The sequence below is a fragment of the Rosa chinensis genome, chromosome 6 (genome assembly GCF_002994745.2).
Source record: "Rosa chinensis cultivar Old Blush chromosome 6, RchiOBHm-V2, whole genome shotgun sequence".
In the NCBI taxonomy this organism is placed as follows: domain Eukaryota; kingdom Viridiplantae; phylum Streptophyta; class Magnoliopsida; order Rosales; family Rosaceae; genus Rosa; species Rosa chinensis.
Window position 1 is genome coordinate 27,580,625 of NC_037093.1, and position 72,089 is coordinate 27,652,713.

General features: G+C 36.6%; 1 protein-coding gene, 1 long non-coding RNA gene and 1 pseudogene across 8 annotated transcripts; all 3 read right to left on the reverse strand.

Annotated features, from left to right (window-relative positions):
* Positions 1 to 3,235: 3,235 nt before the first annotated feature.
* Positions 3,236 to 7,763, reverse strand: LOC112171155 (annotated as a pseudogene).
* Positions 7,764 to 11,181: 3,418 nt separating this feature from the next.
* Positions 11,182 to 36,474, reverse strand: LOC112173559 (MADS-box transcription factor ANR1). Of its 5 annotated transcripts, none has more exons than XM_024311203.2 (9): positions 36,336 to 36,474; positions 35,862 to 36,070; positions 19,685 to 19,763; positions 13,344 to 13,405; positions 12,345 to 12,444; positions 12,192 to 12,233; positions 12,003 to 12,086; positions 11,686 to 11,855; positions 11,182 to 11,552 (listed from the first exon to the last, which is right to left on the reverse strand). In XM_024311203.2, exons 2-9 carry the CDS (start codon positions 36,041 to 36,043, stop codon positions 11,537 to 11,539), a joined length of 735 nt encoding a protein of 244 aa, XP_024166971.1. In that variant the 5' UTR covers positions 36,044 to 36,070; positions 36,336 to 36,474; the 3' UTR covers positions 11,182 to 11,536. The 5 variants fall into 5 exon arrangements, with proteins under 5 accessions (XP_024166971.1, XP_024166973.1, XP_024166969.1 ...); XM_024311205.2 differs by having other exon boundaries at positions 11,182 to 11,533; positions 35,862 to 36,093; positions 36,336 to 36,452; XM_024311201.2 differs by having other exon boundaries at positions 35,862 to 36,093; positions 36,336 to 36,452.
* A 20,096-nt stretch (positions 36,475 to 56,570) lies between these two features.
* LOC121049671 lies at positions 56,571 to 58,372 on the reverse strand. Of its 3 annotated transcripts, none has more exons than XR_005801019.1 (3): positions 58,154 to 58,372; positions 57,114 to 57,220; positions 56,571 to 57,032 (listed from the first exon to the last, which is right to left on the reverse strand). It is a non-coding gene; the product is annotated as an uncharacterized LOC121049671 (long non-coding RNA). The 3 variants fall into 3 exon arrangements; XR_005801020.1 differs by having other exon boundaries at positions 56,571 to 57,040; XR_005801021.1 differs by having other exon boundaries at positions 57,114 to 57,223.
* Positions 58,373 to 72,089: the final 13,717 nt, after the last annotated feature.

The following is a 72,089-nucleotide window of genomic DNA, read 5'->3' on the forward strand; positions in this document are numbered from 1 at the left end:
AAGAGAGAGAGAGACAACGCCTCTGGTCATGTTGGTGGCGCCACCAACACTAAGAGCTATCTAAATGACGCTTTCAAATCACCTCAATCAATGGAGTTTGAGCAAAGAGATGTATGTTCTCGATGTGGAGTATCCGGTCATTGGGCACACATTTGTAGAGCTCGTGAAGAAATCGTCACCACCTACAAAGCATATTGTGAAGCAAGAGAAGCTCACTATGTGGAACAAGAAGATCAAGAAGATGATCTAGAGTGAAGGGTTGAAGACTATAACTCAAGCTGGAATCAATTGATCGCCAATTCTGTTTAAGTCTTTATTTTTCCAAGAGATGTAATTGGTAATTGCCAAATACTATGTAGTAAATACCATTTTTCATTAGCTAGAATTTGGATTAGATTCTCCTAATGGTTAAGAGACAATGATGTATTCCGTCGGCTTATGAATAAAATTTCCAGTTCTTTTCATTATGACTTAATTTTGATTTTGAGCATATTACTTTGGGACTACAATGGCTGGGTCATCAGTATTAATTCAAGGACATGGAATAGCCCAAGTTCCCCTTGCCAAATGGCACCTTGATTACTGTCGCAAAAACTCTCTACTCTCCTAGGGCAAATCGCACCTATGAATAGCGAACGGATTCGGTGCGAAACTGCATGAAAGAACGAAAATGAGTTCCTTTGCAATACCTCTAATGATTGCGAACAAAGGCGCATCTTAGAGAAGTTTATGTGTCTCTCTAGTGGACTCTATGTCACTATTAGAGCTATTAAATCCAATAAAGTTATGAGAGAAGATCTCTTGGATTTAGACACATATTGGCTTTGTCATGACAAGATAGATCATCCTGGTCATGATATGATGATCCGTCTACTAAAGACTTCACACGGACATCCATTCTCTCGAGCGAAACGAAGCAAGAATCAAAAGTTGATTCCTAGACTAAGTATGGCCGCCGCTGCTGCCTAGGGCACCGCCACCGTTCGCCACCAGCCTAGGGCTAGCACAGTCCCTATCCATAACGCCATGGATGGCGTCCATCATGGTGATGGCGCCCCGGGTGATGTTGCAATCTCCAGCTTTGCTTCAAATAGCGTTTTAGACGCTTAGGCCCAACCGAAATCCTCATTGGTTGATTGTAAGGCCTCTCGCTCGTTTTACAAAGTTCGTTCCTTAGGGAAATTAGGACTGAGACCGTCCTATGTAAAGGATATGAAAATACTCATTCTATTCTTACATAGAATCCATGGGGATTCTGTGGACTGATTCAACCAACCTGCGGACGTTTAAATATCTCATGATGTTGGTTGACACGCAAACACGCTGGTCACCAGTTGTGTCATTGTCCACTTGTAATGCTGCTTATGCTACACTCCTAGCACATATCATATGACAATGGGCTCACTCCCCGGATCATCCTATTCAGTCAATTGGACTTGACTATGCTAGAGAGTTTACATCGAAGACTTTTGATGGTTATTACAATGGGACTGATGTTGGACATCACATTCCCATGTACACACCCAAATGGTCTCGTGGAAACAACTACGATGGTAGTCCGAACATTGGCAATGCGCATCAATCTCCTTATATCCGCTTGGGGTGATGCAATATCGCATGCAGCTATGCTAATTCGTCTACGACCTACCACCACTCAATGTATCTCTGCATTACAGCTAGTGACTGGGTACAAGTATTTTGTACTTACGCACATTTGAGTGAGCCATTTATGTGCCAATTGCGCTGCCACAATGCTCTATGATGGGTCCTTACAGACGAATGGGAAACTCAGTTGGATTTGAGATTCCAACAATCATCCTCCACTTAATGCCCTTGCATGGCGATCTCCTTACCACTAGATTTGCGGATGTCACTTTGATGAGATAGTCTTCCCGTCGTTAGGGGGAGATAAGAATAGAGATGTTTAGCGAATGATACTTTGGCACATTCCAATCCTTTTATCATTAAGACTCAAAATCCATCTCATGGGAATCTTCCGGGTTATGGTTATCGTTGGGGGACGCCTCAACGTCAGAACCTATTCCTGAGACTATAGAGCTCTTTGAAAATTACACTAGTGTACATGAGACATGGGATAGAAACTCCATCATCATTGATGATGTAGTAGCTCATTTCATTGCGCATGAGTTTGTTGAGTTCGATGATATCGAACCATGCTCCGTTGATAAATGAATACCAACGTATAGAAATTTGGCCTAAATGGAAATATGCGATCCAGGTTAAGTTGGATTCTCTAATGAAGAGGAAGGTTTTCGAGCCAATGATGCCAACACCTCCTAACATAAAACCTATTGACTAATGGGTCTTTGTTAGAAAGCGTGATGAGAAAAAGAGATGGCAATCTCGCCTTATGGCGCAAGGCTTCTCACAAAATGCCTTGGAATCGACTACAATGAGACATATTCTCTCGTAATGGATGTCATTGCACTCCAATACCCTGTCAGTTTGGTAGTTTCCAAATAACTGATCATGCAGCTTACGAATGTGGTCACTACGTATTTCTATGGGGATCTAGATACGGAATATACATGAAGGTTCATGGTGAACTTCATTTACCCAAGTCAAGTGGCTCTAGACCACGGAGCGCGTTTTACAAAGAGGTTAAAACGCTCACTAAAAGTGACTACTTGATTGGGAAGGGATATGCCCACGCGTTTCAATAACAAGTTTCGAATTCTATCGCGGTTCATGTTGGACATGATCTTCATTAGAAGCCCTTAAAAAGTTAAGGGAAACCGCTGAACACTTGAAATCCGAGTTTGAGATGAAGGATTTTGGGAGAACACGATGATGTCTCGGTTTGGAACTTGAGCATCGTGTTGATAGATGCTTAGGCATTTTGACAAGATCAAGCCTTCAAGTACCCCAATGATCCACTACAACAAAACTGAGCTATAAACACCATTGTGAATGGTGTGGATTGAAGTAAAAGACAGCCATGATTGGTGTGTAATGGCAATAGCCACCATCTTAGACACCAATTAAGGAAAGGTTGTCATTGCTGGCGTGACAAAGACTCAAAAAAGCACTATCACTTTTTTGGTGACTTTCAATCTGTGGGCCCCATCACCAGAAAACACACTTTTATTGCAATGGTGACTGCAATATTTCAAATTTAAAAAAAAAATTAAAATTAATATACAAACTCAAATCCCCTTATCAAAATATCAAATCACTTCTGTGAAAAGAAAATTGGCAGCCTTAATTCTAGGCATCATATCTGCAATTTCCTCTTCTCCTCCATGGATGACTACATAAGAAAGAAATATAAACATAGATCACATTCGCAATTCATAGATCATACAGTTATGACTGCAAGTGATATTCTCCAAGACTGAAAAAGATCAAGAGAAAGATGTTACCTTCAACCTGCCCAGAGGATCGCCATGTAGAATATCAGTTCTAGCATTGTAGACCATCAACTCAGGGGCAAAATTATGAGCGGCAACCCAACATTCATATCAGGTTCTTCAGTCCACATGGAAGTTCTTCTAATCAAATAAGTTACGCAATTACACAGTGTCTAGAAGAAAAACTATTACTAAAGATTGTCAGATAGAACACGGCAGCACATGACTTCTAAGTATATACGTCAAGAGCTTCATCTTTCTCAAGTACTCGGTTGTTGTAGTGCCACTCTGTTTAAATTTAAAAAAAAAAAAAACAAAACAAAACAGGGATTATGTTACATAAAGCCATGGACAAAACAACTACAATCTAATTTGATGATGGGATAATGAAGGCTCACCGGCTCACTGCTACTTCAACCCTCTGATTAATGAATCTCCTTGCTTCATAATCCTAAAGAAGAGACCATTAAGGAAGAAAAGGCGTGATGATGAGGCCAATAGCATAATTGAAAACCTCAATAAGAAAACACTATAGATTGAGGCTGATCAATCAAAAAGAGCAAGAAGTAAATATGTAGTGAAACGGCAATAGCGGGAGACAGTAGGGAAAGTTTGCCTTCTCCCTACCACAATGTCTAAAAAAGCCTGTCTTTACCAGCAGCAATCAAACTACTTAGCTATTAACAGCTTGCATCTCAACACACACCATTGCATTAAGGAATAAAGTCTGCAGTTTCTTAGGGAATACCCATTGCATGATGATGAGGTTTAAAACTTACAAATGGATATATTCCAGGGTTGTACATATCCAGGATATAGACTTGACATGTTATAAAAAAAATAGCATTTAAGTACTTGTAAGAGATTAAGAGATGGTGATCAAGTCAAACAACGTTCTCAGGACAAAAAGGTAAACATACTGTCATTGGCAAAATCTGTTTCATGGCCATTTCCTTGATGTGCATCAAGATTAATAATCATCACCCTGCTTATACAGATAATGAGTGAAAGTTAGCTTTTGTACTAAATTCAAAACTTAACTTATAATGTAGCTATTCATCTGATGTGCAATAGTTAGTACCTTGAGTATGTTTAACCACACCTGCACAAAATGTATGCAAAGAGAAATATCGGTATAAGCACAGAATCCACCTCCTTTTCCCCTACAATAATGATAAAACCCAGTCCTCCCACATTGATGGCCCATCCTCGCTCTTTTGCAAGCTTTGCAGCCAAGATAGTTCCCCCACCTGCAGTATAATACAATCACAGTAAATCCTTGTTCTCTTTTCTTCCCTTTTTAGTAGAAGAAAGCACTAAAAAAAACAAAAATCCAAGATGGATGACGAATTGCCTGGTTGTGAAATGGAGGACTGAGAACTTTCTGCTGCACAAAGTAATTTGGAAACAGGGTAACAGGAGGTACCTTAATCAAAGCAGAAGAAACAAATAGGTCATGATCTTCATAGCGTAATTCGAAACTAACAAATATCATCAGAAACCATTGATTCTTATCCTGAAGCTGTAAGTTAAGAGTACAAATAAGAATGTATTGCCATAGTCCATTTGAAGGCATTTACCTCAATTATCATAGCCACATTTGCACTTTCCTTTAGATATTCAAGTATGCTTCTGTACGCAGCTTCTCAAAGTTACCAATAGTAAGTAAATCTAGCTTAAAGTTACTAATAAGCTGTGATGCCCCGGAAATTCGTATTTATTTTCCGAGGATTTTCTGGAATTTAAATTGTGGGTATCGGACAGTTTCGTGGCTCGTGGATGGAGCGGGAGTGTTTCGGGCGAATAATTATTCAGGAAGCGTCATTTAAGGGGGGCCGCAAGGGTTGACTTTTTATTTGTTAGGATTCTCCAAAAACTTCCTTCACGAAAGTTGTAGAACGCTTCGATACGAGTTCGTGGACATGTGGAACGCGAGAATCGAAGTTCGTATGAGAAAGTTATGAGCGTTTGAAGTTTTGGGAAAGTTCTATAAATAGGAGTTTCCATTTTCGGAAACTTACTATTTCCATTTTCACTTTTACCATTTCCGGAAATCAGAAATCCTCCGTTCTCTCTCATCACCCGCGCTCGACCCGACCCGAACCAGGTGATCCGACCCGGTTGTTCCGGCGAGCTCCGGCCATCTCCAGCGACGAGACTTTCCAGATCAGTTCGCCTCCTCCGTGCGCTCCTCCCTGTGGTGTCCTCTAGTACCGATTCTCAGTGGTGGCGGTGGTAGAAGGCGGTGCAGGTTGGTGTTTTCGGACCCGGTCGGAAATCCTTGTTCCGACGTCGGCGAGGCTTCGAGTCTTCTTGGTTGAGTTCAGAGCAGCCTCCTTGATCGATCCTTGGTGGTTGTTTGGATCGATTCACGTGAAACTTTGTTCAACTCGGTTTGGATTACTGTTCACTGCTTGTGAGGTAGTTTTCGACCCTTTATGCTTGTTTTCTGACTTCGAGCTAGTTTTGAAAGTTCACAAGCATGCTTAGATGAAGAACTTTGATGTTGGGAGTTTTGTGAAATATTGAGTTTTGGCCGACGGCAGTGCGCCACCGTCTGTGGCGGCGTTCCGGCCGTGTTCCGGCCACTTAAGGAACTGTTTTTGGTATTATATATGTTCTACTCGTTGATACGAGCGTTTCGATATATGATATGCAAATTTTGGAGTTCGTATGGAATTGTTATGATTTTTGCCGTTTCATATCGGTGAAATTATTCGTTCCGTGAGGATTCGAGCTTCCGAACGACTTGTGGTTTGATATATCGATCGTGGAAGTATTCCGGAGACATTTGGTGGTCTCGGATGTGGTTTCGCCTCGATTGGCGTTACTTTGGGAATTTTGGTTCGATTTAGGGTTTTCGAATGTTATTCCTTGTGTTTCATTGACTGAATCAAGGCTATACTTCCTTAGGTGCTTGACAGAGGACGTTCTGTAAGCAGTCTAGTGGTGTGAAGACGCAGCGGGAGTTTCGAGGTGAGTAATCTCACGAAGTTCATTCACGAACGGGCTTACCTTTATCATTTTGAGAGTTATTTAGTTAACTGCAAACTATAGTTGGTATTAGTAGGCATTCCTGAGTGGATGACTATGTATATATATATTTACGTGAAATATATATGCTTTGGTGGTTTGTGGATTTTGAAACAATATGCATGAAATGATGCTTTTTATTGTTTGGGTTTTGGCTTTTGGAAAACAAATGATTGTGGAAATATTAATTTCGATTTGTTTTGAAAAACGTTGAGATTTGTGTATTTGAGGAACATTTTCGTTCGCAGGTGGTTTATTTAAATATGGGTTTTTACCGAGAGTAATTGATAGGGATCAATTACGGGGAATCTTTCATTTTAGATTCGTGTAACATTTTGGGTCCACTGTGACTCCTTTAATGTTTTGGTATTTATACCGCAGGTCCAGAGACTTACGAGTTGAGGATCGTGGGTGGGAAAATCGGGACTTCACGCCTTTGGCCGGGTTAGTGAATACGATCAGTTAGAGCTCTAGTCTGTCCGCCGCTCTTGTTTATTGATTTAAACGTGATTTGAGTGAGTTTATCTCGTGATTTGTTTATTGATTTAAACGTGATTTGAGTGAGTTTATCTCGTGATTTGTTTATTGATTTAAACGTGATTCGTGTGAGTTATTCTCGTGATTGGTGTGAGTTGTGTGTGGTTTGAGTTACTTATACGGGCTTGCAAAAGCTTACCGGGTTTGTTGTGTGGCAACCCGGTGCACCATTCCAACGGTGTAGGGGTTAATCCTGCAGGTTAGGATAATCGAGGTTGAGGCAGCGAGCTAGCAGCTTTACGGTAGGAAGCCATCTTTGTGACTTTACTTTTGATAAGGACTTCCGTTGTATAGTTACTCTGAGCAGCCTTTACCTTTTATTTTGTTGTTGACAATTTAATTCGTAAGTTTGTGTAATATATAACTCTATGGAGCGAGTGTATATTAACTTTGAGGGTTCAGGCATCAGTATGTACTTGGTTTAAAGGGAAAAAGATTCCAGGTATTTTGTATTGATGACTGAACGTTCACGCATGTATAATTATGGGATTATATATATCGATTTTCTTGTGTGTAAAATCAGGGGCGTGACATAAGCATCCACACACAAATCACAAATCAAAATTCACATGAATATATACCACAAGATCTTCCTTTGCAGCTTCCTTTGGCTCTACAATGCAATTCTTGTCCACAACATCATCCATGGACAAGAACCTACATACCCGACCCCATTTAGCTGAATCGAACGGATGCCTATATCGGTATCGAAGTCAATACCAATTCCATTCAAAAAATTCGATTCAAACAAAAAGAAGAAGATTAAATTACAATCACTTACAGCTTCTCAACACCGAGATGTAAACTTGGCGAAATTCTCATATTTCGAAATGTAAACTTGAAAGCACAGACGAATTTAGATACTGGTTTTACCTTGAAGCTCGGGACGTCAAAGTGGAGCTTGCTGGAGAGAATACGGCTGCGCCTGAGAGATTTGGCGTCGTTTTCAGGTAGAGCAGCAAACGACAAAAGGGTTCCAGAATGGCATGAATATGTTCATACCTCTATTGCCTTCCTCCACAGCCACCACGCCACCTGCATAAAAATTGACAAGAGCTTCATAAAAGACAAAGATAGAATAAATTAAAATAGTTTTAGAGTCAATAAAAGAGGAAAAACATGACAAACTAAAAGTGAACCAGCTCCCCTGATGGAAAACGAAAAAGTAAGAAACTAAAGACCCACACCAATTCTGGTAATTCATTAGAGTTATGAGAGTCTAAACCAAAAACCCAACAACCTATAAAGAATAGAAACATGCATGGAAATTGCCTATTCACGACCTAGTAGCAATTCTCATGTTCTTAGAAAACCCAATACGAACACCCACTTTTTAAGAGAGAGTGAAGAATACTGATGAACCTATTCTTCGATCCTGATAATAATCGGAGCATAAAGCGTAAGAGTTTAAGATTTAAAATGAAATTAGACAGCAATGAGTTTGAGAAAAAAATAACCCCAACCTAGAAAGATCCCAATTGGTTTCTAAGTAGATTGATAGATGAGAATGAAACAAGTTGACTCCAACAACAATAGAATAGAGAGCCACCACAAGAGACTGTACCCAAGGCAAGTTGAGAGAGAACGAACATGCAAAGGCAAAAATAACTAGATCCACTTGCAAATTGACTTACCAATCGACGACGACATCCAGAGCTATCAATCATAGCTGATTGAGTAGAGGGAGATCCAACGCGTGCTGATAGTTTGTAGATCATTGGTTCCCACGGCAGATGGGTTGAGCGGTGACAATAACTGATGGTCGGAGACCATAGTTTCCTGTGAAAGAGAAAGGAGAAGGGAGAAGGGGAGAGAGAGTTCATATCGGCTTTCTTTTTTGTTTCTGAGGACAGGGCTTTGCCCTTGTTTGCCACTTATCTAAATAAAATTGTGTTTGGTGACTTTGAAATCTTCCTTTTCTCTTTTTTCTTTTAAATTGCAATGATACCTATGAGACTATTGGTGAGTCTCAGATAGAAAAAACAAGATTGGTGAGTTTTTTTTTTGGTACTGTCACCATTAATCTAATCGTGGGGCTAAATGGTATCTTTAGCCCATATTTGTGGTAGTGATCGTCTGTAGTCTTGATCCTGAAAAGGATCTTCTTCGCCCAAAGGATGATGACGAAGATATGCTAGAGGCAAGAGTGTCTTACTTAAGTACAATAGGCGCATTATTGTACTTAGCTCAATGCACAAGACCGGACATCTTATTTGCAATGAACTTGTTAGCTAGATATAGCCTTGCGCCAACGCGACACCATTGGATTTGTGTAAAAGACATCTTTTGGTACTTGAGATGTACAATTGATATGGGCTTGTTCTATCCCTACAGGGAGATGATGGGTTCAGACCCATCACACAATAGGAACGCCACCAACACTGGCATGCCTCCCCTCTCCCCATCCCAAAATGACGTTAGCGTTTTGAAAGGTTTTGCTGATTCTGGGTACCTCTCTGACCCCTCACAAATGTCGTTCCCAAATGGGTTATGTGTTCACTATGGGTAAAGACCGTGATATCTTGGAGGTCTACAGAATATACCATAGTCGCTATATCTTCGAACAATGCAGAGATTATTGATCTTCACGAAGTGGTTAGTGAATGTATATGGATTGGATCCATAATTACGCATGTGCGAACAATTGTGGTTTGAAGTCCACCACGGATGAGCCTACGAGCATTTAGGATAATGCTGCTTGTTTTAAACAAATGAAGCAAGGCTACATCAAAAGCGACAACACTAAGAATAATCAGCAACAACAAACTCTCCTCAAGATCAAGGTGAACTAGGTTCGATCTGAGGACAGTATGGCAGACTTGCTCACTAAGTCATTGCCTAAATTCCACTTTCGAGAAACATGTTGGTAGCATCGTTTGCGGAAGTTATCCGAACTCCCATGACCGTAGTCATCAGGGGGAGATGTCTACATGCATGGTCTCGAAACGTGAAGGGTGTGTTGTGCTTTTTTTCCCCTTCGACCGAGGTTATTTTTATCCCACTGTGTTTTTGTTACTCGGCAAGGTTTTTAGCGAGGCAATGAGAGAAGCACCGTGTTTGGGCGACACAAGGGGGAGTGTTTAAGTAAATCTTTATTCTGTGTCTGGCCCAAACTCTAGGTTACTTGACCTAGTGGTAATAGGGTTACAATAGAATGATCTAGATTCCTATTCAATGTATGATTACTTTCCTTGTATGATTTGGATTCTATGTATTGTAATCCTCTATATAAAGAGACTCATATTATCAATGAGAATACACAGCAAATTCCTCTCAATTTCAATTTCTCTACAACAAGGATAAATTTTTAGATGTTGGGTACACTTAGAACTTTGCTGGGTTTAAATAGAAAGACACATAGATAACCCAAAATCTGAAGTGGGTCTATTTAACATGGGCCGGACTGTCAATTTATCAAACAAGAAGTTGTTGGTTGAGCACAAAAGTAAGCTCCGCTATGGCATCAGAGCAAAAATTGCCTCACGTAAAAGATGGTGAAAGGAGATTGAAAACGATGACTCAACCAGGAAGAGAATATTCCAGAGTAGTAAAGAGTTAAAGAGTCGCCTTCTCTTTTCCATTCCCTCCTCCTCCTCCTCCCACTACATGCATTTAACAACCGCACAAAATCTCTTTTGTTTGATCGCCACCTTCGATCTTTTCCAAAATGCCGCGGAGATGCACATGAAACAGAACAAACTAGAGCAGTTATATATATGTGATTTCATATGCTTTATGGTGCAGATCGTACAGCCAATTTATGGGTTTGAATGACCTTTTTTTTTTTTTTTGGAATTTATTTTCAGAATCACCAAAGCATGCAGCCAATTTCACTGTCGATAAGCAGCAACTGTCCAGAGACTTGAATCGCTAGTCCACACCATTCAACTAGAATTGGGTAAATGTGTATTTTTATCTTTATCAAAAATAGGAAATGGTTTTGTTTGCTCATTAGCCTCATTTGAATATGCTTTTGATTATATATATATATATATATATATATATATATATATATATATATATATATATATAGAACAATGAATTTCTCTCTAATCCAATCTTCTAACGGAGCAGTTTCTAAATGCATCCCGAGATCATGGTTTCAAAAGGTCTGCGCCTAATTAGATCCTTGAATAAGGTTGGATCGGCTTCTCTGTTTGCTCTAGCTTTGTTCACTAAGGAGTTAATAAACCAACAAAAAAAATTTCGTTCCTACAAAAAAATAAAAAGTAGTGGATACTTTCAGAGTTACCACATCCACATGTTTATTATTCTCATTCATGAAAAGAAATATAGGTACAACATTTGACTACTGTCCTTCTGTCTGACCACAACAAATCCTTAATACAGAGAAAAACAACGCACATTATTTTCCCCAATTATTGCACAAATTTACGCTCTACCTGGTTTGTCTAATTCTTGTACAGAAATTCAAAGGTTTGATTGATGAACAGTTAATATGAAAGCGCTTAGGCCTTCTGCTGGATACATTTTACTGTAAGTATGCCATCTCAGTCCTAGAAGATTGATTTTGACCTTAGTGCAAGTTGACAGTAGAATGATGGATGGCCGTCCACGGCTACGGAACAACCCTGCTAGTGCAGATGCAATCTGTTGAATGATTTGATGCAATATTAATCAATAAATCAAACTGTGAGCTTCCCCTCCCCCTATTTTTTTCTTTTTCTTTTAGCTGGGGGTTGGGGCCTAGAACTCATCAAAATAGTGAGAATTTAAGTGATACCCTAGTTTGATTGCATTTGCTGGTATATTGTTCTGAGGCTGAGGCTCAGTTTGATTCTGTGGCTGGCTTAGCTGCAGATGGATGGGTGCATGCAATTGATATCCATTAGTAATGGTAAACGAAGGTTCGGAGCTTTCGTTTTCTTCATTCACATTCCTTGCTCCATAGGCCTACGAGAGAAAAGTTTTTAGCCTTTGCCAGAGAAGAAATCAACACTTTCTGTGACATTAATAGTAACATTATGGTCTTGCTCTTAGCCTTTGAAAATGGATAAGGAGGGAAAGAGGAAGGAAAATTATATATATTTTAGAATATACCTTTCTTTGGAGTTCCACATTCTCTTTACCTATGACGTCTAGCTTCTTATACAGTTCTATGTTCTCTTGATGTATGAGATTTCCCTGAAATAAACTCAGAAACAATCAGAAAAATAAGCATGGATTAGGCTCCATTAAAATTAATTCATAAAGGAAATGGGATAAATTGAGTCAATTTTATTGGTTAACCTTCTGGCTTAGGTCTTTTATTTCTTCATTTAATATCTGGTCCTGTAGAAAAATAAAGTTGCAAATGATTGTCATACATATGCTAAACATCTAAGGGAGCATGAAAGCTTTAACTAAAATATTAATTGTATAATCAGATATAGTCTTTCATACCTTTTTCAACCGGACACCTTTCAAACTCATCTCCAGTTTGCTTTCCAGGTTCTGTAGATCTTTGGTGCTCAAACCAGATAGTTCTTCACCCATCAATTGCCTGAATATTACAGAAACATTGTGCAGGTATGCTCTTAAGGTTCTCATACATTAATTGATATCCATTATATCTTTGTCAACTAAACCATCATGTTGAGTTTCATAGGAAACAATTAGCAGTGTGTAATTGATCTCCAAAAAGAGTATGTTTATGCATGGACTCTCTTCTTTGTCAAAATTTAAGGGTTTGGGTCACTGTTGATGGTATGGAACTGTTCCAGCTGGTGATGCACAGGTACACTAATGGTAGTGTGCTTGCTGTTTTTGGATATTTGGAGTTTGAACGCTCAAAAATCAGACAACTTTCCCTGCCTTCCTCAACATATCACTAAAGGCTCAAGTCATCCCCATAAATTTCTCACCAAAAATAACCTTTACCACTATCTGGTGTTTGTTGATATTCTGAATCGTTAAAGACTCGAGCATTCCACCTTAGAATCAATACTCATTTTCTAACTCAAACTACCTAGCGTCCAGTGACATAGTTTCCTTAATTAGTCCTACTTCAATTTTTCTACAAGACAATGCCATGAACTGATGCAAACCCTCTGTATGAGCAACATATATACCACTTCCCCTACATCATCCCTATATTTCCTCTGCACAACCAGATCCAGGATCGTCTTTAGGCATTTAGATCTTGAAGCTAGGTGTTCCTAGGAAGGTTTCCTAAATTTTTTTATCTCTTAGCTAGTAGAAAGGATAAACAATGGATCCCATAAGGAACTTTCACTTATGCTTTTCTAACCTATTGAACCGGACCAGCAGAAGTAAGATTACGAAAACATACGATAAGCAACCTGGTCGGAACTTTTATTATTCATTCCAAAAATTTTGTTAGTTCTAATCAAACTCCTCGGTGATGTTGAGTATTCATTATCTAGGTTTTGATGGTTGTACCTGTGGCATTCTTGCAAGTACTGCAATTGTTGTCTCAAGCTTGCCGCCTCCCTTTCCCAAAACTAGCATAAATAGTAAAAAAACAAAATTATCTTGTGCAATGTAATATAAGATACAGAAAGATGAACATTATAGGCGTGCACTGGAACACTGTACTTTTGATTATAGTTTAGATGAGTTGGTGGAAAAGAAGTCCAAACATTTAGGCAAGAAACAGTACTGAGATGTTGTTCAAATTTGATTGGACAAAATATTGTCTACTCCCTATACTTATGGGGTCTTGACGTTTTAGTCCCTGACGTTTCAATTTCACCTAAAAACTCTCTAATTTCACCAAATTGGTCATTGCTGTCAACTTTCCGTCAAAAGCTCCATCATCTTACTGCCATGGCATTCTTTTCACGCTAAAATTACTATTTTACCCTCACTAACAATTTTTTTTTTATTATTATTAATTTTTTTTTACTCTCTCTCTTTTCTTTTTACCTCTTCCACTCTGCTCTTCGGCCTTCTCTTCCTCCTCTCTGATCGCAGCTCCATTTTCCGACCATGCCTAGGTGTCGGACTGGTAGGGTTCTCTTCCTCTCAGCGGCGTGAAGTGGAGCCCGGTCCTCCTTTCTCCAAAATAGCAACTGCGGCAGCAGGATGAAGCCCCTTAAGATTCTCGGGTTCGCAGAAAATTTTTCTATTCCAACAGATTCGTGGTGTCAGACCTATATCAGAAGTTTTCCCTCGACATCAGCAGCGTTTCTATGGTGTTGGTTTGCTGAGATAAAGCCAAGAGAGAGAATCAAAGAGGATAAGATGTTTGAGCTTTCCAGCTAGTTTCTATGTTTTCCGACGACCTTTGGTTTCAAATCAGGTATCAGAGTTTGTGTACATATCGAGCTCTACCTCTCAGTATAATTGAATTTGAATTTGGTTAAGATTTGGAGAGTTTGATATTTTAGGCAGCGTCGGACACCATGTGTGGCTACTGTGCACAGCGGTGATTTAGTGGACGGTAAATTTCAATACACATGTTTCAGTTGTTAGATGGTGGTCCACTGATAGCAAGTTCTTATGGCAAGTTCTGGACCTGGGGCAGAGCCTGGGTCAGTTCTGGACCTAGGGTGTGACCCAGTGGCCAACACCACCTCTACATTGATCCCAATTCCAATCTCAACCCCAATCCAAACCAACCACCTCAAGACAACGATTTCGTCATAACCCAAGTGCTCTAACTCCTCCAACCCAATGAGAAAGACTAGAACTTTGACTAGCCCCACACCCTAGCCTCCTCTTCTCCAACTCAACCTCTCCTTCACCACACTTTGTCTTCCACATCACTCGCCACCTCGGCGCTCTGTCGAAAGCCATCAAATTCTTCGCAGTGCTTAATGTAAACACTGCAGCTCTGCTTGTTAGGTCCCTGGCAGCGGCTAGTATGGCAGATGAGGCTGTCATAGTGTTTAATGAACTTCGGGGTTGAAGAACACTCATATTCACAATGGAAGATGGAATTTGATGGATCTGTGTTGTTATCGATTTGTTTGGTCCTCCTTTGTTGATTTCTGACCTTGATGCAGTCCAAAGAACCAATTGAAATGGTTATTTGAGGAAGAAAGGGAGGTGGATCGGATGAGGAGAATGATTGATGAGGCAGAGGTTGGTGATGGCTGAAGGTTGCAGTGAAGATGAGGATGGAGACGAGAGAGAGGCGAAGAACAAGAGGTAAAAAGAAAAGATATAAAAAATAAATATAAAAAAATAAATAAAAGAGTAACTGAGGGTAAAATAGTCATTTTAGAGTGAAAGGAGTGCCACGTCAGCAAGATGACCAAGTTTTTGACAGAAAGTTGACGGTAAGGACCAATAGGGTGAAATTGGAGAGTTTAGGGAATTTTTAAGTGAAATTGAAACATCAGGGACTGAAACATCAAGACCCTATAAGTATAGGGAGTAAACAGTATTTTATCCATTTTAATTAGTTGCGTTGGTTTCCTTTTCTTCTTTTTTTTTAAATCTTCCATGTACCATATTTTGCTTCTTATTAGAAATCACAAATTCAACACGAAGTTATTATATCCAGGATTCCAGGTTAAACCCTCAAGCAAAATCAGTTAAATCACTTTTTATATTCAAATTAAAGCTACCCATCGATCAAGAAAATTACACTAGAATGCGCGGGAAATCAAAGAGAAGCTGAGAAGTTTATCATATATTAAAATGCTTCCACTTCTACTCGCCAGAAAAAGAAGAAAAATAACACTTATTACTTCCCAACCAAACAGTCCACATAAGTGCTAAGGCTACATGCCTCTATAGAGTTACTGTCTTGCTCGTTGGCCCCACTATCTTCTACCCGCAAATGATATCTGAAGATAAATCCAAGCCACTCCAAACACCACGATGGAAGCTATATGTCCCTACTGATCAAAACTAAAATGTAAGAATGCGGAAGGAGAACTCTTCTCTTATTTGCTACAAAATACACCATTGTGGAGATAAGAATACAACGACAGTGTCATATGTATGCATCTTTTCTTGGACCACAAGTGAAATTGGACTTCTAGTAGGAGCTAAACATTTGAATTTTAGTTGCAACCTCCCAGATTTAATTCCACATTTAAGCCCCAGTGGTTCTATCTGTAAGGATCACATCCTACTAACAGCTTAAACTTTGGAAACTGTGGTAAATCAACTAAACTTTTCATAGTTGAGGACTTAGAATGTAGATTTTTTGGCCCTTGCGGTTAATTTCCTCTTCAAATACAAGGAACTCTTGCTACCATGTGGTGGTAACTCAGTTGTAGCATTTCTAATCTCATCATGTGAACTGAAAAAGAATTTTAGTTTGTGGCTAAATGCTGATTAATTTTAAGAGTGTAGCTTTCCCTTGCATTACATTTTAGTTCCAAAATGCTGTAGTTGTATCTCATTTATTTCAATGATGTTCTACTTAGAGATGAAATGATAGTTCTTGGATATTCTTCAAGATCTAACTAACACCGTTTACCAAATAAGCTGTCACTGCTCAACAAAGGACCCAAGCTGAGTTTCCATTCTCATTTCCTGGAGCCCTGAGTTCTTTACTTCCAAGCATTGTGATGTTTGCCACTAGTAAGGTTGAGCTAGTCCATGAATTGTAGTCCTAACTGAAGTATCAATTATGATAGAATTGGTTGTTGATTAATAATTTAAATTGTTTATGCCACTGTCAACTTAGTAACCACTGAGAAAACTTCATATTATGATTAGGATTGGTTGATGATTAATAATTTCAATTGTTTATGCCAGTGTCAATTTTGCAACCATTGAGAAAACTTGATATTATGATTAACACACAACTTGAATCCAAAAGCACCTATTGGACCTGAGACAAACTAATCCATTAAACAACATATCGTCATCGCAAGAGAAAATGATAACATTCGGAGTACTAAATGACATATTCTTATGCATCTGCAGATGTTTAGATCTGTGACACCTTCTCAAGACCGGTCTTGAATTAAAAATCTGATGTTTACTGAGCAAGAGTAGAGTAAGATGCTCACTATATTAAGTTCCGACATGGTGGGTTTGGATTCTAACAGGTGATGTTGGATTATAAAATTCGAGACGTAAAAACTGTGGGCGACTACTCACCATTTATTGATCTAATGAATTTGGATTCTCAGATTGTCTGTGGATGTGGACAACCTGCAGAATGGCATCAGGAGTAATCTTGTGAGTTCAACATGGTTATTTATTATTTTAAGGAACATTTGTGACAGTGCCACTTAAATTAGTTGAATTTGGATTGTCTAATTGTATTGCAGGGAAATCCGGAAGGCTTAATTTCTAGACTCGTGTTACTCAGGATCCTGCAGGAAACGGAACTTGTATGATGAAATTGCGGCAGGTAACTTTTAAGACATTCATTTTAGTTACACAACAGCTGACTTGAGCGACAAGTTACAGAATAGCACTTGAATAAACCATACTGTAGTAAAAGTTATTTCTTTTAGGTTTAGGATTGCAGTAGATTAAGCATTTGTATCTCATACCCTGGCATGTAGAAAGGATTTCAATTTTGCACCTTTTGGATAAGCATTGATTGTGGTTGCTCGTCTTTCACCTCTGGTGTATTATTTGCAAATAGGGACCCGAGTAAGTGAAACATTTGTTTTGCAGTGTCCAGTTGCTTAGCTCTGAGGAGAAGGTTATTTGCGGAATCCAATGTGAGCTGTGATATTCCAGCTGATTGTGTGACCTTATCGTTTGAAACGTATAGTTGTTTTGGAGGGAGAATGAAGGGTTGGTTCGGGCGGTATGTGTTATAATGGCTGTGTTTTGAGTCATCTAGTTGGAGAGGAAGAAAAGAATTTTTTAAAATGTAAGGGGGATGAGCTGAATATGTTGTGGGATAAGGTCCGTTTCAGGGCATCGTTAGTTTCTTTATTTTAGAAAACATGCCTTCTTTTTTCTATTCACTTGGATTGGTATGCAGCAGTTATTTAGTTTTCACTAGCTACCTCCATGGATCTGTTCTGGTTGGAATCAAGTTGTGATATTCTAGCACTGCTTCCTTCTGCTTGGCCAAGAGAAACGAACTATTATTCAATGGAATTTTATTGAAGATTCCAACCTTGAACTCATGCATGGTGCCATCCAAAGCTTCAGAACCATCATAATTTCTATTGTAGTTTTGTTCTTGTCTTCTTCAAATGCAAACACATAGGGATTAGCTTAAGAATTAGCCTCATTGCTAGTCGAATGTTATACGTATGATACGTGTGCACCTCTGTGGCTGCAGCATCTACATTTCCCCGTGTACTCCTTGAAACTGATCAGTCTTCATCATTAACTCGATCCGCATGTTCATATTGGTAATTGAATCCTTTACGATATCATGCTCGTGTATGTTTGACCTAGACCAGATAATTCTGAATAAAGCGTGAAGCCTAGCTATGTAGCTACATTCTTCTTTTGAAAAGTGCTCGAGATATATACGGATAGTTCTCTCCTCATAGAAAAGTCCAGGCTTGATTGCTAACGCTTTTTTTGAAGTAAAATCCCTGAAAGTGCTCCCTTGAGTGACAAATGCAGCCGGGTTGTCCAAATATATAGAAGAGAATCCGTTCCAAAGAAATCCTGAATTATTGCAAGTTTTAAGGAATTCTGCTTTTAGACTTCCCTTGAGTGACAAATGCTGCGGGGTTGTCCAAATTTACAGAAGCGAATCCGTTCCAAAGAAATACCGAATTATTGCAAGTTCCAAGGAATTCTGTTTTTAGATTTCAACCTAATTAGTAAACTGTGTTGGCATTTGACTCCAATCAAGCTTTATAAAAGTAATCTACTTCTTGCATCAGAAATAGGTGTTCTCTCTCCGCTAAGTTCTGAGAAGTTCCTAATCCAAGACTTAAAGTTCTTACAAATTTGTTACCTGAGAAGTATTTCAATGTTTCACCAGGAAGCCTTACTCCCTATCATGGAGTACCATTTTAAGTACACTTAACACTTTGTGGTTTGCTACAAATGGGTTCATGAATATCACAAAGTCAACTAGGTAAATCTCTTCATTGTTTCTTTTCTTTCCTGTGACTTCACATAGTAGATTGTTAGTCAGCATCACAGGAGCGTGCATATCTCTATTTGCTTTGTAGATCACTTATGTGGCAGCATTTTTTCTATCCTTCATGAAATTATATACCACTAACTCTTTCAGCCTGAGTTCCTTCTATAACGTTTGGTAAAAATGTTGTTTAAGCTTTCAATTTCATGTTTTTCAGTCCTTTGGAAATTGTTTGGTTATTATGGCCACCTCAAGGCTTGTTTTTTACTTGGCAGCTTTTCCCTATTTGCCCTCGGCAAAATGCTGTTCAAACTAGAAGATAGACCAAAATACAGTACGTCCTTGCTCAAAAGTTTTCAAATAAGATCTGTAGATTAGGATACAAATTAATGGTACAGATAGTTTTTTTTTTTTTTTTTTGGTTGTAGGATACAAATGGTTACGCCTAGACAAAAAGTCAGCATTGGAAATCATCTGTTATTCCAAAAACTAAGACTATTGAAGGAGGTCTCTAGCCATTCCTATGTTTGCTTCTATAAGCTGTCTAAAGAATGTAACTACTGAAATACTATTGAAGAGTGTGTTTTTTCACTACTACTCTAACATAATAGACGATCTGTAGATTGCTCTAATTGAAGAACTAGACTGTAAGTTCACCATAAAATATTTGAAATGAAAGTAATCTAGTAATTGCAGCTAGTAAGAATATGCTTTTCCAAGCTATATTTGACAATATAATAATGTATCGATGCAGGAAAATCTCATCAGAAAGAATTTGAAGTGTTTATCGGGGAATTGTTACCTTGACTTCAGAAGCAGGATTCAACAGTTGGTGATGTTCCTCTTTGAGCTTTTTATAGCGATCAATAACTGATTTCATGCTGATAAGAAGGGTCATAGTTAGTTAACTCCATACGCTACTTTGTACCTAATAATAGTTTAAACTTCCTACTAGTATTTTGGTCATACCATGATTATTAGTAATCACTATCGGCAACCATTTTTCTATTTGAAAGTTAGATTGTATTAAATAAACCAAACGAATCGATCAAAATACAAGACGCGTAAAAGACCTCAGCAATAAACGGCACATAGGCCTAGCAATTAAGACACAGTAGCAAAAGAAAGTACTTTTAGGAGGAATTCTCATCCTCGTAATGTGATGCTGTTTGGAAAAAGCTTTATTCTTTTGGATTGATCGAAGACTTCATCTCCAAATAGTGTTATTGCTGCTAAGTTGGACATATCTCTTACTTGAGTTTCTTTTCATTGTTGTTGTTCTCCTTGCAGTTAAGTTCTTGCTCTTCTGTTGGGATTTTCTTAGCTTTTGTTCTAGCTTTATTTGTCTTGTTCTAAGCTGTTTCTAGCTCTTACTCTTTGTCGAGTTTCCTGTACCTTGACGTTGTCCCTCTTTTGGCCAGTAAAATTATTTAACTACCCAAGAAAGTATTGTCCATCATAGCGTTGCATGCACGAAATACCAAAGAGGCTACAAAAAAGAAGCCACCTAAACGAAATCAACTCAAGCCATGAAGAACAATTACTGCAAAATTCAAGTGCCTCCCAAAGCGCCATATCTGGAAACCTCCTATACCTGTTAGGACACTGGACACCAATTCAAGTGCGTCATCATAACTGTCAGCACGGCTTAATAAAGCTGGAAGCATTTTAGGAGATAGACCTGGACTAGAGGATGACGTGAGAGTGACATGGAGCACATGTGACCTTCGCATTCAGCTCCACAACAAAACCATTTGACACTAGTTGGAGAGACCCAAATTCTTATAAAAACATTGGCAATGTCCCTCTTTTCCAATGTGGGATATATCTCACAATCATGCCCTAACCCTATTCTGCGTGGTTCAAAGCAACTCTATCTGTTAGGATACCGCAGTGTAGGTCTTAGCTTAATTCTCTTTACCTGCGGACAGAGCTTTGCAGGGCATTTGAACTTTCAAAGATAGCTCTCCCTCAACAGACCACGTCCTTGACCCTCTAGTCGTACCTCTCAAATAGTGACATAATGTACTGTCACTATTGGAACATTTTAATTAATGAATGTCAATATATTCCTCATAACATTTTACCATTATACAAATATATTATTTATTATTTTATCCTTAAATTTTATATTTGGGTGGGTATATAATGATTAATTTTTTCATTAATTACATACACCTATTTATTAGCATAAACTGACACTACAAACCCTAAGAACATATAAATCTTACATGCTATTAATTTTATGACAGACGGAGTCAATTTCTATTATCATTGATAACAGAAAGGAAAATAGAAAAGAATACAGCGGGTTCGGGGGATAGGAAAAACAAAGATGTTCATAAGCAAAATCAAATAGCACCACAATCAAATGTAAAGTAAAGAAAACACCGACCAAAGTTCAAAGAAAAATCAAAGAAGCTAGCTTTGAAGAAGATATGCAGAGACTATTACACTTAATTAGCCTTGGTATAGGTCACACTAGAAGACGTTAACGACCCCAAGTGCCACTTTGGTTACGCTCTTATGTGTTTTAGGATGGATTTCACTAATTATTATGCCACGCACAAACAAACTTAGCTTCCAGGTTGGCTAGACCTCAAGACGGAGCTTTCTTAGAATATGCATAGGATTTGTAGAGGAGATTACTCTACAATGTGCTCTTCTTCAATTATGTCAAGACATTCCACATTTCCATATGCCAACACTATGATTAGTTGTCGATGCACTAACTGAAAGACCATATTCGAACTATTGCCCCTCCGAAGGAAAAATGTTCACATCCATGTTTCGATTGAGACTGTTTCCATCAAGTGCAGAATAACTGCTCCAAGGAATGACTAATGGGGTCAAAACATCCTCGGGTGCATAGGGAACATCAACATTAGGATTTGTTGGAGCCTCAATCTCAGTGGATCACCATTAACAACACTGACAGAAACACTGCCAATGAAAATCGAGGCACTGTTTCTTCATAAGCTGTAACAGTAGCAATCTCCTGAAATCAATTATCTCTGGCTATAAATTTTAAATTGGAAACAAAAAAAATCAAAAGAAAAAACCTAAAAGCTGTGGTGCTTGCTTAGGGTTTCTTCTAGCGTTTGCATTTTGTGGCTTTTTGCATCTAGCTAGCTCTTTGATATGGTGACAATATGAATGAGAATGTCTATAACTTAACATGGAAGCTGGCGTTGGCGTATTCTTTTGTGGTGTATTTGGTGTTGCCAGGAGAGGATTTTGTCTCTTCTACCCACTTCTTGGATTGGTGGGCTTTGTCATGGAAGTTTTTTCCTAATGGGTTCATGGGGGAATGTGTGATCTTCCGGTAGTGGTGGGTACAGTTTCAACATCAGAAATCTGATCATTTCCTGATGCTCCTAGGAAATGGGATGGAATTCTTGACATTGGCCCTTGGTATTCCAACAAGCAAATCATTTTTGTGGCTGCGTACGATAATCTCTCTCAATATGGTTCCCTACTGTTATTAAAGTAAAGTTCTAAAGGCATCTCCAACAGACTACTTATTTCAAAATAAATTTTTTTTTTTAAAGATGGGCAAAGGGAGTTGGAATCGTGATTCTCCCACCCATATTACTATTATTTAGAATTTAACTAAACTTAAAGATAAAATTCTACTCCAACGCAACACCTAAACAAATTAATGTTAAATTTAACTTTTGCTGAGGAGGGAGAATTTAACTAAAACTCAAATTCATTCACCAGAAGAAAAAAAAAATAAAAAAAAAACTATAACTCAAATTCTCCAACATTTAAATTAATTTAACTTGGGATTTTTCTGAACTTACTAGAGCATAACTCAAAAACTTGCTATCTATATTTCACTTTAGCTAACATAGCTAATAAAAATAACTATTTTGTTAGCTATTACTGTTGATATCTCTAAGGTTGATGTGATTTATACGAAGAAGAAAAAAAATGACGCTAGAAGTAATCTCTGGTTTTGAGGGACTATATTTCACTTTACCTAACATAGCTAATAAAAATAAGGAAAATGATTTGTGGCCTCAATGAGGCCTAAGATTTGTGGCCTCAATCTGAGGTGTCATGCCATGTCATCTACACAAATCACTTATTTGTCAAATCATGCCACGTAATTCTTGAGAAAAAGACCATCTTATCCTTCCAAAATCTAATGACTCTAAATTATTTTGGTTTTCTACCTCAAAAATTATTTTGGCTTTCTTCTAAAAAAAAAATGGCTTTCTTTCATTTCTTTTTCATTACACTCATGCTTAGATTTAGATAACAATTTTTTTTTCTTCAATCAAGAGTAGAAAAAATTTCATGAAATTCAGTCAATAGATTTGCACGTACATTCGATTAACAGATTTGTATAACACATGTATATGAATTCAACCTTTGTTGGGTTCCTGCAAATTTTGAAAATATAATGTGAAAAATACATATTCATATAACTGTATTTATTCTTTTGTTCATTGTTTTCTCTTTATGTAGCTAGGGTTTAAAAGTTAGATCTGAATTTATTTTTTTTTGTTTGTCTTTCCCTTATATTTAGATTGTAGATGTTAATTAATGGTTGCTAACGTGTAATTTTTTCTTACCTCTTAATTTAGACATAAGTATTTCCCAAATTCAATTTACTAATGCTATATTTTTGTGGATGAAATTAATCAATATTTGGAAAGAAAAGTTAATGTCTATTTCTTGACACATAATTCAATATATTAATACCATTTGGGAAGAAAAATTAAAGGATAAAATTTAATTAAATGAAGAAAAATATTGATCAAAGAATCTGTAGACATATCCCTTAAATTAATATATAATTAATAGCTAATATTTTTTTCACCTAATTAAATTCATTAATGTAATTGATTCACCTCCTAACATCTAAAAGGAAATGTAAAAGGGTAAAGTTGGTGTTGAAATAGTATGATGTGGCAAGATATATTATATGGAATTGAAAATAAATTTTTATTTACTTACATGGCATGACACCTAGGATTTGAGGCCACAAATCTTAGGCCTCATTGAGGCCCTATATCATTGCCCTAAAAATAATTATTACTGTTGGAGATGCTCTGTGGATAAAAGTTTATCTCTAGATATCTCTGAGGTTGATGTGATTTATAAGAGAGAGAAAAGATGCCAGTAGTACTCCCTGGCTCTTCAAAAAAAAAAATTAGGGAACATAGTATTAGGTCTTGAATTTCCCCTTGTTTTTTTGTTTCCAGAGCATGTTCTTTCTGTTATCCACGGATTTGTGACTGGTAATTGAAGATGAAATGATGTAGGTAGCTAGTGACTTTTAGGAATCATTACAGAAACAAACAAAAATAAAAAACAATTGCGCTCTGAACCAAGATCGTGAGAATCATGTTATACAAAGTGTTACTCACTTAAGAGATAAATATTTGGGCCCAATGAGTCTCGACCACAAATTTTAAATCTAATAGTTAAGACATACTCAATAGTTAAGTCTTTATTTTTTTTATAATTTTTGAAGAGTATATCAGAGATTTGAACTTGAGACTTCATTTACCATTAGAAATATCATTAGAGAAACTAGTAAGGCCAATTAAGTTCATTAATTAAGGTGTATAAGGTAATGTGCGGGGAAGATTCTTGGTATTTTTTTTTTTTTTTGAAATGAGATTCTTGGTATTTATAATAAGGACTATGAATCTAAAAGTAACTTCAGCAATCACTTTTGAATGAAGCTACAAAAGACAGTTGTAAGAACATCTCCAACAACTTTTCCACAAAATCACTATTACTGTATAGGGACTCAAAAAAATAAAATCACTATAATTATAATTTTTTATCCATAATTTCACCAGCTTATGTTTTTCACAATTTATTATTCACAACTAAAATTGAAAAATATTTTTTAAATTTGAAAAAATATAATCAAATAATTAATGAAAATTTATATAATTAGAAGAAAGAAGAGAGAAAAGAGTAAATGATGATTCCATATAATTTTAGAGCTTGCAATATAGAGAATTTGTAGGAGCAAAAGAAATGCATATGTTCTCCTTAAATAGAGAAAAAAAAATGTTATAGGGAATATGTTGGAGATATTCTAAGTATTTATGCATGGGTCTCGTATTTATTTATGTTTTTTTTATCTCCACCCCTACCCACTTCATTTCACTTCATGGATTGTATTGTGTCAAGGTATAAAATATGTCAAAATTCACACAATTAATAAACGTGTTGGAAAATTCAAACTCATACCCAACCCATTTATTAAACGAGTTACCCGACTTAACACGCATAACTCATTTAGTAAAATAGTTGTGCCCATATAAATAATATTTGACCTAACTCATTTATGGCTATAAAATGCACAACATGCATATGACTTCGATTCACAAGAATTTGTCCCTAGACATTTATGCAGTGTTGCTCACCCAATTTACATTTTTATAGGATTGTGAGAAACAAGTGTATTTCAACTCTACACCCAATCTCACTCATGCCATGATGCCAATGAGATTCAAACTTATGATCTCCATGTTGTTGGTTATTTAGAATAACCTACAAATCACAACTCACTGGCAAACAAATATCGAATTAAAAGTAATGGACTCTAGATGTGCCAAGTGGCTAAAAGACTTAAACGATAAATATATTATTAAGTTATATATATTTTCAAGGGATGGTGTACGGTACATTAATGTACCGATACATCAAGTAAACTAGTTCCATACAGAGGTAGATTAGCTCGATACAGAGGTAGACTAATTTGAGATCAAGTCAAGCTAATCTACTTATTCATGGAGTCAGTGTACTTTTATATCAATCTAGTCTACTTAATGTATTAGTACATTAATGCACCGTATAATTTTTCTATTTGCAAAGTAAGTTATAATACGTGGAAAATGTTTCATAGATATTGTATTTTTTGTAATATTCTACTATTTTGACAACAATGTTACTACATTGGCGACACAAGTAGTAAGTAAGAAAAAAATTGTCACTTAGGTAAAAACAGAGCTGCTACTTAAGAGACAATTTTTTCAGGGACTATAAGAGACAAGTGGATCTAACAGTAAAGAATAAATATACATTTTTAAATTATTATAATTATTTCATTTGAATTTAATACATGTGGCAGAGATCTACTTGTCCCTCACTATTCCTTAAAATTATCTCTTTGGTGAGCACGACTGCAGATTAAAATATATTTTAAAAAATTATTTAAAAAAACAAGAAGACGAAATTTCTCAATCTCAAAATCAAGCCTCTCTCTCCTTCCATCACTAAGAATATCTGATTGAACATTACCTAAGAGACAGTTTTTAGGGACTGTGAGGGAAAATTAGATCTGATGACAAAGAATAACTGTACAATTTTAAGTTGTTATAATTTAATTGTGTCTTTGAATTTAATACATATGGTTGAGATCCAATTATCCCTCACAGTCCCTAACTGTCCTTTAGGTGAGCACAACTACAGGTTAAAATATTTATTTAAAAAGTTTTTTTTTTTTTTTTTTTTTAAAACAAGAAGAAATTGCTCGATCTCAAAATCAAACCTATCTCTCCTTCCGTCACGAAGAATATCCGATTGAACATTACCATGCCTAACTAAAACTTTCTTCGTTTTTGTAGAGATTTGAAACATGACATACATGTTTGTATTATAAGAAATCTCACTTGACAATATTACTGATGAATCAACTGATAGTTGGGTTCAGTGTTCCAAACAACATATCAGCATCTTTTGCAATCAATATTTCTACTCTCACAACCATCCCTCCCTCCCTCCCTTTCCAATAAAGACAACATGCTGTGATATTGATCGATAAGATATCATCAGTAATTTAAGAGTGACTTGGGGTACATGCAAGCTGATAGGAGCAAAAAAGTGTGACGATATTATTGATTATTTGCCCCATTTTAGCTTTGTTTCTCCCTTAAGTTTAGTGTTTTGAGTCAGTAAGTCATTTTGAGAGTCTTGTTGAGTGTTTGGAGTGAAAAAGGCGGAAAAAGTAAAATTTATGAAAAATCCTAACTGGATCAGGATTCCTAACTGTCAACTATTTTTGCGGTCTTTACATTTTAATTCCCTTTATTTTCTCTAGAAAATTCTGATATTCTCCTGCTTGTTGTAGGAAACATTGCCTGGTGGAACTGTTGGAAACAGCAATGATGGAGTCATAAAATAAAGCATTAAGATATTTGACCAAGCAATGAAGAAAGGGGAATAAAGGAGAAAGACGTTTTCAGCTGGAGAATAAAGGAGAAAGACGTTTTCAGTTGAGGAATAAAAGAGAAAGATGTTTCAGCTGAAAAATAAATAAGAGAAAGACGTTTTAGCTTGGAAATTAAAGGAATTGCCCCATTATGAGAGGAGTTAAGGCCATAAAGGAGACGTTTCAGTTGGGAAAACCAACCAATGCTCCCCTATAAATAGGCAATGTCCAGAATATAATTTGCATCACTTCCCAGCCAAGATCACTTCCCGGCCTATCACTTCCCAGCCAAGATAATTCATTGCCTATCACTTCCTAGCCAAAAACTTTTCCAAGACTCTGCCCAATTCACTTCTTAAACTTCCATATCTTACAAGACCGTGACACCATCCATCCATCAATCTACAAAGCTCTAAGGCGCTGAGTCAAGGACGCTCCACCACCATCGCTGAGACGAGTTCATCACCGTGTTGCTAAGCCGCTGAGGAAAGCTTCAAAGTGTAACTATGACTCTACTTATAATTTTTGTTTTGGTTTTGTGTGTTTCAATTTGCGAGTTGTGTAATTGGAGACATGAAATTTTCAGAATATTTTTATTAATATTTTTGAGATTTTCAGTTTATTATTGAGTTAATTTCGAGAATTCTTTTATGATGCATGTTACAATCTTCTGCCCTTTTATGTGTTTTGGTAATTTTCAGAGTTAGGTTCATAAGTTTGCATGCTAGAATAATGGTGAGAGTTTTTGTGTGTTTGCTTAATTTGCCAAGAGTAATTGTTATTTGTTAAGACGCTGAGTTAAACAAGTAGCAATTAGTTCTAAAAAGTGGTAAAAACTATGTTCAATGGTTAAACGATTCTGGAAATTACGTGTTAAATTCTATGTCTAATGGTTAATTTGCACGTGTGAGTTGATTCAAGGGTTAGATAATACTACTAGTTAAGAGAATTACGCTGAGTGTTTTCGAAATTTAGTAGTATTAGGCTTGGTAAGGACTTTTCCGATCCAAACCTACATTAGAACGAATCAGATAAATGGATTGATCCGCTGAGGCTTTTCATTTTGGCTCTTATCTAGGCATTTAAGGTGGGCACATTTTTGTAGCATGTTGAAATGAATTTTCTGTTTTTACACTTAGTAATTTCCTAGTGGTATTGGTCTAGGTTAGGGAAGTCGATCATTGTATATAGTTTTATTTGTTTTGTTTTTATTTTAAGTAGATCAGGAACCAAATTTCAAAACCCCCCATTTTATTCTTTTATTTGTTAATTGACCTTTTAGTGTAGGTGTACCCTACAATCCCCGGACTGAACGATCCCTGCTTATCCTATACTGACAACTACATTTTGCAGGGTTAAATTGTGAGGCTATTTCAGCCGCATCAATTTTTGGCGCCGTTGCCGGGGATTGTTAAAATCCCTTGCACTTAAAGTGTCATCGATTTTGTTTATATAGAATGCATGCTAAATTTTTGTTGTACACATGTGGAATGGTGACAAATTGCAATTTTTGTTAGGCCAAGCTTTAATTGTGATTTAGTTAAAGTTTTATGAGTGTTACGAAATTAAGCATGTCTTTTATAATTGTTGTACAAACTGTAGAATGATTTTTTATTATTATTATTTTTTTTTTACGCATGTTGTAAATTGTATGTTTTTCACTTAGAGTAAGCTTGTTGTAAATTGTATGTGTTTCACTTAGATTAATATACTTAGGTTATGAATTTAGCTAAATACTTAATTGTTGTAAGTGTGTAAAATCGTATGAGTAGACAAGGGCCCTTTTGTTAATATTGGCCTAAACCCTTCATTAGTACCTTGCTAAGGTCTCTTGAGGTTGAGGGCGGCCTTTATTAGCACTTGGAGAACGGTCTAACACATAAGTTAATTTCTCAGCTGAGTAAGGGGCATACGGATGGTGTCTAAGGTTGAGACCCTGGGTGATAGGTTCAATTGGATCTCAGAGATACTATAGAATGAGCCTAAACCACTATGTGGGAGTAGCCGATAGGGGCCTAAACCTCAATGAGGGAGTAGCCTCCGTAGTATCACTAAAATGAGTCCTCCCTCTCACTTACTTCTTAATCTGGCCATTCTGCCTTCTGAAACCAAGGAAAGAGACTTATGTCTAGGCGACTATCCCTATATCGTATCTCACCAATAGTAGCGGTTTCTATTGGGCTCGACTTACAACTTGGAATCAATTGAGATATTAGCTAAGTTTATAACAAACTTTAAAAAAAAAAAAAAAAATGTTGTGTGACCTGCTTAGGGTATATTGGATTAAACATGACCTTGTCGTGGGTAGCTGTTCTATAGTCCCACTGCACAAGGAGGTCCTATGTTCCAGTACCTAAGTATGTAAATGTAAAAGTAACTTAGAAAGTAGGAATGACATAATGTTTGTATTCCTAACCTTGTATATGTTACTAACACTTGATCTGGTGAGTCCTTTGTGGAGCACACATTGGAAGAGATACCCCTCCAGGAGGCACCCAAGGAATGAGCACGTGTGAACAAGGAGAGTCCAGGCTGAAGGACTATAAATATTAAGCGCTGCATGGGAGGCAACCCATTTCAACCGAAGCTGTGGAGGAGCCATCAACGAGAGTTTGACATTTCTATCCCTTCACTTGCTTAGGTTGAATTGTACATGTGTCTTGGTTTGTTTGTTTATTTTACCTTTCCCTTATTTTCGTATACCATATTTTTTTGCCTACATTGAGGACAATGTAGATTCTAAGTGTGGGGTGGGTTTACACCTTTAAATCAGTTTATACCTAAAAAAAAAAAAAAGAAGTTAGTTTTATAGTCTTTTTGTGTGTTTGAGTCTTAGGATTCCCCTAACGTCTAGGATGAACATGTCTCTGAATTCATGGCTGAAGGTTTTCACAATCAAAATAGGACTTAATTGAATTCTGTGGTTAATCGACGTTGTGATACTTGTATGAAGATTTGAGATAGGATTGTAACTTGGTTCATTAAGCATGCTAGGATTAAGTCTGATTCATTTGACCCTAAGTGAGCTGTTGAGCTAAAATACTTTCTTTTCGAGTGCTTATTGATAAATTCAAAATTTCGTGGCTGTATTTGCAAAACCTCATCATTCTTTGAAAATCCAATGATCATGTGCCATAGATTTTAATGGACTAGAGAGTACTAGAACTCGGCTGTTGTGACTGTCAAAACTTGTATGCCATAATATGCACTGATCCTGGATAGGATAGAAGGCATTAGGGTAACCACCATAGCCAAACAAGCATGTGTCCCCAATTGTGCCCGTCGTGGGACTCCTTAGAATGAACCCCTTTGAGCCTACGTTGAAAACCTTTGTTTCATCACCCTCACTACCCTACCATGAGCTTAGTACAGGATATCTCTACCATTGTCTTAGGGACTTAGTAGAGCATGACATAGTATGTAGGGGTGACGATGAAAGACAAGTGTGGGGTGAGGAAAATCCAAGAAAAAAGAAGAGAAGAAAAAAAAAATTGCCGTAAAACAAAAATGAAAAAGAAAGAAAGAAAAACGGCAAAACAGAAGGCAAATTGAAAAGAAAACTCTTGGGAAATTGTTGAACTGTGGTTTTGGACTTTCAAATTTGTAGAAGGCTCAAAGTTGAAAATTATGCCTTTGTCCATTCCCATGTTGGTTAGAGTGAAGGTTTGGCCCAAAACAATGATATTTGGTCTGCAAAAATGATGACATAAGGTGGTCCTTATATGCTCTGCTAGGTCCTTAGGATTTTTGTATCCTTAATCTTCATTTCGAAAACCCTAGCTTAGCCCCATTACAACCTGTTTTAAGTGCTGACTTGATCCTTGAGATGGGCAGTCTTTGGTTAGTGGAGTCAGGTACGCAGTCGAGCTTATGGTTTAGGTCCATTTGTGCACTTAGTCATTTCATGAGGTCTTTAAAAATTCTTCACAAAATGCGTTTATTGATGAAATATGCAAGCTGTTTGTTGCCTTACAATTTATTCTCTTGCATATACTTGAGAGTGAAGCTTTTAAGCATAGCCATTTCTGAGAGAAAAATCGAGAGTATGCCCTGTGAGTTTGGATTGGACTTGTTTGAAACATGCTATCATTCACTGTATAACTTAAGTTCTCCATATCTTGCTTAGTCATATGAATGTCACAGGTTTATTAACCATGGAATTATCTATGCAATTTTGATTAAGTGTTTAACGTGAAAGCCATGAGTTTGGAGTCTCTGAGACAACAGTTAGGGGAAGTAGAGTCATTTACTTGTTTTTTGTCGAGTCGTTGTTTTGTTTTGTATTTTTGTTTTGCTAAGGGACTAGCAAAAGCTAAGTGTGGGGTAGTTGATAGGAGCAAAAAAGTGTGACGATATTATTGATTATTTGCCCCATTTTAGCTTTGTTTCTCCCTTAAGTTTAGTGTTTTGAGTCAGTAAGTCATTTTGAGAGTCTTGTTGAGTGTTTGGAGTGAAAAAGGCGGAAAAAGTAAAATTTATGAAAAATCCTAACTGGATCAGGATTCCTAACTGTCAACTATTTTTGCGGTCTTTACATTTTAATTCCCTTTATTTTCTCTAGAAAATTCTGATATTCTCCTGCTTGTTGTAGGAAACATTGCCTGGTGGAACTGTTGGAAACAGCAATGATGGAGTCATAAAATAAAGCATTAAGATATTTGACCAAGCAATGAAGAAAGGGGAATAAAGGAGAAAGACGTTTTCAGCTGGAGAATAAAGGAGAAAGACGTTTTCAGTTGAGGAATAAAAGAGAAAGATGTTTCAGCTGAAAAATAAATAAGAGAAAGACGTTTTAGCTTGGAAATTAAAGGAATTGCCCCATTATGAGAGGAGTTAAGGCCATAAAGGAGACGTTTCAGTTGGGAAAACCAACCAATGCTCCCCTATAAATAGGCAATGTCCAGAATATAATTTGCATCACTTCCCAGCCAAGATCACTTCCCGGCCTATCACTTCCCAGCCAAGATAATTCATTGCCTATCACTTCCTAGCCAAAAACTTTTCCAAGACTCTGCCCAATTCACTTCTTAAACTTCCATATCTTACAAGACCGTGACACCATCCATCCATCAATCTACAAAGCTCTAAGGCGCTGAGTCAAGGACGCTCCACCACCATCGCTGAGACGAGTTCATCACCGTGTTGCTAAGCCGCTGAGGAAAGCTTCAAAGTGTAACTATGACTCTACTTATAATTTTTGTTTTGGTTTTGTGTGTTTCAATTTGCGAGTTGTGTAATTGGAGACATGAAATTTTCAGAATATTTTTATTAATATTTTTGAGATTTTCAGTTTATTATTGAGTTAATTTCGAGAATTCTTTTATGATGCATGTTACAATCTTCTGCCCTTTTATGTGTTTTGGTAATTTTCAGAGTTAGGTTCATAAGTTTGCATGCTAGAATAATGGTGAGAGTTTTTGTGTGTTTGCTTAATTTGCCAAGAGTAATTGTTATTTGTTAAGACGCTGAGTTAAACAAGTAGCAATTAGTTCTAAAAAGTGGTAAAAACTATGTTCAATGGTTAAACGATTCTGGAAATTACGTGTTAAATTCTATGTCTAATGGTTAATTTGCACGTGTGAGTTGATTCAAGGGTTAGATAATACTACTAGTTAAGAGAATTACGCTGAGTGTTTTCGAAATTTAGTAGTATTAGGCTTGGTAAAGACTTTTCCGATCCAAACCTACATTAGAACGAATCAGATAAATGGATTGATCCGCTGAGGCTTTTCATTTTGGCTCTTATCTAGGCATTTAAGGTGGGCACATTTTTGTAGCATGTTGAAATGAATTTTCTGTTTTTACACTTAGTAATTTCCTAGTGGTATTGGTCTAGGTTAGGGAAGTCGATCATTGTATATAGTTTTATTTGTTTTGTTTTTATTTTAAGTAGATCAGGAACCAAATTTCAAAACCCCCCATTTTATTCTTTTATTTGTTAATTGACCTTTTAGTGTAGGTGTACCCTACAATCCCCGGACTGAACGATCCCTGCTTATCCTATACTGACAACTACATTTTGCAGGGTTAAATTGTGAGGCTATTTCAGCCGCATCACAAGCAACCCTCGATCTTCATTAGGCATTACTGACTACCACTTTGCCATTTCAAACAACCACCTTGATGCAAGAACCTATGCATAGTTGAAGCCCACGCACTGTGAAAGCATACCATATACATACATTTTCCATATGTGTGTGTGTCTGTGTGTGTACTAGCATTCTTCATACATGCTCTACATGTATAATAGTTTTTGGGTGGTGCTATTCACACACCCATTTTCTCTATTCACACACCCTCTCTATTTTTCTATTACTTTAATTTAATTTATTTTTACAAATTACCGTAACTACCCTCCCTCGCAATTCTGATTACTTTTCTTTTTTCTTTTCTTCTATTTTGCAAGTCAATCATTGTCAAATTCTAAACTCTTATTTTCCCGCAGACGAGAACTTCAAAACTCTTTGTGATTCCTTTTTTTCTTTTTCATCAAAAACTTCTCTAGCATAGTCATTCCATTCTCTAATGTGATGTTGAAGTTCAATTATGGCAAAGCAAGCAATTTTAGACCCATCTTTAGAGAAATTTTTTACAAATGATCTGCAATGGAAACATGGAAGAAAAATATGAATTTAGTGATCATTCAAGCCCCTTTGAATCCATCATTCCTCGTAAGATTCTAACTCAAATTATTTGGTGTATTTTAATCTATTGCTCTCGATCAGTTTCTCGGCGATTTGGTGGATCTAGGAGCTTTAAATTTATGTGTTCTATCCGTCTTAGTTTGATTTTGGTATGTGCAGCATGTTAGTCATGGTTTTGACTTGACTTGATTGATAATTTTGAAGTCATTGACGCTTTTATTTATTTAATTTTTTTTTTCTGAATACCTCATCACATATATAAATTGGTATCAAATTTCCTAATTTTTTTTTCCTGTCAGTTTCAGCTTAATGTTGAACTTTTATTTATGGGTGAATGTTCTTTCAATACAATTATCTAAAATACACTATATTAAGAGTTTCATGCCATTGATTATGCGTGTGTCTGCATTTGTCTAGCCCCTCAGGTAAGTCTTGTTCAATTAATTTTGAACTATACTCCAATTTTTATTTTTTTTTATACCTAGAAAATTTTCAAATTTGCAAATTGTATCTAAAAATGGCTTATTGTCAATCTATAAGAGGCAAGAAACTTTATTAAGCTAGGTACAATGTTAGAACCCCAGACAACGAAGGAGTAAAGCATGCGTCTTACTCCCCCTACTCTTATGAGGACAAACTTTACAATTTAGATAATAACTGATTCATGATTGACTTGCCAAATAGAAAAAAGAAAAAAAAATCATCAGAATTGCAAGGGAGGATAGTTAGGGTAATTTGTAAAAACAAATTGAATTAAAGTAATAGAAAAAAAGAGGGGGTGTGTGAACAGAGAAAATGAGTGTGTAAATAGCACCACCCTAGTTTTTAATTTTTAAAATAAAAAATAAATGAAATAAAATAGTTATTGCATAGAGAAAATAGTGGGAGAGAAAAGTGGAGGTTGTGGGTTAATTTCTTTTTAATTTTATTAGCAAAATCTATTTTATAATTGTCATATTTACCCTTGTGATTTAATTTATTTTCAAAGTTTTTTAATCTGTCAGGGTTAAATATGTTAAAATTTTCAGTTTTGGCTAAGAAAGCCTATTCTCTTAATAATAGTGTGTGTGTGTGTATATATATAATAGATAAATATATATATATATATAATTATCTATTATATATATATATATATATATATATATATATAGTATCACAGCTGATGTATATAACTTTCTAATTTCTATACCTACACCAGACTATACATAGACAAGAAAACAAACCAAATAGCTAGAAAATAAGTCTCCTCCCCATATCATCTTTAAGAATGCATTATCAACCCAATCTATAATGCATGAAATTAACTTATTGATCGATAAGATATCATCGATAATTTAAGAGTGACTTGGGGTACATGCAAGCAACCCTCGATCTTCATTAGACATTACTGATTACCACTTTGCCATTTCAAACAACCACCTTGATGCAAGAACCTATGCATAGTTGAAGCCTATGGTGCGTGCACTGTGAAAGCATACCATATACATACATTTTCCATATGTGTGTATCTATGTATGTGTGTGTATATACACACACACACACACTAGCCTTCTTCATACATGCTCTGCATGTGTAATAGTTTTTTCTTTTTAAAATAAAAAAATAAATGAAATAAAACAGTTATTGCAAAGAGAAAATAGTGGGAGAGCAAAGTGGGGGTTATATATATATATATATATATATAGTATCACAGCTAATATATATAACTTTCTAATTTCTATACCTACACCGGACTATACATAGACAAGAAAACAAACCAAATAGCTAGAAAATAAGTCTCTTTCCCATATCATCTTTAAGAATGCATTATCAACCCAATCTATAATGCATGAAATTAACTTTCCAGCATCCAGTTAAACCTTCAAGTTTGTCTATCAGAGCCAAACTCACATGCCAACATTATTCAGGTTTGCCCTTGACTAGTGCGATAGTGATCAGTCCACTAGCTGACCTAAATATCCTATGCTAGAAGATACAAATATATAGATCAGAAAATAGAATTCAACTACTAAACCTCCATTGATCAACTAATGAAGTTAAGATTGTCAGACAAACATATAGGATATTAAGGAGCAAGATCCATCAACAAACTGAAGTCAATAAATAAAATTATGCAATATTTGAGAGAGTGAGAGAAAGAGAGATCTAACCTAGTGCTAGCATAATCATAGAGCCTGCCGGTGCTGGAGAAGATGATCAGTCCAACCTCAGCATCACAAAGGACTGAAAGCTCCTTAGCCTTCTTCAGCAGCCCATTTCTTCGCTTGGAAAACGTCACTTGTCTGCTCGTCGAATTGTCAATCCTTCGGATCACAATCTTGCCTCTCCCCATCTTTGCCTCAATCTCTCTCTTTGATTTCTGTGCTAGATCGGTGTATAAAACTTCAGGCAAGTTTTTAACTTTACCCAGTCAAAACCAGAGACAAAGCATCCGAAAAAAAAAACCCAGAAACAGAAGAACAATACATATGAAGCAAAAAAGAAAACAAATCCAGATCAGAGGAAGATTAACCAAGAACACCCAAAAAGAATAAACTGGATCATAATCAATTAGCCCAGAAAAGAAGTTTTCGTTTTCCTTTTAGTTTTCTCAATTAAGCAAGGTATAGAAAAGAAGAACTTACCAGTTTGGAAACTAGCTGAGCAGCTCCTCTTTCCTTCCTTTTTCCCAGATGTACCTATAATGTAATTTCATGCTCTATATGGAAAGCCCCAGGTCGATTAGCAATACCCTATTATAGTATTATTTAAGGAAACACTGGGGGACCATGCGTTTGAAACCACTAGTGGTTTAAACACAAAAGGGTCTTGATAGGCAGGCCCACGCCCTAGAGTACAGAAAAGCTTTTATACTCGCGCTCTGAAGCCACTATTTCATTTGGTGAATCAAACAAAGGTAACAAAGGCATGTTGACTATTGTGAGAGAATCGTTGGAGGTTGTTAAAGTTATGGGGAGAGACAGGAAGGGACAGGTGTCAGGAGGAGAGAGCGAGTGGGGGCTGACGGAAAGAAGAGAGTGGAGAAAAAGAGTATCCTAGGAGTCTCAGAAAAACCTGAATTCGTGAGGTTTTTAAACGGTGGAAATTATAGCAGAGGTTGACGTATAGATGACTGACACGTTTGTTTTGAAAAACCGTGGGCGCTCCAAAAAGTGGGGGGGGAGAATTTGGCTTTCTCAGTTATTTTAGGGCCGTATTATATGTGAAATTAGTAATAATTTTAAAGAAATTTAAAGAAAGTTATAAAATTTAAAAGTCTGAGTGTATTTAATATAAGAGAAAATCTTAGGTGTGGGCTTCCCCACCATGTGGATATAGGGCAAGCTAATCAGACATCAGAAATTTTTTTCTTTGTTCCGAAACTGCCCCTGCTTTTTAAAAGTGCAATACCCAAAAGACCCCCTGTTAGGGGTTGATTGGTCTGCCCTATATCCACGTGGTACTGGTGGCCCACGCAAGTCTCTCTCTTAATATAAACTTTTAGCGGTTCATAAAAGTTTTGGGATATTCAATTGAGATTTTTAAAGACTTCATGAATTACACCAAAATCTAGGGGTATTCAATTAAAACTTTTAAAAATGAATGAAATTACAGAGATATTCAAAATATCATTGATACTTATAGAATTCGAAAATCATGGATAATTATGGACTTTGTAGTGTTAACATAAATATACCAAACTCCAATAATTTTCCAGTCATTAGACCAAAGATTTGAAAAATTCTATCAAAATTTTATATTTCAAAAAAAAAAAAAAACATCAAAGTCCTTCTCTCTGAATTAAATTGGATCTCCATCATCTCTCTTTCTTGGTTTTTTTTTATCTTTTCTCTAATTTTTTATGATATCAACGTTTTTTTATACCCAATATGTTCATTATAGCTGTTGAATGTGATTTTTTTGTTTTTCAATTGTGATACTTGGAACCCTAATAGCAACAAAAATAATTTATGAAACCGTAAAACCCAAATATTGTGGTTTACCCCTAAAACCTTGAATAGTGTTGCTATGAAATACTGACTTTTGTCTTATTAATTATTCTCATCAATTTGAATTTATATTATGGTTCAAAGAAAGTTTTAACCATTGAATTTTAATGGATTGATAATAGATCAAGACGTTGACCAATATTGTTATGATATAATGTTAATCGGCGAACGAAAAATTAACGAGAATAATTAACTATAAACATCAAGTTATCTGTATTGTATTTTTATGTTGATTGGGAGATTAGAAATGAGATCGAACAAAATAGCTACATAGAGTAATAATAATTTAATTGAGTCAATTTTTACTAGAAGATACTTGACCATTAAAGAGGGAAGAAGTTATTATCTTGTTTTGTGTTTGGGCTGCATTGGTTTTGTTTTTAGTTTTGTACGTACTAGGAAATCTATAGAAGTCATTCATAATAAAGTATATAGATTTTCATGAATCAATAAAAAGTTTGTTACTAAAATCAATAGTTTTAAGAAATCAATAACAGTCTATCAACTTTTTAAAGAGTCTGTGAACTTTTCAAAAAGTCAGTCATTTAAAAAAAGGCTGCACAAATCCAAATACAATACACCCCCAAATGTTTCTTAAGACTTTCTTAATTTTTATTGTCCAAAAAAAAATCTTAATTTTTGATTCCTCAATTTCCTGATGAAGTTTTCTTCATGAAATCCACCAAAGAAAGAGTTAAAAGAAAAAAGTGATTTTGATGAAACCATGTGCGAGTCTAGATTTTTCTAAAGTTTTGACTTCTAATGATCATACAAGTTTAGACAGAGATCTTGATTCACTATGTGAAAGTCTTAAACTTCATTTCTATCTCTGCACATAAGAAAAAGCATCAATCTTGATTGATTGTATATATCCTTGAGTTTTATCTAAAATTTTGGTTCCTATCAAGTTTATGTGCAAAGAAAATGTAGTCAATCAGCATATAACTCAGATACAGAGCAATAGTTTATCAAGATATTTTGAGTATGTTTAAATCCCTCTTCTTACAAAGCAAATTCTCAGTAATTTGGCTAGACTAGCGAGTATAGTGATATAATCAATGCTAGATTCTAGCATTATTGGTTGTTTTCCTACTCATCGGTTGTTCAAAACTCTCTTCTTACAAAGAAAATTGTCGGTAGTTTGGCCAGGCTAGTGAGTGTAATAATATAACTTATGCTAGACTCTAGCATTATTGGTAGTTTTCTTACTAGTCAACTTTTCAAATATCTTTTCATACAATGAAAATTGTCGGTAATTTGGCTAGACTAGCGAGTATAATGATATAGTTTATGCTAGACTCTAGCATTGTTAATCGTTTTCCTACTCACCAGCTATTTTCATATAGAATGATTGAAAAGATGAGATTTATATTTCTGAATAAAAGAGTGCAAAATAATCATAGATGTAGAGGTGATTATGTTTGGATAACTGTGAGTCATTGATGTATTAAAATCTTATAATTGTAATCTGTTAATCGACTGACAGCTGTAAATGTGTGCTCTCGGATGATTGTTATATTGTGCATGATGCACTTCCAACAAAATTGATTAACTTAATAAAAGTTATTATTTAATTTGAAGATAAAGGCTGTCAAGAAGATCAAATCATTTTTAATGTAGGAATCAATTTTGTCCGTTAGGGTTTACACTTTGTAACCCAACTTTGACAAAATTTTCGTCCCATGTGAAAATGATAAATGTGTATTGAAGTAAATACTTTTTAAGTATTCATATTGTACAATTCTAAAGATAAATTATTCGATCTTCTTGCCCACTCAGAAAATTGTTTTCATTTGAGATGCGAATTAATTAGCTATATTTCTAAGAATACTAAGAGGGGAAGCGATACCCTGAGAATCTCATCAGTCAGGGTTCACAATTTGTAACCGAACTTTGACAATTTCGTTCCATGTGAAATTGATAAATGTGTACTGAAGTAAATACTTTTTTTAAGTATACGAATTGTACAATTTCAAATATAAATTATCTGATCTTCTTGCCCATTCAGACAGTTGTTTTCATTTGAGATGCTAATTAATGAACTACATTTCTAGAATGATTTGTGTAATTCTAGGATTTTTCATTATCACATCAACAACCCATAATTACAACAACTAATTTTACATGAGTTGAACTCACGAACTCACAACCTCCCATTTACTAAAGAAAAACTTATGTCACTAGATCAAATTGTGCCTGATGCAATTTTAAGATTTTAATTCTTTCTTTTTTTATCAGATAAACAACTCAAATGCTACAACTAGTCTTTCGTGAGCCGAACTCACAACTTCCCACTTACAAAGAGGAGACTATGCCACTAGTCCAAATGGTATTGAGCTTAAGGTTTGAATTCTATCATAAAAAATAATAATAATAATAATAATAATAATAAATAAAAACTGAAAAAAAAATTGATATATTTGATAGGATTTCATTGATCCTTCTTACAAGTAAAAACATATTAATTGCAGTTAAGACCTTTAAATTTTGCAGCATTACATCTTTTCGATCATCAACATCGTAATTTCACAAGCTCTTTTACATTAATTTGCAGCCTTAGGTGTTTTTTCTATCTAATTTCATACCATCAACTATATTTTTGAGTTTCTCAATTACATATGGTTTTCTTTGTTGTAAATATTTTAGTGGACTCCCTCTTCCTCTTAATTTTCTATGAAACTGAAGTAACTTCAGCCTTTGTTCAACTCTAAAATAATCCAAGTACCAAAGGTTAGCTAGCTAGAGAGGAGGTAGCATTCGTTATTGTACCTTTTAACGCTGGATTAGTTTTCATGTGATTCCGTACAAGTTGTCAGATTTGATGGACCACTTTTGATTTTAAAGATTATCCCATTGAGAAGCCAAACGCATATTATGTGATCAGGTGAAGCATGTGAAAAGATATCGAGCATGGAGCTCCACAACAACTGCTTTTGATCAGGTCCAACTTCCTTGACAGAAAGAACCAAATTGTTAAATTCTTTTTTAGATATTCACACAAGATCATAACAGATTTGAAATTAAATTGTATAATTGTGTTGATGCGCGCGAAAAAATTCAGTAAAAAATCTCCTCACCTACTTTTTTAACTGGAGTGAGAATAAAAGCTTCTCGGTCAATGTCTTCACACTCAGCTTGTATTCATGCCCTTTGAATTTTGATCGGTCTAAGCAAGCCAAATTAAAAGAAAAGGGAGAGGTACCTGCAAAAGATACTCCGATGCCTAAGTTAATGAGTGTTTAATTAGTAGTGAGTGTAATCGGGATTCATTGCCCCCCTCAAATGTTCACTTTACCAAGTATTTGTATGCAAGTTTGAGCAAATATCTCAACTAGTGCGCATAATGGTGTGATAAGTCCGCAAGTCATGCGCTAGTAGATCCACTACACTACTCTTAGGACAACGTGGGGGAATGCCTCCCGCTTACTATGGATTTGGTCGAATTGACTAATTCCAGTGACTGGCTACCTCCATTCTGTAACTCAAACCGTTCTCAAAATTTTCAACCCCACAAATTGCAATTACTCAACTTTCAGCGAAATAATAACTTTAAGACAACTAGATGACTAAAATATTTTAAATTTTCTTATTATTTTTTCAGTTGCAAGAGTGAGCTCAGTATGAGTTCGATTTAAAAACATAATGTGAGAAGATCTTACTAATTCATTAATGTAGTGATTCGGTGAGTATTTTATATATTTATTTAATAAACATGACGGTCAAAAGTATTTGATCTGCAATATCTCTAGCTCGCAAACCAAGTTTGATACATATGTAATATCAAGGTACGTGAATTCATAAGTAGGTGAGCAATTGGCCAATTCCATACCCTACGTGCAAATTCCAAGTTAATTGACGAGTGCGTGACAAGGAGTACTACTTAATTATTTGCAAGTAGTAAGGTTAAGGTTTAATTAGTATTTCCGTTTTATAGTATGGTTTCCTAAATAAGCAAAGCATACTGTAGTAAAAGTTAGACAGCAGCTGACTTGAGCGACAAGTAACACGACAGCACTTGAATAAAGCATATTGTAGTAAAAGTTATATTTCTTTTAGCTCGAGGATTGTATGTAGAATAAGCATAGATACATCATACCTCGACATGTAGAAAGGATTTCAATTTCGCACCTTTTGGATAAGCATCGCGAGTAGTTGCTTGTCTTTCCCTCAATGGTGTATTATGTGCAAATAGGGACCCGTGTATGTGAACCATTTGTTTTGCAATGTCCAGTTGCTTAGCTCTGAGGAGAAGGTTGTTTGCGAAATCCAATGTGAGCTGTGATATTCCAGCTGATTGTGTGACCTTATTGTTTGTAAGTTACAGTTGTTTTGGAGGGAGAATGAAGGGTTGGTTCGGGTGATATGTGGTATAATGGCTGTGTTTTGGGTCATCCAGTTGGAGAGGAAGGAAAGAATTTTTGAAAACGTGAAAGGGGTGAGATGGTATGTTGTGGAATAGGAGTCCGTTTCAGGGCATCGCTGCATCGTTATCTTCTTTGACTTCTAAAATAGCCTCTCTTTTTTTCTTTTTTCTTTTTCTATTCACCTGGATTGGAACGCAGCAGTTATTTAGTTTTCACTACCTACATGGATCTGTTCTGGTTGGAATCATGTTGTGATATTCTAGCACTGCTTCCTTCTGCTTGGTCAAGAGAAACGAATATTATTGGAATTTTGTAGAAGATTCCAACCTTAAACTCATGGTGCCATGCAAAGCTTCAGATCATCATACTTTCTATTGTAGTTTTCTTCTTGTCTTCTGCAAATCCACTGCAAAGAAAATACCGAACTATTGCAAGTTCCAAGGAATTTTGTTTTTAGATTTCAACCTAATTAGTAAAAGGGAAAACTTGTGACTACTGTGAGAGAATCTTTGGGTGACCGCGCGTATGAAACCACTTAAGGGTTTAACATTAGAGGGTCTCGATAGCAAGGCCCGCGCGCCAGAGTATGGAAAAGCTCTTCTACTCGCGCTCTGAAGCCACTAATTCTTTAGGCGAATCAAACCAAGGCGTGTTGACTACTTTGAGAGAATCGTTGGAGATTGTTAAGGTTACCGGGAGAGACAGGAAGGGACAGGTGTCGGAAGGAGAGAGTGAATGGGGGCTGATGGAAAGGAGGGAGTGGAGAAAATGAGTATCCTAGGAGTCTCAGAATGTCCTGGGGGTTGTGGAAATTATAGCAGAGGGTGACTTATAGATGATTGACACGTTATATTTGGAAAACCGAGGGCGCTCCCAAAAAGGGAGGGAGGATTTGGCTTTCTCAAAGTAACTTTCTTCAAACTTTCTCCATTTTCGATTTCCTCAATTTCTTGATGAAGTTTACTTCATGAAATCCACCAATGGAAGAGTTGAAAGACAAAAGTGATTTTGATGAAACTATGTGTTAAGACTTGATTTTTCTAAAGTTCTGACATCTAATGATAAGACAAGTTTAGACAGAAATCATGATTCACTATGTGCAAGTCCTACATTTCATTTTGTCTCTGCACATAAGAAAAAGCATAAATCTTGATTGATTGTATATTTGTATATATACTTGATTTTTATCTAAAATTTTGGTTCCTATCAAGTTTATGTGCAAAGAAAATGTAGTCAATCAGCATATAACTCAAGTGATATAGAGCAATAGTTTATCAAGATATTCTAAGTATGTTTAAATCTCTCGTCTTACGAAGCAAATTCTCAGTAATTTGACTAGGCTAGCTAGTATAGTGATATAATTAATGCTAGAATTATTGGTTGTTTTCCTACTCATCGATTATTCAAATCTCTCTTCTTACAAAGAAAATTGTCAGTAGTTTGGCCAGGCTAGCGAGTATAACGATATAACTTATGCTAGACTCTAGCATTATTGGTCGTTTTCCTACTAGTCAACTTTTCAAATATCTTTTCTTACAAGGAAAGTTGTCGGTAATTTGGCTAGGCTAGCGAGTATAACGATTTAGTTTATGCTAGACTCCAGCATTGTTAATCGTTTTCCTACTCGCCAGCTATTCAAATTTCTCTTCTTACAAAGAAGATTGTGAGTAACTTGGCTAGACTATCGAGTATAATGATAATTTATGCTGGAGTCTAGCATTATTAGTTGTTTTCCTGCTTGTCAGTTGTTTTTATACGGAATGATTAAAAAAATGAAGTTTATATTTCTAAATAATAGTGTAGAATAGTTAATCATGTGTAGGGGTGGCTGTGGTTTGAATATGTGATCCGTTGATATATTCAAATCTTATAATTGTGATCTGTTAATCGACTGATAGTTGTGCACGCATTTGCGCGTAGATGATTATTATCTTGTGAATGATGCACTTCCAACGAAATTGATTAACTTAATAAACACTATTACTTAATTTAAAGATAAAGGCTGTCAAGATCATAAAATCATTTTTAATGTAGGAATACATACTATGAGGGCAAGTGAGAACCTAATCAAGAATCTTATCGTTAGGGTTCACACTTTGTCACCCAACACTTACAAAATTTTCTTTCCATGTGAAATTGATAAATGTGTATTGAATCAAGTACTTTTTAAGTACAACATATTGTACTTACAGACCCAAAATAAAAAAGTACACATACTGTACAATTCCAAAGATAAATTATTCTGCTTCCCAAAGATAAATTATTCTGCTTCCCCATTCAGAGTTCAGACAATTGTTCATTTGAGATGCTAATTATTTAACTGCATTTCTGGAATGATTTGTTGCAATTCTAGGATTCGGCTATCATATAAAATATAAAATAAAAATTTGATTTTGTTATAAATATATATTTCATTGATCCTTCTTACTAAAAACATATATTTATTGTAGTTAAGACCATTAATTTTTTGCAGTACCACATCATTTGGATCATCGACCAATAACTTCACAAGCTCTTTCATGTGATTTTCTATTTAATTTCATACCACTAACCATACTTTAGTTTCTCAATTACATAAGGTTTTGTTTGTTGTAAAGTATATAGTCGACTCCCCCTTCCTCTTCATTTTCTATGAATTTAACTTGAGCCTCTGTTCAACTCTAAAATAATCCAAGTACAAAGGTTAGCTAGCTAAGAGAGGAGTTACCATTGGTTATTGCACCTTTTAACGCTGATATTAATTTGCATGTAATTCCGTACGGCCACTTTTGATTTTAAAAGATTATCCCATGGAGCAAAACGTTTATTATATGATCAGCTTAAGCATCTCAAAAGATGTGCAGCACAAAAACTAAAATATCGAATATTGAGGAAATATCGATAGTCTAAAAAATGAAAATTTCAATAGAAATATCGAGGAAATTTCGATCTAAGTAAATTTTTGAAAAAAATAATGAAATTTAGAAAGTAACATGGAAATCACTCATGAATTTTCATGAAATGTTTACATGATTAGTTACATATAATATTTCAAAAAAATTGTTTGATGAACTTAATTGTATAATGATTGTAGTAATTTGGAGTATAATAAGATACACTAACATGACAAAGATATGAAATTCTACATGAGAATTCTCAAAAATGATTTAAATAGGAGATTAGGAGAGTTAATTATTAATTATAGGGAAAACATCACAAACCATGCACCAACTATTGGCATTTCTACACTTTGGTATACCAACTTTCATATATATATATATATATATATATATATATCACAATGGTATACCAAGTTTGCTCAAATCTTTCACTTTAGTGTACACCGTTAACTTTTCAGTTAAATATCCCCTAGAACAATTAAAAAAATAAAAAATTACTTTTCCAGTAACTTTTGCATGCAAAAACTTAACGGTGTTAACCTGATATACCAAAATGATGTTGAAATGCAAAGTTCATACACCAATCTGATAGTTTTCAAAGTTCATACACCAAAGTGTAGAATCATCCATACTTCATACACTGTTTGTGAAAATATCCCTTAATTATAACGTACAATCGTATGTTAAAAAAAAATTGGTCTTCAAATAAACAGAAAAAAAAGTAGAAAATGGTCCATTGAAATACATAGAATTTTTTTTTTTTTTAATAGAGCCAAATGTTTTCTAGTTAGCAAATTAGATAATTAGAAGATTTATAAGCATAGAGGGAAAAGACACAAAGAGCAATACATGACGCTATAAATTTATAAAGTTTTCCTCTTTAGATGTTATCAGTTTAGTCGGATTGGATAAGGAAAAGAGCTAGTTTTCACGAGCCACATATCGCGAGAGGCGGCGATAATCTCAGAATTTCGGGAAAATTTTGAATATTTCCGGAAATATCTGGAAAATTTCGAATATTTCTAGAAATATCGCGAAATTTCAAAAATTTCTTCCGATATTCTCTTAGTAAGTCAAAGATATATCAAGACCCTAAAACAATAGAAATATTGCAGAAATTTTGAGGATATTATTGATTTTTCATTCCTTGGTCGAGCATGGAGCTCCAAAAGAACTGCTGCTAATCAGGTCCAACTTCTTGATAGAAAGAACTAAATTGTTAAATTCTTTTTTGAAGTATTCATAAAAAAAATTAAAGCAGTGTTTTAGGATATGAGAATTGGAGAGAGATTGATGAGAGGAATTGTGTGTTCCACTGTTAATAATAGGAGCCCTATATATATATATATATATATATATATATATATATATGGATTACAAAGTACATATTCTTATGATTAGGGGTGGGTTCGGTTCGCTACCGGAGCTGCAGGCCCAAAACCACCTACCGTACCGGACTAGTTTGGTACATAAAATCTTCTCCCATTACTAGCCACAGAAGTCGGTATGCCAACAACTCGGTATACCGAGAGACTCGGTTGGTTGGGCCTCCAACCGAGTTTATAATTAGGCCACGATCTGGCCAGAGCCCAAGAATTGAGCCTGCTAGGCAAGGCAAGCCCAGATCTTGCAGAGTCAACCCCAACCCGACACCACCACCACTGCCATCCCTCCACCACCGACCAGATCGCGCCGACTCCTTTGCCGGCCCACCACTGTCGGACTAGCACAAGGAAACTATCCCTAGCCGCCACAGACCCAATTAATTCAACACCACCCAGTCCGCCGCTTCAGTCGCCAACCCCAAACCAACAACAGTGATCCAACCTCTGCTGCTCGTCGAGGCTTGGTCGTCACAACTCCCCCAAACCGAAGGTCGAGATCCATTTCAATCTCCTCCGACCCAAACCAACAACCAAGTTCCAAATCCCAACCCTCCTAGGTCTGCAAGATCCGAAACCCTACCCCTCAGCTCCCCTAAACTCTCCTTCCTCCTCCCATCTACCATCGTCGCCTACGGCCAGACCGACGACAGCGGGAGTGACAACAACAAAGTTTGAGGGCTAATGAGCTTGGATTTGAGAGAGAGATTGAGGTGAGAGAAGCACTTTACAGGTTGCTATTTGTCAAGAAGAAAAAGATAAGAATCAGAAGGGATGGGAAAGAAGAAGAAGAAGAGAGACAGAAGAGACGGGAAAAGAAAGAAAACGAAGAAAGAAGAAAGAAGAAAGAAGAAAGAAGAAAGAAGAAAGAAGAAGAAAGAAAGAAGAAAGAAGAAGAAAGAGAAGAGAGAAGAGTCGTCCAAAAAGAAGAGAGAAGAATAAAAAACTAAAAAGAAGAAGATAAGAAGAGAGACAGAAGAGACGGGGAAAAGAAAGAAAAAGAAGAAAGAAGAAAGAGAAGAGAGAAGACTCAGAAGAGAGAAGAAGAGTCCAAAACAAGAAGAATAAAAAATTAAAAAATCATGAGTGATACATGACTTCGGTACGGTACGATATACCATGTATATATGAAAATTGAAACCATTACCGTACCGTGTATGTGGAGTCGGTACGGTTGTACCGTACTAAGACTTCGGTTATTAAGTTTTCGGCTATCAATTCACTTGGCTCTGCTCGGATGAGGTTGGTACGGTTTGATTTGGGAGAATTTGCCAGCCCTACTTATGATACAAGGAAACTATTCCGAATAGGACTAGGAATTCTAGAATATTCTCTCTTATTACAATCACATAACTAATTCTAGTTTGACAAGGCACACTAAATGTCAACATTCTTCAACATTCCCCCTTGTGCCACTCAAACTTGGTGGTGACGCTTCAATCGTTACCTCGTTAAAAACCTTGCTCGAGTGAAAAACCTTATAGGACAAAAAATTACCTCGAGGAGGAGAAAAAGAGTACAACACATTCTTCACTCTTCGAGATCGAACATGTAGACATCATACCTCCCCCTGATTGCTACGATCATGGGAGTTTGGATAACTTTCTCAATCCGATGATCCTCACAGGTTTCTCAAAGGTAGATTTAGGTAACGACTTAGTGAATAAGTCCGCTACATTATCCTCTGATTCGATTTGATTCACTTCGATTTTTAGAAATGATTGTTGTTGCTGATTATAAAAAATTTTAGGTGATATATGCTTGGTGTTGTCGCCCTAGATGAAACCTAACTTCATTTGTTCAATACAAGCTGCATTATCCTCTTAAATGCATGTAGGTTCATCTGTGGTAGACTTCAAGCCACAAGTTCCTTGAATATGTCTAATTACAGTCCTTAGCCATATGCATTCAAGCACAGCTTCATGTAGAGCAATAATCTCTGCATGATTCGAGGAAGTAGCAACAATGGTCTGTTTTGTAGACCTCTAAGATATCACAGTGCTTCCCATGGTAAAAACATAACCCATTTGGGAGCGACATTTGTGAGGGTCAAAGAGATTCCATGCATCAGTGAAACCCATCAAAACATCACCGTCATTTTAATGGAGGGGAGGAGGAGAACGCCGACCATTTGTCACTCAAAGCCAAAGCCTCCTTCTCCACTTGACATGTGTCAGATGACTAGCCAAAGTGGCTGATGTCATCATCCACAAACAGATCCTTCTACATGCATGTACCACACATTTCCACACTAACCAATCACAAGGTGCCACGTCAGTATTTAATTTCCTCTAATAAAAACTTCAAAAATCAGTTAAAAATAGCTCCAGAACTCGAGAAATTCACCAAAATATGCTGCAAACTCGTTGTGACCTCTACTTTCCACTTCCGACATCAAAAACAAAATTCGATCAACTTCAAAATTCGGGATCTCACAACTGCCTATAGAGGCAAAAACCCTGCAAAGTGTCATAAAGCCTCAGTCCATTATGATGCTATCAGATGGAAACCTTCCCCCCCCGGGGAAATCAACTTTGATGGTTCAGTTCTGGATAACCAAAAGGATGCTGCTGGTTTTGTGCTTAGAGATCATGATGCGGCTCCAATTCTCGCTGGCTCTAGATCCATTGGCTCCTCCTCTGTTCCCATTGCAGAAGGAAGTGCAATAAGAGACGGTCTCTACCATGCTCTAATCCACAATTTCAAGAAAATCACTGTACGTTGAAGGCGATTCGAAGCTGATCATTGATGCTATCAACAACAAGTGCACTATCCCATGGAGTCTCAAAACCCTCATTAAGGACATACATCAGATTCCTATGTAGCCAAATCGAAGAAATCTCTTTCAACCACATCCCCTGTGAAGCCAATTCCGTCGCAGATGCTATTGCCAATTATGGCTATTCGTCATGAATCCCGACGACGTGGAATAAAAAGCTTCCACTTTCAGCTCTTGCCGCTTTTAATTTTGATTATTTTAGTTTTGGTTGTAATAGGGGCTTCGTGTTGTAATTTTCTTTTTCTCCTCCTAAAAAAAAAAACAAAAAAAAAACTTGGTGAGTGATTATCTTTGTATTATACACTTATTTAACAAAAATGACACTATAAAGTACTTATCTATAATATATGTAGCTCGCAAACCAAGTTTGATACGGATGTAGGTGAGCAATTGGCCAATTGACATATCTTATGAGCAAGTTCCAAGTTAATTGAGGATCCGGAGTGCGTGACAAGAGTACTACTTAATTTGCAAGTAGTAAGGTTTTTTTTTTTTTATAAGAAAGGTATTTCCGTTTTATAGTAAGGTTTCCTAAATAAGCAATTTGACGATTATTGGGTACACCATTCCTCGAGAATATATGCCAGCTTCTGTACTTTTCTCCAAACATCATATAGCCAATTGCAGTTGGTTGGAAGTTATGCGCAACCAATAGTTGCAGTTCCACCAAATTATAGAAACAAAAAGTAATTTATACTAACCAATACAAAACTAAGAGCATGCACTTCTTTTCATGTGTAAATCAATATAACTAATAACCCCCACTTATTTTTGTTACCGTTGGAATGAACAACATTTCACATTTCGACATACTTTCACATATGGTATAAAGGTGTCGAAGTTTTGGTGATTCTTTGGTAGCCAGGGATTCGGTTTGGTTAAGTACATAATCAAGTGGACTCTTGGTCTGTTTTCATATCAAAGATGAATGGTACGGGAAATTAAATATTACAGTATGTTCTCCACATGTTTTGAGAAAAGGGAAAAATAAATAAATAATTCGATAAGATGTCACACCAGAAATTACTGTCTATCAGTTACGACGGTGCTCTATGTTTGTTTCTTGTACAGAGATTGAAAGGCACTTTTGGAACATATGGCTAACCTCCATACGATGAGCACACTTCAATTAGCCTTTTGCAGCATTACCTATATGGAATTAATTATAGTTTTGGTTCAACTAGATGATAATAGTTAATCATACTAGTATTTGTCCCAACTCCCAAGTATATCACCACAGTAAGAAGGTGGGGAAGTCGAGTTCCACCCAGTCTGCACGCCCGAAAATCAAAAGCTGAAAAAGATTACTGCGCTTGTTGGTCAAGAAAGCTCCGGCTTCTTCTGCTTCTATTTGAGTTGAAGAGGTCGCAAAGAAAACAGTAACTTCAATATATCATTTATTCTTCTTCGATATATATATATATATATATATATATATATATATATATATATTTTATATTTATAATATTTGTTCAGAGAGAGGCCTCACTCTGAAATTAAAGTGCGAGGTTAGAGTTTAGGGTCACTTTTGATCTCATATCCACATCTCGGCAGTTCATAGATCATCTCCGCAAAATTTCAGCCAAATTAATGATTTTTAAGGTATCTAACTTGCTTAAACTAATGGACGAACTGAATCTGTCCAACCTGAACTGTTTTAGCTTTAAGGCAGTTATCAATGCCTTAACAACCATTAATTTGGCTGAAATTTTGCAGAGATGATCTATACATTAGTATCTAAAAACTGAACGGTCTACATGTGGATATGTGACCGAAAAGTGACCCTAAACTCTAAAAGTGCACTTTAATTTCAGAGTGAGACCTCACTCTGGATAGGGTCTACATTTTGTGTTTAGTATAAAAATGTGGGTGTATTATGTATGCGTTTGTTTTTGAGTGCATTCTAAGTAATGACTCTTTCTGACGGTCACTCGGGCCTGTATGCGTTTGTTTTTGAGTGCATTCTAAGTAATGACTCTTTCTGACAGTCACTCAGGGCCCGACCATTATAGTACAGCTAGTTGAGCTACAAAATAAATGACTTATTCGATTAAAAAAAATTTATATTACCACATTATAGAATTAATTTAAGATTATTTTTTTGTTTCCGAATACATTAATAAATTAATATAATTAGGTACATATGTCAATAAAATAAAGGACATGCATGATAAAAAAAAAAATATATGCACATATATTTATTTAATAATTCATTGAAAAGTTTGGCTAAACATTAATAATTAATTTTTTAAATTCTAAAATGTTATTTTTGATAAAGCCGATAATATCATTCATTATCACTACAGTCAGAACGGCACATACATCAATTACAGGCTTGGACCAAGTCTTTAAAGACCAAGCAAACTAACAAAACTGACAAGTATCATTCACTGTAACCAAATACACTCGTTTATTCTAAAAATGAGCCTTCAAAATACAGAAAAACTTGAAGAACTTAACCCTTGCTGCAGAAATTCCAATCGCACAGGGAACTGAATTGTTGTACGATTGGAAAAACTAAGAATTAAGTAAATCGAATGGCTGAAGTACTTATAGGCAACTAAAACTAAGAAAATTAATTGGGCAAAGCAAGCCATACCAACTTCAGCCGAAGGATAGTGAGTCGCAAATGTCAACACCTTGCTTCTTCAGAAGCCTTGGCTACTTATTCTTTGGGTATCCCTCTTCTAAAACAACCCAAACCACCGCTTCAAAGATTTTGGAGGTCAGTGAATTACAAAGAATATAAGATTAGGTTGATTTCCGGACAAGGCCGCCGCCACCAATCGGTCCTAAATACGACGCGCTGCCCTCTGCCAACGCCATTGAGCCCATGAAGATTGTTGTGACTGAATCAATAGATGACATGATTAGATTGGAGGTAGAAGAGAGCTAGGATTTGAGAAAATAGGATTTGGGCTATTTCCTGTGGAGGCTGCAGCAATAGACGAGAGAAAAATTCTCTCCTAGGCTAGGGTTCTCACCAAATACTGGTTATTCTATAACCCAAAACTTTTAAGTTCTAAAATGCTAATATATATCTTTCAAAAAAAAACAAAAAATGCTAATATATATTTATTTTGGTTAAATGATATGTGCAAAATATAGAAAAAATATAAAAAATTGTGTACAATACTTTTGGATTTAATGAGTCCATTTCAATAATATGTAATATAGAAGTATTTTTTGAAACATGTCAATATGTATATTATTCGTGTAATTATATGAAAATGTACTAACAGAGTTTCTACTAGTGCTTTCTATTTTTTTAAAATCATATTTATTAAGAAATATAGATAAAAGTTAAGTTAGCTGCAACAAAAATCTTGTTCAAACCATGCTCAAAATCATAGGAGCTGGAATTATTATTTTCTTTCCCTAAATTTTGTCTATATAACTCAGATAGAGAGACCATGTTTAACACTACTAGCAAAACAACAATTACCCACAGATTAAAATTTTAATCTGTGGTTAATAAGACTTTCTCACACGGATTTCAGTGTGTGATAGCTTTTACCCACGGTATACGCACAGATTGAGTTACTGTGTGGTTTGGAGGAGGGGGGGGGGTTAATGCTCATCTCACACGGATTATTTTGTCCGTGTGAATATTAGACGTGGGCCCCACTATAATTCCATAAATATAAATTACTGGAATGGAACGCAATCCATGTGAATAACTCTATTTCACACGGATTTTTGTGCCAAATGTGTAAACTGTATTTCACATGGATTTCTGTGTGAAATGCAATTCATACTGATTTCTGTGTCAAAATCTATAACCTTATTGATACGGATTTCCGTGTGAAATCGCTATACTTTAATTTGCACTCATTTCAGTGTGTAAGAATTACAGCATTTAAAAAAAAAAAACTAATTAATTTGCAACCTAAACATAATAATACTTTTATTTCTCTACTATAAATATACTACAAATATTTACAATAAAATGAACAAATCACAACTCAATCGAAAATATTAAACTTTACATTCATAGGAAGATGTTCTTTACATTTCTAGCAAAATACATTTCGTATATAATAGAGACAGTAACGCACTAAGTTACATAGTGCAGAAACCTAACTTAAGAAAAAGTATTTGTTTGCAATTACATTATGCCTAGTGAACTATAGCACAAAGATGAACATATAGGAAAATATGCAAAAACCCAAAGGTAAAGCTTATCCACCATTCTAGCAAACAATACAGAACGTGACTGCAAAGTAATAAATTAGCACAAAGGCTTTTTAGGTTAATTAGTACTTCAAAGTGGATCCCTCCAGGTTAGCTTTGCATCTGCAGCAGTATCACAGTAATCAATTTTCTAAATACTAGGAGAAACACGTCTGATTTCAAAGTAAAGATACATTAGCGAAATACATCCATGAATTGAGGGTAACTTACAGGAGCTGAGGATCTGATTGCAACCTATGCGTTTGCTGTTACATAGCAAAAGGATACACTGAATTAGCTATGTCATGTATCATGTCACGCCCCTGATTTTATACACAATAAATCGATATATAACCCCATAATTATATATGCGTGAACGTCCAGTCATCAATACGAAATACCTGAAATCTTTTTCCCTTAAACTTACACACATATTGATGTCCTGAACCCTCAAAGTTAATATACACTCGCATCCAAAGAGTTATATATTACACAAGCTTACGAATTAAATTGTCAACAACAAAATAAAACGTAAAGGCTGCTCAGAGTAACTATACAACGGAAGTCCTTATCAAAGGTAAAGTCACAAAGATGGCTTCCTACCGTAAAGCTGCTAACTCGCTGCCTCAACCTCGATTATCCTAACCTGCAGGATTAACCCCTACACCGTTGGAATGGTGCACCGGGTTGCCACACAACAAACCCGGTAAGCTTTTGCAAGCCCGTATGAGTAACTCAAAACACCCATGCACAACTCACGCCAAAAACGAGGAAAACCTTTCAACTCGCGAATAAAGAAAACATACCATGCTTCCAAAAACAATACTCTTTTCCCAAAAGAAACAACGAAAGTCACACCGTGACAAAATCATATAAATCGTTAACCTAACAATTCAAATATGATAAATCGATCCAACCTAGATAAAACAATAATTAGGTCCAACCTGGACAAAACAGCAAATAGGTCCAACCTGGACAAAACATCAACACAAATAAATCATACCTATTGTTAATCTAACAAGTAGAATATGATAAATCGATCCAACCTGGATAAAACAACAAATCGGTCCAACCTGGACAAAACAACAAATCGGTCCAACCTGGACAAAACAACAAATTAGTCCAACCTGGACAAAACAACAAATCGGTCCAACCTGGACAAAACATCAAATCGGTCCAACCTGGACAAAACAACAAATCAGTCTAACCTGGACAAAACAACAAATCGGTCCAACCTGGACAAAACAACAAATCGGTCCAACCTGGACAAAACAACAATCGGTCCAACCTGGACAAAATATGTACCTAGGAGTCTTAAGTAACCTACTTAGATCCCTAAGGTACGATGGCAGACAGACTAGAGCTCTAACTGAATCGTAACCTGTCACCCGGCCAAGGTTCAATCTTACGATATAATATTGCCATGAGGATGCAACCTGCAACCCCGGATCCTTAGGCCAACCTGACCCTCAGATCAAAACGTCAAATCAAATCAAAAGGATAAATCACAACCTGTGACTCTCGAATCCTCAGACCACCGGTCGTCAGATCAAAACGTTAAATCAATTCAAAAGGAGAAATTACAACCTGTGACTCTCAAATCCTCAGACCACCGGTCGTCAGATCAAAACATTAAATCAATTCAAAAGGAGAAATCACAACCTGTGACTCTCAAATCCTCAAACACTTTTCAAAACTATAGAAATACCATTTCCCACCAATTGTTTTCCAAAAGCCACAACCCAAAACAATAAAAAGCATCGTTTCATGCATATTGTTTCACAAATCCACAACTAATACATGAATACGTATGTATATATATACATCCCATAATATATATATATACACACATAGTCATCTACTCAGAAATGTCACTAATACCATCTATAGTTTGCAGTTAACTAAATAACTCTCAAAACAATAAGGGTGTTCCCGTTCGTGAAATGAACTTCGTGAGATTACTCACCTCAGAATCCCGCTGCGTCTTCAATACAGAACCGAACTAACACTATCACCAATAACTCGTCCAATTCACCTTTTAGAAGCACCTATTCACCAATGATCTCAAATCAGTAACAATTCACAAACGATTTAAGTCCGAAACCTTTGTTTTGAACTAAAATCCCCAAAGTGGCGCCAATCGAGGCGAAACCACATCCGAGACCTCCCAAAGTCTCTGGAATACGTCCATGATCGATGTGACCAAACCACAAGTCGATCGGACGCTCAAATCCTCACGGATAGCATAAATTGGTCGGTATGAAACTGCAAAAATCATAACAATTCCAAACGAACTCCAAAACTTGCATATTATATATCGAAACGCTCGTATCAATGAGTAGAACATATATAATAATAGAAACAGTTCCTTAAGTGGCCGGAACACCGCCGGAACGCCACCACAGACGGTGGTGCACCGCCGCCGGCCAAAAACACTTTATTTCACAAAACTCCTAACATCAAAAAGCTTCATCTAAGCATGCTTGTGAACTTTCATAACTGGATCGAAGTCAGAAAACAAGCATAAGGGGTCGAAAACTACCTCACAAGCCGTGAACAGTAATCCCAACTGAGTTGATCGAAGTTTCACGTGAATCGATCCAAACAACCACCAAGGATCGATCGACGAGGCTGTTCTGAGTTCAACCAAGAAGACTTGAAGCCTTGCCGACGTCGGAACAAGGAATTCCGACCGGGTCCGAAAACACCAACCTGCACCGCCTTGCAGCGCCGCCGTGGAGGAGAATCGGCTCTAGAGGACACCAGAGGGACGACCAGACGGAGGAGACGATCCTATCTGGAAAGTTTCGTCGCCGGAGACCGCCGCAGTTCGCTGGAAAAGTCGGGTCGGATCGACCGGGTCCGGGTCGGGTCAGCCGGATTATTTCGATTCTGAAGGTGCGAACGAGAGAGAAGAGAGAGAAAGGAATAGTTTCCGGAAATGGAAATTATGAAAATAGTAAGTTTCTCCTTCGGGAAACTTCTATTTATACCAAAATGGAAATTCCTTCCAATGGCCATAACTTTCTCATACGAACTCCGATTCTCGCGTTCCACATGTCCACGAACTCGTATCGATGCGCTCTACAACTTTCATGAAGGAAGTTTTCAGAGAATCCCAACGAATAAAAAGTCAACCTTTGGCAAACCCCTAAAACCATATTCTTCAATTAATTATTCGCCCGAAACACTTCCGCTCCATCCACGAGCCACGAAACCGTCCAACAACCATAAATTAGATTCCGGAAATTCCTCGGAAAATAATTACGAATTTCCGGGGCATCACATATCATTTGTCCGGGGATAAAACGTTTGTATTCTTCTATGAATAACCTGACCTCATGAACTAATTATGTACAAGAAAGAAAGGAAGAGAACAAAAGCTATTTACAGGAACATAAGAATGTAGGAAACTACTTGCATTATGGGATGACTATAGACAATATATCAAAGACAGTCTAATTTGCAGCTAGTGGCTACTGAGGACTAGGTACCAGCTAATTATCATTTGTCTCGATACATATGTAATCGACTAATGAAGATCCTTTTATACTAACAAAATAAATCTTATTGACATGCAATCTGGGTCTGTTTCAAGACATTCTGTTTATGTTGAAACTCATTGAGCATTAATCAAAAACACCAAAAAAGTTAGTTTACCTGATCTTGCATTAAGGATATAAGAGGGCTCACAACCACACCGGTCTTTCCAATAACCAAAGGACGCAATTGATAGCTGAAATCAAATTAAACCACTTTCAACCTTTAAAATTTGCATATGAAATTAACCCAATACTTCAAAACAATGGAAATTAAAATCTAGAGAGAACTCTTACCACGAAGATTTGCCACTTCCAGTGGCCATGACAATCAAACAATCCCTCCCTGCTATGATTTTCTCAATCACTTTCTTTTGGTATCGCCGAAATGAAGAAAACCCATACTGCTGTACGTTTAACGTATAGATCCATGAAACATAATGAAAAATTGATAATAAATCATGTAAGAAGGCTAAGCTTTAGAAGCAAAGAAGATAGTAATGAGTACAATGAGATTTTGGGGCAGAGGGAGGGTAGGAAAAGAAAAGGGAGAGTTTGAAACCAACTGATAAGCAATTAGAAAACAATGAACAAGATATCAGTTTGGAACCTTTGCAGTTCCAAACTTTCATTTTGCACTTGAATCACTGCAATCATGTTTGAATAATTTAGTTAACCAATACTTTTCAGCACCCGTATTACTTTTTACAAAAGTCAAGAAAAACAAAATCCTTTATAAATCAAAGTGAACTGCACAAATATGTGCAAACAACAGTTAAAGAATCTGATTTCCCTACAAAAGTGACAAACATGCCAATCACTACATGAATTTAAAATACCTCATTTTCCTTCACTACAACATGGTTGTCTAAAACCTGCTTGTCTTCCGTCCTCACAATACCAAAGCAGCTAAGACATCTCCTATTTCAATTAATAGTTTAAGTAGAGCTAGAAATCTCAATTCATACCCACACTACAACTTAAGCTATGACATCTTATCTGTCAAATACAGTGAGCTTAACTAGTATAATCAGTTCATACCCAGAATAAAAGCTATGTAGGGCATCAGAAACATTCAAATTCAAATCCAAGTTTTAAAGTTGCAACCCTAATTACACTCTAGTTCAATGAGGAATATTCAATCTTGCTTACAACACAAAAACTGCAACATCATACATCAAATCTGTTTATCAAATAGTTTAACAAGTAATCCTAATCCTCACCCACAATAAATGGATCAGAAAAATTCCAATATAATCTCAGAGTTCTGAACTTGCAACACTAATTAGAAACTAGCTAGTTCAATGAAAAAGATTGAATCTTGCTTATTAACTCACCCATGAGAATGTCAATGACCTTTTTCACCTCAGCTTCTGATCTTCCCTTAAGAGCCTTCCTCACATCTTTCTCATCAACTCCACCCAAGCCCTTGTCTTTAAGTAGACACGCCAAGTCAAAATCAATGAACTATAATTCTATTTAAGAATAAGAAACAAGATTCATAAAGCCTTTAAATCAAATTTGGACTTCAAACAGCTATACTCAAACAATTATCATACAACCCTAATTCAAAAAGAATCTAAACAGAGAGAAAAAATATGGAACATGGATTAGAAACCCTAGATTAGATAGAGACCATACATTGGCGAAGTAGATTCGCAGGTAGTTGAGAGGCTGATCAAATGCCCACTGAATTGAGTATGAGATCTTGACCTTCATGAGGTTCCGGTCGAAATGGTGGATGTGGAATTTCATCTACAGGAACCTGTAAATGATGGCGTGGCGGAGGTCTTCCCTGCAATGGAGCGTGGCGATGAAGTGGACAGCGAAGACGCTGACGGTAGAAATTCATAATGCCCTGAACAACCAAAGAACTTGAGAGAGAGAGTTTAGTCGGCTAAGGATAAGAAAAACTGAAAAGGCCAGAGAGAGAGACACCTTGTGTGGGAGACAAAAAGACTAAAACTGAGGGAAATTCAATTTGTTGCAAAAAAGTGAGCGGGGAAAAATTACAACGAAAATCCGTGTGAAATACATCTACATTTGTTACAGATATCCGTATGTATTTATCTCAATAAATCGATAGCTGTCATGTTAGTTGTCATTTGATTATTTACACGGAAGTCTGTATCTAGTCTCTCTTTTCACACAGATATCTGTCTTAATTTCACACAGATATTTGTGTATTACTCATTTCACATAGAAATCTGTATCGAAAACATTTTGTCACAGAAATCTGTCATTTTATAATTCACATAACATAAAAAATTAATGATTTCTAAATAAATTAATTTATAATACGTACAGAAATCAGTGTGAATTGATGTTCACATAGATAACCGTGTGAAAACGTTTTAGTTGTTACACAGACATATGTTACTGTTGTTTATTCACACGGATTTCCGTGTTAACATTTCACACAGATATTCGTGTGTTGCTCATTTCACACAGAAATCTATACCAAAAACTTATTGTAACGGAAATCTGTCCCTCCATAATTCACATAGCATAAAAAATTAACGATTTCTAAATAAACTAATTTATAATACGTACAGAAATCTGTGTGAATTGATATTCACACAGATAACCCATGTGAAATTATTTTAGCTTTTGAACAGATATCTGTTACTGTTGTTTATTCACACGGATTTCTGTTGATATTGTTATTGTATAAATTATTGTGGGCCTAATTATGTTCATTTCGCATGGTTATCTGTTAGTATTTCTATTTCACACGGATATCTGTGGCTTTTAAATACAGTAAATCCGTGTGTGTTGTTATTTTACTAGTAGTGTAAACAAAAATCGTGAGAAGTAATATTGCAACCCCAATCGTAAGGGAAGCTTTGTAGATAAGAGAAACCTAGCTCCACTAAGATTAAATATGACACCAATCAATGAGGCCCACCATAGAAATCTACACTCAAGGATATGATTCTTTTTCTCTTTTTTATCAAAGGATATGATAAAATGAGGGTTAAATACTGTTTAGTCCCTGTACTTTGCATTTCTCATCGTTTCAGTCCCTGACATTTTAATTTAATCTAAAAACTCCCTTGTGATGCCCCGGAAATTCACAATTATTTTCCGAGGATTTTCTGGAATTAATTTTATAACTATTGGACAGTTTCGTGGCTCGTGGATGGAGCGGAAGTGTTTCGGGCGAATAATTAATTGAAGAATATGGTTTTAGGGGGTTGCCAAAGGTTGACTTTTTATTCGTAGGGATTCTCCGAAAACTTCCTTCACGAAAGTTGTAGAGCGTGTCGATACGAGTTCGTGGATATGTGGAACGCGAGAATCGGAGTTCGTATGAGGAAGTTATGGCTATTGGAAAAAGTTTCCGTTTTAGTATATAAAGGAAAAATCAGATTTTTTTCATTATTCCTCATTTCCTTTTCCGGAAACCGCATTCCCTCTCTCTCTTCTCTCTCGTCCGCTCCCTCAGTATCGAAGAAAACCGCCTGACCCGACCCGAACCCGGCCGATCCGACCCGGCTTTTCCGGCCAACTGCGGCGGTCTCCGGCCGTGAAACTTGGCCAGCAGGGTCGTCTCCTCCGTCTGGTCGTCCCTCTGGTGTTCTCTTACGGCGATTCTCCGTCTCGGTGGCAGTTCAAGGCGGTGCAGCCTTGTGTTTTCGGACCCGGCCGGAAAACACAACTCCGGCGACCTCATGACTTCAGGCTTCTAGGGTTGAGTTCAGAACAAGCTCGCTGATCGATCCATGGTGTTTGTTTTGATCGGTTGACGTGGAAATCGGTTCAACTCAGTTGGGATTACTGTTCACGGCTTGTGAGGTAGTTTTCGATCCCTTAAGCTTGTTTTCTGACTTCGAGCTAGTTATGAGAATTCACAAGCATGCTTAGATGAAGAACTTTGATGTTGGGAGTTTTGTGAAATAATGTGTTTTGGCCGGCGGCGGTGCACCACCGTCTGTGGTGGCGTTCCGGCGGTGTTCCGGCCACTTAAGGAACTGTTTTTGGTATTATATATGTTCTACTCGTTGATACGAGCGTTTCGATATATAATATGCAAATTTTGGAGTTCGTATGGAATTGTTATGATTTTTGCAATTTCATACCGATCGATTATTCTATCCGTGAGGATTTGAGCGTCCGATCGACTTGTGGTTTGGTCACATCGATCGTGGACGTATTCCAGAGACTTCGGGAGGTCTCGGATGTGGTTTTGCCTCGATTGGCGCCACTTTGGGGGATTTTAGTTCAAAACAGGGGTTTCAGACTTAAAATTGGTTATGAATCGTTACTGATTTGAGATCATTGGTGAATAGGTGCTTCTAGAAGGTGAATTGGACGAGTTGTTGGTGATAGTGTACTAGTTCGGTTCTGTATAGAAGACGCAGCGGGATTCTGAGGTGAGTAATCTCACGAAGTTCATTTCACGAACGGGAATACCCTTATTATTTTGAGAGTTATTTAGTTAACTGCAAACTATAGATGGTATTAGTGGCACTTTTGAGTAGATGATTACGTGTGTATATATGTATATTATGGGATGTATATATATACATACGTATTCATGTATTAGTAGATATATGTTTACGTGAAATATATATGTTTTGGGTGGTTTGTGGATTTACGAAAACAATATGCATGAAATGATGCTTTTTATTGTTTTGGGGTGTGGCTTTTGGAAAACAAATGATTTGTGGAAATGATTGATTTCGATTTGTTTTGAAAAGCGTTGATATTTGAGAAAAGTGTTGAGATTTGGGTATGAAAACAATGGGCATGAATTGATGCTTTTATTGTTTTGTGTTATGGCTTTTTCGGAAAACAATGATTATGGAAATGTTGATTTCGATTGTTTTCAAAAGCGTTGCGATTTGTGTAACATTTTGGGTCAGATGCGACTCCTTTAATGTTTTGCTCCAAGGGACATTGCGGCCCGAGGATCGAAGGTCTAAGACCTTGGGCAGAATCTCAGGTGACCACGTCTTTGGCCGGACGAGTGGTTACGTTTTTCAGTTAGAGCTCTAATCTGTCTGCCATATAGGTAATTCATGGGGTAACGGGAATTGGTTATTTACAACTCATGACATTACGTATTTTTAGGGAACAAGGTGTGAGTTGCTTCCTTATTAATGGTTTTTAAGGGGACAAGGTGTGAGTTGTTTTCCTTATTAACGTTTTGATAGAAATCAAGGTGTGAGTTGCTTTCTATGGTACGATTATGGTACATTTGATAGGAAACAAGGTGTGAGTTGTTTTCTATGTTTTACTGATAGAAATCAAGGTGTGAGTTGCTTTCTATGGTACGATTATGGTACATTTGATAGGAAACAAGGTGTGAGTTGTTTTCTATGTTTTACTGATAGAAATCAAGGAGTGAGTTGCTTTCTATGTTTTACTGATAGAAATCAAGGGGTGAGTTGCTTTCTATGTTTTACTGATAGAAATCAAGGAGTGAGTTGCTTTCTATGTTTTATTGATAGAATTCAAGTGTGGGTTGTTTTCTATGTTTCGATTTAAAAGGAAACAAGGTGTGAGTTGCTTTCTTTTATTTCGATTTGAAAGGAAATTAAAGTGTGAGTTATTCTCCTTTATTTCGTGTTTTAAGGAATCAAAGCTTGAGTTGTTTTCCTTATTTTTGGCGTGAGTTGTGTGTGGTTTGAGTTACTCATACGGGCTTGCAAAAGCTTACCGGGGTGTTGTGTGGCAACCCGGTGCACCATTCCAACGGTGTAGGGGTTAATCCTGCAAGTTAGGATAATCGAGGTTGAGGCAGCGAGCTAGCAGCTTTACGGTAGGAAGCCAATTTTGTGACTTTACCGTTATTTGGACTTCCGTTGTAGTGAGCTCTGAGGAGCATTACGTTTATCTTGTTGTTGACAATTTAATTCGTAAGCTTGTGTAATATATAACTCTTTGGAGTGAGTGTATATTAACTTTGAGGGTTCAGGGCATCAATAAGTGTGTAAGTTTAAGGGAAAAAGATTTCAGGTATTTTGTATTGATGACTGGACGTTCACGCATATATAATTATGGGGTTATATATATCGATTTTCATGTGTGTAAAATCAGGGGCGTGACATCCCTGATCTCACAATTTCCCTCTAATAGGTCCCTTCCGCGTCAAATTAGGAGTTAGCCTTAGGTGAAATGTCCAATATACCCCTATGTTATTTCTTTTTCCTTTTTTTCCTTTTTAATTTCTTTTTTTTCTTTTCTTTTCCTTTTAATTTCTTTTTTTCTTTTTCCTTTTTTATTTTTCTTTTTTCCTTTTAATTTCTTTTTTTCTTTTTCCTTTTTAATTTCTTTTTCCTTTTTTATTTTTATTTTTTCCTTTTTAATTTCTTTTTTCCTTTTTTTATTTTTCTTTTTTCCTTTCTAATTTCTTTTTATCCTTTTTTCCTTTTTTCCTTTTTTCCTTTTTTTCTTTTTTCTTTTTTCTTTTTCCTTTTTAATGGCCATCATATCCTGCTGCATCAGTAGCGCCACGTCGGCTAACCAATCCAGATCGACCCGAAACCCCAATTATTGTTCTCCACGTCGGCGGCCATTTTTCTTTTCCATCACTATTCTTTTTCACTTCTGGTTTTGGTCAAGTTGGCCATCAAAAACCACCATTTCAACCAGACCCAAAATCCAAATCACCATTTTGAGCAAGACCCAAAAACCTCATAGTCTGAAAAAATGGTAGTTTTCAGTGAAAAGTTTCCAAATTGAGGCCTGATGTGGCAAGAGAAAGTGAGATTTGAGTGGAAGAGAGAGAGAAGTAAGCTGTGAAAACAAGAGGGGAGTGGTTGAGCGGTGAAATTCTGAGCTGATTGGGATCTGCTTATGTTTGAGAGATGGCGTCGGCGACGATGGAGACGAGAGCGGATCCGCTAAGAGACAACGGAGGGAGATGGTTCAGAGAAGGTGAAAAACTGATCAACGGAGGGAGAGGTTTTTTCCTAGCCTCTTGCTTTTGCTCGATGTCCATCTATACACCGCCAAGCTAGGTCTTTGCTGGGTTTGGTTTCAATTTGGGGAGAGAAACAGATGGTTTGTGGAGTTTGATCGGAATGAGATTGGTGGGTCGAGGAAGGAGAAAGTAGGCAGAACGAAAAGAAAATAAAAGGAAAAAAAAATTAAAAAGGAAAAAGAAAAAAAGAAGAAAAAGAAAAAAGAAAATAAAAAGACAAAGAAAAAAGAAATTAAAAAGGAAAAAAAGAAATTAAAAAGGAAAAAGAAAAAAAAAAAGGAAAAAAAGGAAAAAGAAATAACAGAGGGGTATATTGGACATTTCACCCAAGGCCAACTCCTAATTTGACGCGGAATGGACCTATTGGAGGGAAATTGTGAGGTCAGGGAGTTTTTAGATTAAATTAGAATGTCAGGGACTGAAACGATGAGAGAGGCAAAGTACATGGACTAAACAGTATTTAACCCATAAAATAATTAAAATCACCATTCCAAGTGTCGATGATCGCCTATATGCATTGACCACACTGTTATTACCACAGTCTCAACTCTCATTTTTATAAACTATCCCGAGGAAGAATAAAAATTGGGCCTTCCAAATCTTATTTTGGGCCTCCCTCCAAAAATTTTCGGAGATTTCCACTAGGTCAAAGATGTTTGTGACAATTCGATTTCAATTTTTGATGTTATCATGGCTCCATATCATAGCCGACGTATGAGAAGGACATGACTAAAGTTCATAATCAAGTCCATATTCCCCCATACAAGTCTTTTTGTCCAATTTTTGGATGGACTTGTAAAAATTGAAGCATAAACTAACAAGGCTAAATGTGGCGACCCAGAGACCGGATTACCACAGCGCCGCCTCCCCAAGGAACCCTGCAACCGGGACACTTAGGGAGCAAGTGCTTTGGGCCTAGAATTCCTCAAAGAGACAAGGCCTTTAGATTGGAGAACAAGAAATCTATAAGCCCGAAATTCTTGGGCTTGTATAGTGGGCTTGGCTCGTAATCACAAGATTACGAACTAGGCGAGGAAGAGGAAAGGAAGGTGATGTTGTGTTGAGTTTTAGAACCTACGTCATTTTTTTAGTTCTTAGCTCAAGTTTGCATTAGGTTCATTGAATGTAATTTACGTGAGTCTTCTAGGTCTAGCCCACTAGGACCTAAACTCAAATGGAGGTTCTAACTCTAGGGTTCCACTTTGGTAGTAAACAATCACACGCATCATCAACCATACATAACGTTACAAAAATTTTACGAGATCGAACAAGCCAAATAAAAACAAACTTTAAACAAAACAAATTTTGGCCTCCAAGGATTATCCTCCGTACCCAAGCTTCGACAACAACAGCCTGCAAAACAAACTAAAGTAGGGGTTAGGCTCCTACATCCATTCATTGCCCATGCCCGCCCCCATATCCAAGTTTAAAAATATGAGTAATCGTTTTGAGAAAAAGTAATAGATAAAAACCGATTTGCGATTCCACGTGATCGTCACCACGTAACTACAATCCCACGGCAATTGATCTTCTTCCACAACTTTCATCATAACCGTCCATCTAGCCAATCACTTTCTGAATTCAATAATCACAAGGCTAGAGACAAAGGGGATAACTCAATAACAAGGGCATGGTGCACACTGCCCACCACCAGTGGCTCAAGGAGGAACAGACCTCTCCTTACATCCCCATCAATTGCCAACACATCAATCCAATCCATGCAAACCATTTCAATTGTAAAACAAATAATTTTCAAACCATGCAAGAGGCCTCATATAAAACATAGTATATGCAAGAAAAGTATATATAGAGTTAAAGGCATCCCCTACCTGGAACTCGAGCTTTCTCTTGCAGCACTTGGCCTCAATGCAACCTTGTAACAACCACCACTTCACAAGATCCTACCAAAATATCAAGCCTAGACCAAATAAGTGACATAAATCACGATAAACTAGGCTAGCTATTCACTCTCAATACTCTCCGAAGAAAACCTTTCCTTTGACCTAATTATTAACTAATAACCAGACCATTAGGGCTCTAAGGGAGAGTTAGTTTTTCAGGAAAAAGTGGCAAAAACACATTTAGAAGACAAGTTGCCAAAAGTTGGAAACAGAGTCTAAGTAGGAACTGTTAAGGGCCAAGGAAGAGTGTCCAAAATACTTGAGGTAATTCTTGGAAAATTTTGGAAAGAAGATGGTTCAACAATCTACTCAGTAAGAAAGAAATGGTTATAGAATTCTAAGTGAAGCCATGTGAAGGGTAAAGGTTTTAAAGGCTAAAGTAAAACAATGTGCGGATTTTCTCCAGAAATATCAGCTTCTGTCTATCTATTTCAAAATTGCATAACTAATTCTAGAAAAATGTTTTTAGAGTGATTCAAATTCTGAAATGTTCATCTATGTCTCTACTATCTTTCTCCAGAAGGAACTGATCCCAAATTATCAACAGTTCATCTCCAGTTTTGAAAGGAATACAGCTGGCTCAGATTATACTGGACACTGAAAACTGCAGAAATTGGTTCTTTTGTGTAAAGCTCTTTTGTTACCCAAAATGGTGGTTAAGTAGACTCTAAGACACCTATAGAAAGTATCTAAAGCTTCTAAAGGCTTAAAATTCAGTCAACCTTTAACACTAAATAGAGGAGGTGTTGTAGCTCAATAACATGATGTTTTGAAGACATGTGTTTAGTCAACCATAAAACAAACAAGCTCTTGGAATCAAGCACAATTTTAATGTTTGAGATAACCATGGTCTAGCACAAATCCAACACATAAGAAAGAATGAAAGGTTATAAGCTAAAGCAACAAGGTTTCAACAACAACAGTGACAAGTTGAAATATGCAAGAGTTTGTTACAACAACCCAAAAATATACAGAGTGTTACGGAAATGATGATACTCACCAAAGACTAACCAAAAAGGTGAGTTTCTCCTGAGGGTTTCAGCAGGAAAGAGAGCTGATTGGATCGAGCCCAGTTGCAGGTCAAGAAATTCGCTCAATCTCGAACATGCAGAGTAACACAGAAATTTCTCAATATGTGGAAGAGTTGTTTTGAATGTATTGAGCCTAAAATTGAGGAAAGAAATAGGAACTTGATTGTTCAAGAATCTTACCAACTGTTGGTATTAGTCTCAAGTAAGATGTGAGGGATTCGGGTAGAGCAAGAGAGGGAATTCAAGCAGAAATCCGGAACAGGCTTGCTCCCGAACAGCTTCTGCTTCGAGGGGTGTATAGGTTTCAAAAAGACCTCGATGGAGCTGAAATTTGGAGGCTAGATAGAGGAGACACAGGTGAACAACTTTGATGAAGAAAGGTTTTTGATCGAAGATCCCTAACCAGGAGTTTCGAGGCATGAAAACACACCGATATGCCCAGCAAAGAGAGAAAGGGTGAGAAGAGGGGGGTGGACGACGACCTCTGGTTTGGGACTCTCCCTTTTGAAGGTCTGGAGTGACGTTCTTGGAGGAGTTGCCATATGCATGGTGATAACGTGGAAGGGAGAGTTGAACGAGGTTACTTTTCTCTTTGCCCAACTCTGACTTGAACAAGGAAAGAGGAAAAAAACTTGGGCTTTGTATCAGTACAAGCAATCTCAACGTATAAGTGGAAAAATGGTTTGGATCAGCTAGGGCATGGGATGGAGAAATAGGTTTTAAATCTAAAATAATAGGGAGATAAAAGTAGGATTGATAAATACCAGAAAATTCAAAATTAAAATGTTGGCAAGACCAGATAAAGATTGGGCCTCACCAAATTTGTATTTAGATAGAAAAAAAATGACAAAATAAGTTTTGTCAAAATTTTGCTCGAGTTTGAAAAAATAAGGCGTAAATAAATTGTACTTTTGAAAGTCGGTGAGATGGTTGACGAGTAAGCTTCGGGTAAGGCGAGTAGGAATTCAACCAACGGTTAAGGAATAAGATAAAACGAGAAATCGTAAACGCAGGCACAAGTATATTTCAAAATTATGCGAAGATGTTATTATGAGCTACAAGAACTTTACTGGATCAAGGGAGATGTTCGGATCAAAGGTCAATTAACTTATTAGGCTAGGTTCCCTAGCATACCTGTCAGTTGGGTGTCCAAAGTAAATTTTGGACTCTAACCTTATGCTATTCTTGGGCGAAGGCGAGACGACCCAAGTTGGAAGAACTGATTGCCCTGAAGGATAACTATTTCATTAAGAGTGGTGAAATTTGATGAAGAAATTGAAAGGAGGGTTATTATCACAAATGGTACCTGAATTTATCCTTTATTTTTTCGATGGTACCTGAACTTTTTGATTTCATTTTAAATGGTACCTAAGGCCACATTCGATCACTATTCCTGCCAAAAAAGCCAAATCTAAAAAAAAAAAAACAAAAAAACAAGTTCAAGGCAAGTCTATTACCAAAAAATCATCACTATATATGATCGCAACCCTTGAAATCATCAAAAATCATCACTATGATCGCCTCACATGCCGTTTTTAGTCGGAATAGTGATCGGAGGTGGCTCTAGGTACTATTTAAAATGAAATAAAAAAGTTCGGGTACTGGTTGTGATCAAAATTAAAGTTCAGGTACCATCGATAAGATTGAGGTATAGTTCAGGTACCATTTATGATAACCCTTGAAAAGTGAGTTTTGTACCAGATTCATAAATTGAAATTTCTAATTATTAAAAATCCATCCAATTCAAGCTTTACACAAAATCAAAAGATTAACAAAGATATTATACTAAATAAATCTGATGAATAGGTAATTTGAATTACGAATATAATATATGTACCTATTTGAAAGAAAGTCTCTAACCCATAAGAAAATGATGAAATAAACCTCATGAATAGGTCGTTTGAAATCATCATTTGAAATCATATGCAACTTTGTGAAAGGTCTCCACCCAAAGAAAAAATGACGAATGAATTCACTACCTTCTATATATAGGAAGAAACATACCAAAAATTCATCATTATATGATAATAATGACATTAATGTAAACACCTAAAATTAAGTACTGATAAAAACCTGAAGTGAAGGTAATACTAACAATAACGTCAATCAAACTCCATAATATTTGCTAGATGATTTTGACTATTAATCCTATTTAATAGGTGAATGGGGAATTTGAAAATTGCAGCTTCAGTAATTCTTAACAACATTGGGTTTTAATATTTACCCTATTTAATAGGTTTTTTTATTTTGAATAAACCTAATTAATTGGTTTGGGTGTATATTAAAACACTCTTATGGATGGGTTTATTCTAAAAGGGGTGTGTGAATTTGGGTGTAGAATCAAATTCCCCTAAAATCAATACCCCATATATCAAAAATTTCGACAACTACAATAGAGTTCAAAGGCATTTGATCTTTTGGTCCTAAATTACCGGTTCTCTGGCATCTATCACATGTCATACAAAATTCATATGAATCTCTAAACAAAGTATGCCAATAAAAACCACATTCCAACACCTTCCTTGCAGTTATATCAGAGCCAAAGTGACCACCACATTGTCTAGAATGACAAAACTCAAGTATAGCTTTTTGTTCATTATTAGGCACACATCTCCTTGTCAATTGATCAAAACCATATTTCCGCAAGTAAGGATCATCCCAAACATATTGCCAAGCTAAATACTTAAGTCTAGCACATTGAGCACTTAGCATACTACTAGGGAACGTTTTAGACACTAAATAATTAACAATATCTGCATACCAAGGCTCACTTACTTGGATTCCGAAGAGTTGGTCATCCGGAAACATCTCCAGTAAAGGTATGGCGTCCTTCTCATTCACTAGCCTACTCAAGTGGTCAGCCACAACGTTCTCAGAGCCCTTCTTGTCCTTGATCTCAACATCAAACTCTTGAAGCAAGAGTATCCAATGAATTAGCCTAGGTTTTGCCTCCTTCTTTGACATCAGGTACATCAAAGCTGCATGGTCAGAATAAATAATAAGTTTAGTACCCAACAAATAAGATCGAAATTTTTCTAAGGCAAAAACAACAGCTAAAAGTTCTTTTTCAGTTGTAGAGTAATTGAGTTGAGCATCATTGAGGGTCCTAGAAGCATAGTAGATGGCGTAGGGCTTCTTGTCCCTCCTTTGGCCAAGCACGGCCCCAATGGCATAATCAGAGGCGTCACACATTATCTTAAAGGGAAGAGACTAATCTGGTGGAAGCATAATTGGTGCAGACGTTAGAAGTTCCTTCAAGATGTTGAATGCCTTCTTGCAATCCTCGTCAAATCAAATGCCACATCCTTTTGGAGTAGATGACATAGGGGCCTAGAAATCTTGGAAAAGTCCTTGATAAAGCGCCTGTAGAAACCTGCATGTCCAAGAAAAGAATGGACCTCCATCACACTTGTGGGGAATGGTAAGTACTTAACAAGATCTACTTTAGCTTTATCAACTTCAATTCCACATTTCGAAACAATATGCCCTAAAACTATCCCTTGTTTAACCATAAAATGACATTTTTCCCAATTTAAAACAAGGTTAGTTTCTTCACAACGCCTAAGTATTAATTCTAAGTTATTTAAGCAATCATCAAAGTATTTACCAAAAACCGAAAAGTCATCCATAAATACTTCAATAATTTTCTCAATAAAATCAGAAAAAATACTTACCATGCACCTTTGAAATGTACCTGGAGCATTGCGAAGTCCAAAAGGCATCATTCTGTAGGCAAACGTCCCAAATGGACATGTGAATGTCGTTTTCTCTTGATCCTCATTAGCAATGGCGATTTGGTTGTAACCAGAATATCCATCCAAGAAGCAATAGAACTCATGTCCAGCTAGCCTCTCAAGCATCTGGTCAATGAATAGCAAAGGGAAGTGATCATTCCTAGTAGTGGCGTTGAGCTTCCTATAGTCAATGCAAACTCGATGTCCAGTTACAGTCCTCTGTGGTACCAACTCATTCTCTGCATTCTTCACAACAGTTATCCCAGACTTCTTTAGCACAACTTGAACTGGTGAAACCCACTTCGAGTCTGAGATGGGGTATATAACGCCACAATCAAGAAGCTTGATGACTTCCTTCTTCACAACCTCCATCATAGGTGAATTCAAACGTCTTTGAGCCTCCCTAGTTGGCTTGGCTCCTTCCTCAAGCAAAATCCTATGAACACAAGTGGTAGGGCTTATTCCCTTGATGTCTGCTAACATCCAACCAATAGCAGTCTTGTGTTTCTTAAGCATATCCACGAGTTGACCCTCTTGAGTAGACGTGACGTCAAAGATGAAGATATTATCACAGGTAATGTCTCTTTGTCCCCCAAATAAGCATACTTCAAATGATCTGGCAATGGCTTTAATTCTAGGGTGGGTGCCTGAATCATGAAGGTAGAAGTTTATTAGTAGAGGGGGAGAAAAAACAAAGAAGGACTTGACTTCCTCAAGAAGGGTGTTGCCTCAAGAAAGGCAACGTTTTCTAGGTGTATGGCCCCATAAGAATCCGTGAGCTCTTCCTTAGGTATGGTGGCGCCATCTTCCAAGAAACCAACGCCACTTGCAATGGTTGAAGCCATGGCATCCTCCTCCATAATTTCCATGAATTTCTGTGCAAGATCATCAAGTATATCAATAGAAAAACATGATTGAAAATCAATTAAAGGATACCGCATAGCTTCAAAGATGTTGAAGCCAACAACTTCTCCATCAAATTCCATTGTCAAAGTGCCAGAATACAAATCAATTTTCGTCCTAGCCGTCCTCATGAAGGGACGACCTAGCAAAAGTGGCATTGACTTGGGAGAGGGTTCCTCCATCTCTAAGACATAGAAATCAGCTGGGAAGATTAGCTCACCAACTTGCACAAGTACATCCTCAACTACCCCCCCTAGGGTATGCATTAGATCGATCTGCCAACTGAATAATAACATTATCATGTTTAAGCTCACCTAGACCTAGAGTTTCATAAACAGAATAAGGCATGACATTTATAGAAGCACCTAAGTCTAGCATGACATTTTTGAATCTACTTGTTCCAATAACACAAGGGATAGAAAAACTCCCTGGATCCTTACACTTTTCTGACATTCTGCGTTGAAGCACAGATGAGACATTCTCACTTACCTTCACCACCTCCTTCTCAGGGTTTTGTCTCCTTGTGGTACAAAGCTCCTTCAAGAATTTGGCATACTTAGGAATTTGCTTTATGGCCTCAAGGAGAGGGATGTTCACTTGCACTTTCTTGAAGGTTTCCAAGATGGCCTTTTCGGCCTCATCCTTCTTGGACTTTGCAAATCTGCTTGGGAAAGGCAAGGGAGAGGATGATGGATTAGCTAAAACCGAATTGAAAGAGTTAGAAACATTACCTTGAAGATTCGGTTCAGCATCGGAAGGTGGTGACGTCACTT

Bases quoted from the DNA above. Each gene is read 5' to 3' on its own strand.
- LOC112173559 (XM_024311203.2), bottom strand. From the start codon at position 36,043: ATGGGGAGAGGCAAGATTGTGATCCGAAGGATTGACAATTCGACGAGC. The intron at 13,406-19,684 runs GTAACAATTCCC...TATTTATGCTAG, and splicing joins ATCCTGCTTCTGAAGTCAAG to TTTTGGGAAAGGGAGGCGGC. The intron at 11,856-12,002 runs GTATATTCTAAA...TTTCTCTCGTAG, and splicing joins ATGTGGAACTCCAAAGAAAG to GCCTATGGAGCAAGGAATGT.